Source organism: Parasteatoda tepidariorum, chromosome 6, assembly GCF_043381705.1.
Source record: "Parasteatoda tepidariorum isolate YZ-2023 chromosome 6, CAS_Ptep_4.0, whole genome shotgun sequence".
NCBI classification, from domain to species: domain Eukaryota; kingdom Metazoa; phylum Arthropoda; class Arachnida; order Araneae; family Theridiidae; genus Parasteatoda; species Parasteatoda tepidariorum.
Window position 1 is genome coordinate 68486533 of NC_092209.1, and position 72089 is coordinate 68558621.

Here is a 72089-nt window from a genome sequence, read left to right on the forward strand (position 1 = left end):
ACAAAATACTAAAATAGAGATCAATCGACAAAGATTACTCACACGATCACAAAGATCACTTCTGACTAGCTTATGCTCTCTCTGGTTATTTCAGTTTCCGTTTTCAAAAGCGCTATATATTGAGCCATCTCAGCTAGATTTGGCATGTGACATTTTTAGCGGCTATCATTGGTCGATTTACTAGCGTTGCCATTCGGAGAGTTGTAATGAGGCTTTTTTTGTCATCGTGTAAGAGAAATATATATATATAGGTATGTTTATAGTAGAATTGCATTACAAGATTTAAATGCAAATAAATAGAGAGTAATACACATTAGGTAAATACAAATGCGTGCTTGTTACCCTGATGATAAATGTATGCTCGAAACAACCTGAATATGGTAACATTTACCATGGTTCTAACTCTATGGTTACTCTCAGATTATTTTTTACCCAAGTGCTTTGGTAATGATTTTGTAAAATTAAGTATAAATTATGGTTTCATAAAATGTAATAAAATTTGGTTATTGTGGTAAAATTTGGTGATTTTATCATAATACCTTAGAGCATGGCATAAAAACTTTTCATTCGCCCAAATTTTTCAATTTTTATTTTGTGCTAAATGTGTAGAAATAAGAACTATAATTTATAAAACCAAATTTTTTTAATAGCGTTAAAAATGAATAAATGATTGGTTTAAATACCGTATATTTTGATTTTTAATTCCAGAATTATATTTGTTTTTTTTTAACCGGAGATGTTACTGATTAACCACCAATTAGTGTGATGCACTTCTGTATTATGCTGTTAAATATTTAGAAGCAACAAATTTTGAATTTCGGGATGCTTTTCAAGTTCAAAGTTCTTATCCTCTTCGATCGTTCCTGATCTTTGTTGTTTTTAAACATTAAGCATTGTTTATTTAAACCTGTTTGTTTAAAAACAAACAAAGTTTAAAGATGCTGAAGTCGTGAAGGTGCGCTACAACGTGAGAAAAATCTATAACTGCAGATTTTGCTCCACTTCCATTAAAAGCTTAAAATTTGAAGTATAGAAAAAAGTTAGTTCAGGTGAACCCAGAGAAAACTATAAAATTTTAAATGCTGAGAAAATATTTTCAAAATATCAAAATGAAAGCAAACTATAGCACTGTTTCTCAAGATTATGAAGCGGTAAAGTAATCCTGCAATAATTTGTTTGTCTTTTGATATTTTGAAAACATTTCTTAAAGGTTTGAAACTGTAAAACATTCCGCTTCAAATTAAGGAAAAATGTACCTGTGCTCCAATGTCGGTACATTTTACCGCAAAATTTTACAGAACAAAAAAAAATATACACTGATACAATTTTCATTCTAAAATTATGGTAAATAACCGGCACCAGCCTGTCCATCTAATTATCTGTAAAGTTTACGGCTACAATTTTTTTTTACCTTTATGATATTGAAACCGTTTACAATTAATATAGTTAAAAAAAACATGAATGCAAAACTATACGGTATTTAACACGCTAGGCATTGTTTATTCAAAAGCACTTGAATAAACCTGATTATAAGGAGCCGGGAAATTGCCAAATGCTTTTCACCAATTAAATACACATCTGAGCAACAGCAAGAAAAACTGGTTTTAGATAGACTGCACACCTCTCAAGCGCATTCTTCTGAAACATATGAGCAACGGCAAGCTAGACACGATTTTTGTAGATATTCGCATAAGAGTAAAGGGAAGTGAAGGTCTGTTTTGTATGGTGGCAACGATTAAAAGGTTACTATTTTATTTCTAATGGCGACATTATTTGCGGTTTTAGTCGCCAGTCAGTGCTTTTGCCCAGCATTGCGCTTTGGCTCCATTGTTGTGTAGCAGTTCAATGTAGCACGTGTAAAATTTGATGTTGATACACATTGATTTTATTAATTTTAGTAATTAATACTTGATTTTAAGACTTGGAGAATCTATTAAATCTCTTATGGTAAGTTTATTTATAAGTTTTGAATTTGAAAAATATTTAATTTTTATGATGTATTTGTTTATTAGATCGCGTGTTAAATCTTATATTTGTAAATATTAAAATCGCTCGATTATTGATGTAGTTAAGTGTTTTTTTTTTTCTATGCATGTGTAAATGTTGAATAAATAACGTATAGCGAATATAAAGAAACCACGATTATATTTAATTTCGCAAGCATTGGATTCATGTTATCAAATCTGTTATGGTATGTTGTAGGGTTTTATTATTTTCAAATGTTTAATTTTTTGTTTGGATTTTAAATGTTCTATTACATACTATTCATTTATTTATTTCACGTGTTACCTTTTTTAGTGTTAAATATTGTGATCACTAGATTGTTAATATACTTATGTATTTTTTTTTCTTCTATAAAACGTGTAAGTGTTCAGTAAATAATGTATGAATACAATATTGCAACATGTTATGGTACATAAATCTACTGTGTTGTTTTTTCGGATATCATAATTTATAACAGAATGTTATAGCTAAATGTGTTCAGATAGGGGGCATGCATTTGCTTACAAAAAACATGTGATCTGTTTAACTATTAAAACATGTGGTGTNCCAGGCCTTGAGCTAACAAACCAGTATTTTGTTGGCGTCAGCGGGACGTTGACGTCCCACTGACGCCCAGATAAGGCGCTTGTGCTAAGAAACCAGACACATTATGAACGTTGTTATCGGGTCAAGCAAATTAATTGAAACTTTTCTTCGTGAATATATGTTGGTATATTCGTGTTTACAAATGACTTCATTCGGTGCTACAAATTATCAGTGTGCATATGGGCAGCCAAAGTTATTTATTATAATCACGTGAGTTATTTATTACATTACTGCTTGAGCTGAAATTAAAGAGCTTTTGTAACCTAGGCAAACATCATCTGATCTTCATGATATTACCGCACGTGAGTTAAAACAAATATTAAGCTCCATACTTGGTTTCATTGCAAAGCGTCATGTTTTTACAGAGACACGGTGTTTGATGTATTCTATTAAATGGCAAAAAAGAGGCTTGCCACATGATTTGGCTTATTGAAAAAAATCACACCATGCCAAATTGGTCAGCTCATATCAGCAAAAATACCTGATGTCGCCATTGATCCCGTCTTAATTCAGATCATCATTCAAAATATGCTTCATGGTTCGCGTGCATCACCATACATGTCTGTTTGAAAATGCACTAACGATATCCTGGAGAATTAACTGCTGAGACTATCACTGGTTTATTCACTATTAAATAAAATTCTCATTTCATTCATAATCGCGAATCTCATTTACACACTTAAATACAAAATTAAAATTCAAACTGAAAGCGTTGCAACGCACGCAGGGTACAGCTAGTGACTTATAAAATAGATTCCGAAAGTAGTCATGGCAAAAGAGATCCGAGACTGGTAAATTCATGCATGAAAGTATAACGAATCGATTGCATTTTCTGCTCCAAAATTCACCTTCAATGTAAAAGTGATGTGTAAATATACATTTTTTGATAAATAAAATTTTTTTTTATATTGGGTTCCACTCCTGTTGCTTATTAACATCAATGACTGATGCGCAATTATATTTGTTTCGATAAGACAAATTGATTATTTAAATGAATTAAAAATTATTCAAGATCGCAAATATCCTTTATTTCTATAACAACAGTTTTGGTTTCGCAAATATATTTTTCGATTCTATTGGGTTGAAATAGATAAGTTTTACTTTGTTGCTATTGAACCTCCAGTCACAAGCATTTCTTTTAAAATTCCTATTCCATATCTGATTATTTTAAATTTTAAAAACTCGTTTCATATTTTTTACCAAAAAAATTTATTAGAAGGTTAGAGAATACTGCACCTTTCGAACAATTGTGCGGAAAGTCAAGCACTAAAATTACTTTTCAAGTTAATTAGTTCTAGTTTTATAGTACTATTTAAATTATACTAGTTTAAAAATTACTAGTGCCTCAGAGTTTTAACAGCCTTACATAAACGTTATGCAAACACATAAAGGTCTGGTTTTTAGTACAAGCGCCTTATCTGGGCGTCAGCGGAAAGTTGACGTAGAGCTGACACCAAAAAAATACTTTTTTGTTAGCTGAGCGTGAGCAGTCGGTCCAACGCAGGCATTATCTCTCATTGCGCATACGTTAATAACGTAAACAAATATTTATTTTGAATTTGTATTGATTTTGTTTTTGTCGACCAGTGTTTTAGAGAACAAATAATGACTTTGTTCAAGAAAAAACACATTATAGCTGAGCTAAATGAAGAGCTGAGCTAAATGAAGAGTGCTATGTTTAATGAAGAAGCTATGTTTAATGTCAAAATCAAAATCTTGGCTGATTTCAATGTGCTGTTGGATGTTGTCCGACATTGCTTCTGTGGTTAACGTCACGTTGTAATCCAACTGCAGTTGAGTTGGACGGCAATTGTAGTTCAAGATGAGCGTTCGATGACGTATACTATCAAGCTCACAAATGGACCAATCAGAGGTTAGCGCTGATTTCCAGCTGACGGCGTCCTGTCCTAAGAAACCATGCCTTAAAACTCAAACAACTTATTACATAAAACTAAATTTAACGTATTAAAAATTAACTGTCACAAATTCACTGTTTGATAATTGTAAAAACGGTGACAAAATATCTTTATTAAAAAATGTTGCATTATTATGCAAAATTTTTTCAATGATAATGCAACATTTCTAAGTATAACATTTCTAAGTGATTTCTAAGTATAAATGATAAACACTTTCCATAAGCAAAATAAAAAAGAATAATAATTTAATTGTATTGTATTTCTTAAAATTAAAAAAAAGAAAATTGTGTTTACATTTAATTTTAATATATTTCAAGCACAGATGCACTTTTACAAAACATTTTTTTTATTACAAATATTTTAATTTTATGCATTTCGTGTGTTACAAAATAAATGATAAAAGTGACTAACTTTATTTTAATACAAATAAATATCTTTTTTTTTAAAGAATGAGCTGGAAATATATATCGACTATCTTTTATTTATATTTAAGGTAAATAAATTGCTTTTTATCAGCTGCGAACGTTTAAGTTGTTAGGTAAATTTGCATAATTGGTTTTCAGTTAAAGTGCATATAAGATTAGTCTTTATCATGAGACACTGTGCAATTTTCAACGAATGAATCCGCTCAAAAAATATAGAAATCGTAGCAACAAGTCATTACGTTGTCAATAATATTGTTAAAAATAAGTTTTTGTTTCAAATATTGTAAATTATTCTTCATAAAATATCAAGATTTAGGTGAGTTTGCTTAGAAATAAGTAGCTGCTAATCGTTTGAAATAATAATAGTTGAAATGATATAGGTGATATCTGTTATTGTAGAGATACATTATAATATCTCTTATAAATATTATTCTTTTTTAAAGAAAATACACCTCAATGTTGTTTTAAAGTTATCGTGTTTCGAAAGTAAAACTTATAATTAGGAGTTAAGCGTTAATGCGGTATGAAATTCTACGTCTAAAAGATTATTGATTAATGTAAAATATCATGTTATGGAATTTGTTATTTAGTCAAAAATAGCAGCAAAGATCATTATGTGTCTATAAAGCTAGCGTTATTTATTTCAAATATTCAATAATTTACACACTGTCGCAATTTAGTTGTCTAAGGTAAAGTCATAGGAATAATTACAGTTCAACTTAAATCAATTACAGCTCAATTTAAAATCAAGAATTAGAGAGACTCTTGCTCTTAGTACTAGGGAAACTAGCCACCTTAGTAGTCGGGAGAACTAGAATTCTTGGAATAAAGTAAAGACACGTTAAGAACTAAGCAGAAAGCAAGAATTATTAGAATAAATCCGCAAAAAATACTTAGAAACTGAAAAACAATAAAATGATGAATATTTATAATAATGTTTTGGTTGCATTCAATTCATTGCAACATGTGATGGAAATCAAAGGAAATGAAACTTATGGATTTTCGCTACATGGTGTCGAAGGTAGACTATTACAAATAATTGCTGACGTATTAAAATTCAACCTAACTTTTGTGTCACCTGCTGATGGTGAATGGGGCACGGAGACCCCCAATGGAAGTTGGACTGGTTTAGTTGGAATGCTGGAGAGAAATGAAGCTGATCTTGCATTGAGTTTTCTAGATGTGACAGACAGAAGCCTTTTAGTTCTTGATACTAGTAAGCCACTTCTTCATGAACCGGTAAAATTCGTGGTAGGTAAGCCTAAAGCCTTATCTACTTCAATAGCCGTACTAAAAACATTCGACGTTGCCGTCTGGATTGGGGTTGGTCTTATACTACTATTCCTACCGTTTCTATTCAAAGTTTTTTTGAAGGAATCTTTTGGAAATACATTTCTGCAATTCGTCGGAAATTTGGTGAATCAGCCCACTACGATTCCAATCACTTCAAAACCACGTGCCTTGCTGTTGGGATTTTGGTGGTTTTACGCTTTGGTGGTATCGTTCTCGTACTCGGCTGCTGTTTTGTCATTTCTTTCTTATTCGTTGGACGAGAAGGCGATACGGAATTTCGAAGACCTGTCGAAAGCTGTAAAAAAAGGCACACACCGGTGTTTGACGTTGCGAGGTTCAAACCTTGACGGCGTGCTGAGATGGGAGAAAAACGTTCACTTGCAAGATCTGGGTAATACGATAAAGCAAAAGGGATGGTTCTTTAATATAGGCGAGAGATTTACCGAAAAGGAATTCAGCGATACGGCGATAATGGATTTGAAATTCATGCTGGATGCAAACTACGGGTATCTTGAACAAGATTTTACTTTAATGTCTACAGATGGTCTGGAGTCTAGTTTTACTGCCATATCCATCAATAAGAGGTTTTGTTGCAAAAGTGCTATAAATACTATTTTATCAAGACTTCAGTGTTCTGGCATCTTCAATAAAGTAATTAAAGATGAATTAGTATCAAACTGGATTTTGAAAAATAAGAACGTTTATGTGAAGCCTAAAGCGGGCGCTGTTACACTGGATGACANTTCACTTACAAGATCTGGGTAATACTATAAAGCAAAAGGGATGGTTTTTTAATATAGGCGAGAGATTTACCGAAAAGGAATTCAGCGATACGGCGATAATGGATTTGAAATTCATGCTGGATGTAAACTACGGGTATCTTGAGCAAGATTTTACCTTAATGTCTACAGATGGTCTGGAGTCTAGTTTTACTGCCATATCCATCAATAAGAGGTTTTGTTGCAAAAGTGCTATAAATACTATTTTATCAAGACTTCAGTGTTCTGGCATCTTCAATAAAGTAATTAAAGATGAATTAGTATCAAACTGGATTTTGAAAAATAAGAACGTTTATGTGAAGCCTAAAGCGGGCGCTGTTACACTGGATGACATGCGTGGTCCTTTTTTAGTGTTATTCGGAGGATATATTATCGCGATATTTTGTTTACTTGTCGAAAGATTGTATTATATTACTCATGCAACACGTTAAAACTGTTACTTCTCTTTAACTCTTTAAAAACTATTACTTCTGAAGATTACACAAGACTACATTTGGCAACCTATGAAACATCTATGTATCTGGGACTCAAAACACTTAATGTGGCAGTAATATTTAATTATTATTTATCTTTGTGGAACCTAAACGAGTTTAGCGTTGTTTACTAAAGTATTCGAGTTATTATTGATACATTTAAAGACATTGGATAAAAGACAAATGATTTAAACATTAACGTATTAAACATAATTTGAGAAATGGATTTGGCCATAGGGAATGATTTATGATAATTTCGTGATTGAATTAAAAGTTGATTTTAATGCAGTAAGACCCTTTTGGAAGTATTACGCTTAACCATGGTAAAAATTTTTATGCTAAAGCACTATAATATTTTAGTTACAGTTAAACATACAGTATAGTTAAAATGCACAAACTGCCTCTGAACTAAAAACGAAAAAAAGCAGATGAAATTATAATTGTATTAAAAATTTCCTGCAAATTCATAAAACTATTAAAACATAAAAACAATTCATTTTTAATTATAATAACAAATAATTGAACTCTAAATAAAGCAAAACAACGTGATTAAAGTTTAAATAAAAGCACAAGAAAGGAACCTATACTACAGTTTCGAAACAATCTTATATTGTTTATGGCCCCGCAATCGGGAATGTACGGTCCGCATACTTTATTTATGAACGCGATCGAACGTTTGAACTCCATATAGTCGTTTTCACTTAGTGTATTTGTTCAAGTCAGAGATACAGTTTCCTAGGCCTCGATCCCCCGTTCTGTCCGTCATAAGATTGTAAGATTATCTCCTTCGACTATAATATGTAGGGGAGAGTGGGGTCAATTGTAACAGGGCACGATTGTAACAGAGCAAAAATTTCGAGTGTTGGGTTCCAGATATGGTTCCTAGGTGGCGCACAAGGTGTATTTAATAAATCTACATGTACACCCTAGCTGGCAACCATATTTATGTACTTTTGAAAGAGTTAAATCACAAAAGATATTTTCACGCTACGTAAGTACTTTTTTTGGTATTAGAATATTATATTGTAACAAAGTAATTTTGTTTAAACAAATAAAAATTATTAACCGAATATGTAAGTGGAAACCTTAATTAACATTTCAAAAAAAAAAGATTAGTTTTGTTAATTAACTAGCATTGTTTTTAACAAATGAAGCTGAAATGGCGTCTTGGGGACGATTGTAACAATAAGTAAAGGGACGTTTGTAACAGCTGAAAGTAAATAATCTTATGCTTACAAACCATTACTAAACACTTTAAGAACAACCAATAGTTTCCTATATCATTTATATTATGTTGCATGTGCATTATTTTATTTATCACCTTTCAGAGTATAAATTAAAATTTTTAACCCCTTAAAGTTAAAAGTTTAACCCTTCAGTTCACTGCTCATTATTATTTTTGAACTCCTAAAATATCACTACTATTTTGATCAATAAAAAAATATATCACAACTATGATAATATGTATAATTAACTATGTTTTAGTTGAATTTGANAACATTACATTTAATTAACGGTATACAATAAAGGTCCTGTAACTAATTAAGTGTAAGAGGCCAAACAGCGGTATACAATAAAGGTCCTGTAACTAATTTAGTGTAAGAGGCCAAACAACGGTTTTATTTTTCGGGCCTGTATAAGTGAGGAGTTATTCCGCCGCTTCCTGAAATGCCTCAAAACAAACGATAAAGGACCGTATTGTACTTGCCTTTTGCCGTTATCCTACCTAGAATGCCAGCTTACGGCCTTACGTTTGCCGTGAGGTGTGTGCTTACTGGGTATTACCTTTGAAGATTACACAAGACTACACTGGGCAACCTATAAAACATCCATGTATCTGGGACTCAAAACAGTTTATGTGGCAGTAACAATTACTTATTATTTATCTTTGTGGAACCTAAACGAGTTTAGCGCTGTTTACAAAAGTATTCGAGTTATTATTGATACATTTAAAGACATTGGATAGAGGCAAATGATTTAAATATTAAAGTATTAAACATAATTTAAGAAATGGATTTGACCATGCAAATTCATGCCATGCATTTGGCCATGCAAAATTTCATGCAAATTCATAAAACTATTAAAACATAAAAACAATTAATTTTTAATTATAATAACAAATAATTGAACTCTAAATAAAGCAAAACAAAGTGATTAAAGTTTAAATAAAGGCACGAGAAAGGAACATATACTACAGTTTCGAAACAATCTTATATTGTTTATGGCCCCGCAATTGGGAATGTACGGTCCGTATACTTTATTTATGAACGCGATCGAACGTTTGAACTCCATATAGTCGTTTTCACTTAGTGTATTTATTCAAGTCAGAGATACAATTTCCTAGGACTCGATCCCCCGTTCTGTCTGTCATAAGATTGTAAGATTATCTCTTTCGACTATAATATGTACTCACCTGAAAAAAAAGCTAAGTGGCTTTCTTAGGTGGGCCTAGTCAGTGTGATAAAATTCTGTTTGTTTAGCTGTAATTAGGTTGAAGCAGTTAATAAACGGTTTTTTCCTTGATAGCTCTACATAAAATGTTCCTTTTTTGTTACTTTACATAAAAGTATATAGCTACGTATGTTTAAAAGGAAGCACAAGGAGAAAAAGAATTCTGATGAAATTATCATACTCTATGATTATGATATTTCTGGTAAACAAAATTCGCCGCATGATAACGGTTTACTGAAAATTCTGTTTTTAAATTTATAGTTCTTATTATCACACATGTAGTAAAAAATTCAAAACTGAAAAATAAATTTGACATAGTAAATGGTTTTTATGCTATACTCTATGATATTATTATAAAATCATCACGTATACGAATTTTATCACATATTATAAAACAATATTTTATTGTTAGTTTTACCACAATATAACTAAAATGCTGCGGTAAAAATCACCAAACTTTTTGGTGTCCATAATTGGTATTTCATAAGGTCAGAAACACGATAAATTTTATCTTATTCTGGTACACAAGGAAATAGATTTATTACAATGCAAGATATTCGGAAATAATATATTGATTTCGTAAACAATAAAGTCCAAGCTCAATTTTAAGAGAAACAGTTAAATTTTTTTATTTTGTTTTATATAGTTTTTACAATATGGAGTAACTGGAGCTCAGTTTTTAAGCGATCATAGTACAATTCGATGAAATACAGCACGATTAAAAAGGAAAAGAATATTCTTTTTTATCTCTTAATTTATTTTCATAATATTTATTTCAAATTATGCGTTAACTTATGTTTATTTTCACTATAAAAACTGCAGTGTGATTTTAAAAAGATTTTAGAGCATGATTTTTAACAGACAATTTTTAGAGCGATTAAGAAAATTACACCATGATTTTAAAATAAAAATTCATGGGACAATTTTATAAATATTTAATTTTACAAATACAATTATAAAATGGGCACCTTTATTTATTTGTTTCATTAATTTTCACAATCCTAAAAATCTGGTGAGTCAGCTGAAGTTTAAAATTAAAAAATGAAACTGTTAGAATTTTCTATCTAAAATCACGGTAAAATAACCGGCAACAGTCTTTACATTATATTTAACAGAAAATTCACGGTAACGAATTTTTTTTTACCTTTACGGTTTAGAAACCGTTTAGAACTAATATGGTCATAAGACCATGAATACAAAACTATACGGTTTTTTAACCCTTCTCAACTAGCGTGGCTTCGAAACCATGAAAATGAAATTTAACTATACATGCTTTTCGTTAGGTTATGGGCATTAGATAATGCAGGACATAAATTGCATGGGTAGTGAAGAACACTGGAAATTCTTCATGTGTAGAAGATAATTATAGAAATAATGTAGTATCAAAGATGGAATACGAACCCCCGTTCTGTCGGTCATACGACTGACAGATTAGCCTAATCCATCTGCAAGAAACTAAGTGGCTTCATTATACGGGCCTATATGGTGCAATAAAAGTCTGGTCATTAAGCCGCATTAGGTCTACCGTATTAGGTTTATAGACGGCTTTTCTCACAGTTAACAGTTTGAATACCATCGTATTTATGGTTATTTGACGGTTTTGCTTGAATATGGAAAAATAACAATTAAGTTAATTGCGATTTAACCATTTTTTGAGAAATTTCTAACAATGTATGATACAAAAATAATTTTCTGCAAAAAAAAATTTTCAACATAAAATTGTTTCGTCTCATTCGTTTTATTTTTTTATTTCATACTAAGAAAATAATGTTAAAAGATAAGCTTCGATCAATTTATATCTATGACATATATCATTACTCAGCTATTAAACGAAAATGTAATAAAACTTATATACAACAATGTCATTCATAATAAACAATGTCATTCATAATTAAATGTAATAAAACTTATAACTGTCCTATAACAAATATTTACAGTATCTCTCATCCATAACAACATTCTACCCGTTAAGTTACTGAAGTTTATGAAGTGTCAAGAGTAAGAAGTTAGCAATATATTAGCTAGCGCCAAAGGAATTTCACTCAAGAAAAGTTAATTATGGTCGTCAAGAATATGTGGTTTGGAAGAAGTAGAGAAAATGAAAAATTATTCCATGATCGATTACGATTACGATACTAAATTCCTTGATATAACAGAAATACCTTAAAATTTAGTAGAAACTAATGGGCATGTAACTTTTAAATAAAAATAGAAATGTTTATAGAGATATTATTTCCAGTAGACATAATTTAAAATATAAGTTAAACACAGTCTATGTTTTTGGTAGGTTTATAATATCGTTTTTACTTAGCAACTATTCGAAGTTCAATAAAACTATGTCATTCATAATTAAAAGTAATTTTTTTTCGATTCATATATCGATTAACTTCGATTCGAATAAATTTATTAGCTAAATACATTGGTTTGTCGTAAATCGTTTTAGACTTATATAAGTTTAAAAACATTTCAACAGCGAAATCAGAACATAATCAAAACATAAGACAAAAAACAGTTTTGTCCTAAATGGTTTATAAGTACATATATGAATTGTATGTACAGAGCACCGAAAAAAACATACCCTCCTGAATAACTTTTGATCCAATGATCAGATCTTCACGTTCTAGGACTCAATCTTAATGGCTTGAGAGAGTGACCTCAAATATGCTTATAACAGACGATAATTTAAATTATGAAATCAAACACAAAAGCGTACTTTATTTGAATAAACATGAATATTTTTTTCGACGGATTCGGGTTTCTGATCACTAAAATATAGGGGGTAGGCGCAATCTGGGAAATATGGTCCCAATCGTGCGGTCAAGAGAGCACTCTTAAGTTTGGACTCTTAAGTTTGAATGTTAATTTCACTTTTTGCGTATTTCGCTATATCTCGAGAACTTTTTAAGCGAATTGAAAATTTTTTTGCATATAATTATAAAATTCGTTTATCCAAAGACAATTCCATACAAAAAATGCTTTTAGTAACTTTTAATATTTTGTTTGATAAAGGTCGAAAAAATTTATAATTGTTAGGTATACAAATTGTTCCATCATTGAAAAGAATATAATTTTACAGAACAAAATGCGAAGTTTGAGCAAAATAGAATAGTTCCTGAGAAATTAAATTTCAAAATAGTCAGATATTTAAATTTTGATATCTCTGGAATTGTTCTACTGATTTTGCTGAAATTTGGTATTTTGCTATGTAAAAGTATGTTCTTTAAAATGATGCAAAAAATTATATAAATTACAGTTCAAAAAATTTTTGATCATCATTAAATAAAATAATAAAAAATAATAAATATTTACTGAAATTTATTTTTTTTAATAAATTTCTTGGGGGTAAAAAAATTTATAATTTGGTGCAAAGTAGCTTTTAATTTACTTAAAAAATTCTCCAGACATGGCGAAATACGCGAAAAGTAACATTAGCATTAAGGGGTCAAAACTTTGAACCACTGTCTTTCCCGCCTAAACTATTGTAATCATATTTCCCAGATTGCAGCTACCCCCTATAATTTGGGAATAAGAAATATTAGTCTGTCGAAAAAAAAGTATGTTTATTGAGAGAAGGTACGTTTTAGTGTCTGATTCCGTAACTTAAATTATAGTCTGCAATAATCAATTATCATATTTGAGGTCACCCCCTCGAATGATTAAGATTGAGTCCTAGAACATGAAGTTCCGATCTTTAGATCAAAAGTTATTCATATTGTCCGTTTATATTTTTGTTCATTGTACGCGCGTTATGTGCATACAGAAATTGTATGTATTTAGATAAATTGTATGTAAATAAGTATATATATATATTGTAAGTAATACACGCATAAAAATATTAGAAGAACATACATGTATTGATAACTATATTTTATTTGTATAGTACATGTAAACTCTGCATACAGACATAAATTTTATGTATTTACATTATATTTTTGCTTAATTAGATTAATTCATGACTGAAGTTAGGTTTTTCTTAATTAATCCTAAAATAAAGATTAGTTGAGAGATTTAATATCTAATATTGATTTTACAGTCATTTATGATATTGGAAATATTGAAGTAATTTTTTGTGTTGAATATCAGTAACAATGACTAAAATATGAACTTTAATACTAATATCATAGCTAATTGATATTTGATATCGATATTATTTTGTAATATAATAATTTATATATAACTTTTATATTACTTTTCGAACGCATATTAGCATAGATACAGTCGCGCTACCAAAGCATATCAAGACTTTGAATTTTCATTCATTATTTTTCAGAAACGTGCCTCAAATAAAAATTGACAAATGATTTTCATATCAACCATTGACACCATCAAAGCAACACAACACAAATATTATATAGATGTTAAGCGTTAAGAAAACTTAAACTAGGAATTGTATTATTTTATCATTTAAGGCACGTTGTGTCTCTATTTTTCATTTAACAAAAAAGAGCTTTGCCTTCCATAAAAAAAGCTTTTTCTTTATTTAAAGGAAAAAAATTCATGCTTTTGAGAGTTGTACTTACAATGCCTTTCAATGAGTTTCGATTTTCTGAGCTTTTCATGACTTTATTGCGTTATTGCAGCTTCTTTTCTGTTTTAAATTACTTTTTTGGAAACAGAAAGAGAGAATGGATGTGTAATAAACAAGTCTCGCAACGTTCAAAGCTAGGGTTAGAAAGACGAGCTCCATCATAGTAAAAATAGGAAACAGCTGAAAAAGAGGTTTTTGATTTTTTTTTACTCAGCCTAAAACATTCGAAATATAAAACCTGAATGCTATTCGTGTGTAAAATTTTAAAAATATCTTAGACTGTTTTAAAGTTTAAAGATCAACAGTTTATGTTTTATGCCTACAGTAAAATGTATTGCTGTTGTTACGTATGGCATTATTTTGAAATAACAATCTGTAAAGTTTAGGTTTCCTACAAGGAGGAAAAAATTCTGGTAAAATTACCGTACTGTTGGGTAATGACATTTCTGGTAAGAAAAATTATTTTTGTTAAAATCAAAATATATTCCGGTAATAAAACCATTTATTTGGTAATTTTTTCGGTTCACTTAGTAAGGTTTCACCGGAAAGTCTGATTTTCAAAATTATATATAATTTTGAAAATAAGACCTTCCGGTGAAACGTTATAAATGTGTGATAATAACTATAGTTATTATCACACAATTAGTAAAAATTGTAAAATTGAAAAGTAAATTAAACCGAATAAATGGTTTTTTATGCCATGGTTGTAAGATATAACGAAAATATTATTAAATTTTACCACATTTACCAAATTTTATCAAATACTATAAATAAGTCTTTATTGCCTATTTTACTAAAATCGATACCAAAGCACTTCGATAAAAATTACCGAGCATTTGGGTTTTCCCATAGAGGCACAAACATTGCTAATTTTACCATATTCTCGTATTTTAGACCATACATTTTTCTCAATCTATTTATCACAAAGTGATGATAGAAGAATAAAAAAAAATAAACGATAAAGAAGGAAAATGAAGAGGTAGATGGTATTATTTTCAATTTATGCACAAGCATTTACGACCTAAATATCATGTTAGAAACATAGTTAATTTTTTATTTGCTTTCTCTTTTAAATCTTTAATCCAAAATTTTTTCTCTAGTATAAGCAAAAATATGCGTTTTTTCAAGTGCAAAACCGAACTAAAAATATTAATAAAAATAGAAAATAAAGAAACATGAACAGGACTTTATTTTGCGCTCTCATCGTGTAAACTGCTCAATTACTGTCTAACGGTAAGTTTTACGGTAATTAGGTTCGAGCTATTAATATCGTATTAAGAATATTGTATTGTTGATTCAAAACTTTATTCCGGTCAGAAAGACATTACTTCGAAAGTTTTATTTCGACTTATTGGTTTATGCTTTTTATATATAAACAAAGCAAAATTCAACAGTTAATAAAATTTATGTAAAAGACAAAGGCATTACATAATACATTAAAACGTGGCGAGAAACGAGACGGGATAAAAATATATGATTTACTACACTCTGCTGAGGAAACCAGTAATATGTCCTCACCTAATTTGAAAACTGATAGCAAAGTTCGTCAAGTTGTTGACTGAAAATTAATGAAGCAATATTTTCATTGGCTTAATGGTTTAACAATCATTCATGGCCTTTCAATAGTCTATCAATTCATTGTCAAACAATTGTTAGACCATTCTATCCAAAATTTTTGAAATAGCGTTTGGGAAGTTTGTCATCGGACTGATCCTCGTTTAAATACATTTTGAAATAACTTCAGCCACTGCTGTTAACAAAATTCCCATTTTTTCAATTTCAATTTTCACAAGAAATGTGAAAAACTACTTCGTTACATAAACAAAATGCGGGGAACCGTACATTTTAGTTTCCTTCTATTTGTTCTAAAATCATTGGTAGTTTTCGGTTAGACACTGGCAAACCAACTTACTTGCAAATGAATATATTGCAATACTGGCAACCGTCTACTTTCATCGTAATACTTTTGTCAAGGAAAATAATGAAGACTCAGTTTAAATGCCTTACACTTGAAGTAAACTGTAATTTTAAACTATATATACCATCTTACCATAAAGTTTTGAACAGAATAATAACTTAAGCATTTTTAAAATTATTAAACTTTTAAAAAAAATCTCCAATTTGGTCAGATTTTCCACTTGAATAAAAAAAATTATTAAAACTAATCAAGAATTCTCAATTTGTGCACATTTTTAGGAGTCCGAATTGTGTTGCGTTACAGCAATTTTTTTAACGATCAAACAATTAGATCATAAACTAATTTTCTTTTTACAAAACTGTAGCTTTTCTTCATATTAATGTTTTACGCCAATTTCAAAACTACCGTAAAGATGATTGGCTAAATATAATCTAAACTTGACCAAAGAGTCAGGAATAAGTTGCAAACTTTCATCAGTTATAAAAATTATTCACAAAAACACGTTAATTCCCGTAACGACAGCTTAAAAAAAAAACAGCCTCAATCAATTAACTAAAATCTCTAGGACAAAAAGTAAAGCGATGTTGTTGTTGCCATAGGCCATTAAGGTAGAAGGGGTGCAATTGTTCTTTTTCCAGCTCAGCCATTTACGACCAAAAATTCGACTTCTGCCACAACCATACGTCGTACCCGTTTATAGGGCGGAAGCATTCACGCATCCATTCATTCATCCACAGATCTTAATTTTGACCTGATCCTGAGAACGATGAATCTTCAATTCAGTACCCCGAGAAGTATTGATTTGTTATGGGAGAATGGAGGACTTTGTGATAGATTTATCGTGCACCAGTTCCCATTTACTACACGGGGAGTCTTCTGCGTGCTGGATTCGAACTTCCATTCAGCGAACTTCCGCTTAGAGACCAGCACCCTCCCAATCTGACTATCCCGGTTAAAAGTAGTGCAATAAATATATAATTAAAAAATGTCATTTATAAAGAACATCAGCACTGTAAAACATTTTCGTGTATCTTAACATCGAAAATTGTGGTAATTATTTTTCCACTAAAGATGTGTTCCACTGCAACAAGAATGTTCTATTTCACCACTTGGTTTAAAGTAATCGTTACCATTTTTTGCATTCAGTAGTGCTAAAATTTGTAATTATGGTAAAAAAATACGCATGAAAGTGATTATTGTAGAGATACAATATAAAGTAAGAATTACTAATTAACACCAATTTCACAAAGAAAATTAGTTAAATATCAAATGTGCGAGTAGCATAGAGATTACATAAAAATAATCTCGAACAAGCATAACGAAACGGAATCTGTTAGATGTTATACAACTTAAAATCTTAATACTGTGTGTTCCCAGGAATTTAAAAAAATTAATATATAATTGTCCAATTATTACACAATCAAACACACTCAAACCTATTTTAACGACAAACAACAAATAATTTAATAAAAAAACAATAAATCACAAACAACTGTGAACTCTGGATAGCAAGCGCAATTTCCGACAATAAGAAAAGTTGAGTCAATAATCGCGATATTTAGAAAGGAAAATAATTTTCGTTTTGTGTAAAGACGCAAGAATTTGCTGTAATCTTATACCATTATATGTGTTTTAATTTAACTTACACACTTTAAATCGCACCTGAACGTTCGATTTGGCGTAATCCCGGAATAAAGTTTTCCTTTGAACAATTTTTCGGGTTGTTCAACATTATATTTGGAGAAATAGATATATATATTACAAGCCACAATTGTTTTAGTGCACACTGTAAAAAAATGGTGGATAGTTGCCCGCATTTTTGGTTCTGAAGTAAACTAAATGCATATTTCAAGTACAGAACTGTAGTTAACGTGACAGAAATAATACAAAATTGACAAAATAACAATTATTTTAAAGAATTAGGGCGAATATATTACTAAAAATGCGCTGGTTTTTCAAACGAGACGTTCTCGCAATGAAGCCAAATATTGATTCTAATGTGACTAAATGCTCTGTAAAAGATTCTAATTTACACTAAAATGACGGCAACTATACACCAAAAGTTTTTACAGTGTATGAATGTTGAATAAACAGTAAGAGTACTAAGTTACAAAAACTTAACGGAAAGTGAACAGTTAATACATAAGAGTGTTGCTTCTAGCACTCAAAGCATACAGAAAGTCTTGAGAATGAACGCCTATTTTTGTGTGGTCAAAAAGCGTCGGATTTCCTAACCTTTCCACTCCACTTCATTTAATATTCTTTCTTATGCACGCACCTAGGTTTGAAGACACAATTAGGCTGAGTAAGCACTTTAGTTTAGCAGCAATGTTATAGTATCATTGTAGGGTGTTACATTAACTTATTTTATTTATTTTTNAAAAAAATTTATAAATTAATAAATAAAACTATAACAGTAAAAAAGTAAAGAAAAAATGTGACTACATGCTCTGTAAAAGATTCCAATTTACACTAAAATGACGGCAACTATACACCAAAAGTTTTTACAGTGTATCAATGTTGAATAAACAGTAAGAGTACTAAGTTACAAAAACTTAACGGATAGTGAACAGTTAATACATAAGAGTGTTGCTTCTAGCACTCAAAGCATACAGAAAGTCTTGAGAATGGACGCCTATTTTTGTGTGGTCAAAACGCGTCGGATTTCCTAACATTTCCACTCCACTTCATTTAATATTCTTTCTTATGCTTAATAAGGTCACGCACCTAGGTTTGAAGACAGAATTAGGCTGATTGAGCACTTTAGTTTAGCAGCAATGTTATAGTATCATTGTAGGGTGTTACATTAACTTATTTTATTTATTTTTACTTTCAAAAGTATTGTTATTATTTCATATTTTAATTTTAAAAAAACATGATATAATTATTATATCGTTGTTAGTGACAACTCTCTTTATATTTTATCGCCACCTATAAATACAATTATTTTTTTAATTCATAATAATAGAAATACATTTTAATAAGTTATTGATTCAATTGTTTATTGTTCTTTTTTGTTCACTTTTCCTAAATTGTTGAATTGTTTCTTTGTTATTTTATGCTCCTTTGTGATGCAGTGAGCTGTCAAATTTTCTGGATTGAATTCCTAATAAAGCCATATGAAACACATTTTAATAAGTAAACAAAAGCTATTAAACATAACCTACAATTCTATAGTAACTCAAATTATATTTTTTTTTATTATTATTACTTAATTAATAATTTTTGATTAATTGATAATTTTTAAACTAAACTAAACTCAGTGACGCGACAGCCCACAGAGGGCCAAGGCCTACTCTGCCCATCTCAGTTTTCTTGATCTTGGGCTCTGGGGTGCAGGAGCAGATGTTTCTGTCAGGTGGTCAGCCGAATGCGGAACCCCCAGTGTTTAGTTCCCAAGCATGCTTGGTACTCATTTATCGACCCACTGAAGGGATGAAAGGCTGTATTTTTAAATATTAATTTTTATATAATTTTTACTAATTTTAAAGTATAATTTTTAAATACTAAGCTATTTATTTCTACACTCATTTTCGTAATTGAACTTTTATAAGATTAAAACTGCAAACTGTGATTAGCAGTCTCGTGTTATATTAACGAAATTTCAACTATTTTTTGAAATACCAAGCGAAAATACCCAGTTAATATGAAAATCCAATAAATTTTGATACTTAAAATTTCCACGTTATTTTACTGAAAAAGCAAATGATTTATATCAGGAAATAGTGTTCTTATTATTCCCCAAAAAGAAACGCTAGTAATATTATTATAAACTTTCTAGACGCAATCTGCGTTTATGAGTGTGGAAGAAAACATAATTTGCGGGAAGAACAAAATGAAAAGTATGCCATTTAGTCTTCTTTCTGAAAGAAAAACTTTAACGTAATAACTCGTATTTAATTATGTGATTGCGGTCTTTTTATGAGGAGCAATTCGAGTTTTGTTCACTTCCGGGTTTCAAAGTGGCAACGCTAACTTTGATTCATATCACGTGGGAAGCTATACATTATAAAAGTGGTGTCCCTAATTTGGGATGCGTTGAGTTATCAAAGAAAAGAATATCACGTTACTTTGGAAGAGAGTTACTATTATGATAAATATTATCTTTATATTTATCTTGAGGTCTCTGTTCTGGAGTTAGAAAATAATTAAAATTTGTGAGAGAAAGTATTTCTAATATACGTTTGAATGAAGGTGACAAAAAATTGAGAACGGGTGCTTTAAAAAATAATAGAATGTTTACTGAATGTTTTTAGTTTAATATAAAATTCTCTTGGTCAGTTTTAAAATTTTCATATTTATCTTAAAGCATTAATTTATATAAACAAGCAAATATTATTTACTAATTCATTTGAATAAATATTGCAAATTGGTGTTATTAATAATAATGTCAATATTTCAAGAGATAATGTAAACACTTGTGAAATGAATAATCCTACGAAACTAAAACGGAAAAATATACTGATAATATTAAAACGTAATTTACTTTAAAACATATGCAGAAGGTAAAAGTTGAGATGATTCGTCCGTGCAAAGATTAAATCTTTTTTATTTGATTAAAAAATCACTCGCTTCAGAAATATGCAAATGGGAAAGACAGTAGACATGTTTCAAGCGCGCAAAAATAGGAATTTTCAAAACTTGATAGACATGAATGACCAGAAGCAAAAGTGATTTAAAGCATAAGCGTAAAGTTGAAAACAAAATGTAAAAATAAAAGTTTAGGGAAAAATAGAAAAATAAAATAAAAGAGAAAACAATGAAAAACAGAACAAGAAAAACAACAGTTGGTGAGAGAGGCAAATAAGGGTAAATAATCGTATGAACACAAAAAATCTATTTTTCGTAAATGCATGGCTTTCTAGGGAAGAACTCAGCTTAATTTTCGCAATTATGACGGACAAATTTGGTCAAACAAAAGCCTACATTTTTACATATCGTAAAATGCGTTATGCTCACAGAAATTAAGGCTTCTGATTGGCTCAATTGATCCATCATAATTGGGAAAATTTAACTGAGTTCCATTCTAGAAAGTCATGGATTTACGATATATTATTATTATATTTTTTGTGTTCATACGATAGCATAACAAAGAAACGAACATAAAACGGATATTTCTCAGGAATGATATTTTGCTTAAAAAAATTTTTAAAAAAAAGTTCATTAAACATGAAATAAGCTTTCCATTCCATTTGTCCCCTCCCTCCCATGACTCTTGACCCATATGCCCCTGCCTTAGTCAGATTCAGCTTTTTTCTCCTTTAGCTGAAAAATTTCTCAAAATTTTGCTGAATTCCACCCTAATGTCAGCAAGAAAATGAACTTTCCGCAGCTGGATGACAAAGTTAACAATCAATTATCCCATTCATGACTGTTTTATACTTCTTCAATTCAGTTATTTTAAAGAAAATAATACATTTTTGTCGAATTATGGTTCCTCAGATGTGCTATGTCCTTTTAATGGTGGACATAGAATTGTTAGAAAATTAATAAAATGGACAGAACAATAGTTCGCCTGACCATTAATGGGGGGGGGGGACTTAATAGCTATTTTAGCTTCCAGTCAATTTTCTTATTATATATCTATAATGAAGAGACAAATTTAAATACCTGCATAATGTTCGGTTCCTCATTACTGAAATAGTTATGCAGAGGGGGGCCTCCAAGGAAGTTTTTGCCTCAAGCCTCAATTGGGCTAAATCAGTTTCTGGTTATGTTATTTCGAATCAAGTTTCTTTTCTATCCAGAAAGAAAATAATAAAAATTTCTATAAAAACCATGTTGTTTCGAAGCAACGCTAAGTATGAAAGCGCATGAATTTATGAGAGAAATATTTTTGCCTAAATCGAATAATTCTAATTCTAAAAACCTATTGTGTTTGACCCCGTATGAGGTAACTCCGGTATAGAAACTGTGAGAGATGTGCGCAATATGAAATACTCGATATTTTTAATCTTAAAAGCTTTGATTTACTGCCATGGAAGCAATTTTATAAATAATTTAATTATCTATAAATAAACATAAGTTGAGATTCATAGTTTAATTGAATATAGCAGAAGTATTTTTCGAGCTATGAGAAATCGAAACCAATACAATCAATGTGATATATAACTTGTAAAATCTCTTACAACTAAGAATGTAAATTTAGAATATAAATTTTGCAGTTCAAAAATGATAACCAAATTCTGTCTTAATATATGTCTATTTCTGGTAAAAATAAAAAATTACGTTTTATTTGTTATTAAAATTAAAAAATTAAAAAGAAGGCAAAGAAAAAAAATAAATAATATTTTTTGAGCAAAAAAAGTTTTTAAGACCTGGAATTTTAAATCAGTTTCTTTAATTATGAAATGCCTAATAATATTTTTCTTCCCTTTTTTTGTAGTTAAATTTCTCATTTTGGAGAGAAAAAGTATAGAAAAAAATACTAAATGACAGACTTATTTTTAGTATTGCCATCTATTGACAAAACCGAAAATCAAGAAAATTTCAAACTGTAATATACAATAAATATACTTCGATCTAGAAAAATGTAAACATTTTAATCAGAAATTAATCAGATTTTGATATTTCTATTAGATTTAAATTAAGAATTTAATTATTCATCACAATTATACTTTTAAAGAATACGTTCTTAAAGAGTAGTCTAGATCTTTTAAACAGCTCGATAGATGGCAGAACTATGCATGACGTTTATTCCATTTCCAGAAAAGAGCCGCCAATTTAAAGATAAGCATTTTGAGCATATTTAATTTCTTTTAAATTTCAAAATTTGAACTTGTTAATTATGCCACGTGATTTAACAACTCAACCGTATTCGCTACCATTGATGTTACAGGGAATGTCTCAAGAATTTGACTTCAGATTTGAAGTCAACTGCATGTCTTAAAAATCGCATAACTTTTGCGGGTAAAAAACTTTATCTACTGGTTTTTGTGGATAAAAAAACTTTATCTTAGTATTAATTTTTTTATCACGTAAAGTAAAATTTTTTGATGTATTGATAACATTTTGTACTTTATTAAGCCTCCCAAGCCTAGAAGGATTTGTGACACATTTTGCATGTTATTCAACGTATTGTTATCGAAAAAATTTTACAATTTTGCTACTTTTTTTCCCATTTGCAAAAATAATATCACATAAACATCCAAAATAATAAACAAATGATGCATTATTGATCGGAAGGAAATTTATAGAAATTTCAAAATTATACAGAAATATACAAAAATTACAGAAATATACAGAAATATACAAAAATTACAGAAATATACAGAAATTAAGAAAGAAATTAATATAGAAAGAAGTAAATTATAACGAGAAATCATCGGTTCCTGCAACATATCGTAATTTTGGCCATAAATTCACTTTCGACAAAGCCAAAATTATTTCCACTTCAGTCACATCAGATCACCTTGATGCCCTGGAATCTTGTTATCCCGTTGTTAACGGCATAATTAGTTCCTCACCACCCCTCCATAGTGCGTGGAAATGCATTTTTTCTCTGATTTCGGCTACTGTGGTGTTTCTGGCTCTGTTTTTCATCTTTTTTCTTCCTCTGTTTCTAGTTTTGTTCCTCCCCTTTAATTTTCCATTTTTTCGTTACGTTTTATATTTCAAATCGCCTTTATTTCTTCTCATTCACGTCTGGCAGATCCTGAAAATGGGCGTCTATTTTTGAGTGCTTGAAACTTGTTGTCTGTTATTTCTTATTTATATATTTTTGAAGCGAATGAAGTTTTTAGTAAGGTAATAACTATCGATTAAAATAAAAGTCTCAACTTTTAAAACCACTTGATCTTTTCGCGGAACTCTAGAGAAACTGTTCTTAAATGTTGTTACGCAAGTTAGTACTTAGTATAGCTGAAGTTTGAATTTGAATATATAGCTGAAGTACTTAGTATAGCGAGTTAGTACTTAGAAACGTCAATTTATATTGAAATCCAACCATTCATAATTTATTAAATTTTTCGGCTATCTTCATAAAAATATTTCAAGTAAAATGTCATTGAAATAGAAATGGCCTTTTTTAAAGGAAATATAATATTTCTAATAACAATATATTGAACAAATTATGAAAAGAACTAGCATTTATAAAATATTGCTTTAGAATTTCCCATTAAAATTTTCGAATCGAAATAAAATAACTAATATCTTTAATAAAGAAATATGTTTTCCTAATAACCATTTCTCACACAGTTCCTTTAAGTTTATGAATTCAAAGTAAACCCTAATTAATTTTATTTAATTCATTGTCAGCTTTTATATATACTAACTACACCAAAAGCAAATTCATATCTAGACTAGATATAGCATTAGGACTGAAAATCCAACCATCGGACATTAAACTTAATGTAAGATTGTTGATAATAAAGCAATTAAAAAATCTTCCTACCTCTACTTAAATATTTAAAAATTATTCTTTATAGGTCATAACGTTCGCAATCACTTTAATAAAATGTATTTATGATGTCGAGGTTCCGCCGAAGAAACGTTAATTATTTAGGGTTCCGCAACCGAAAAAAAATTGGGAACCGTTGCTCTTGAGTTCCGAGGAACACCTATTGGGAACCATTAGTTAATAACCATAATCTTTCTCCCGTTGGCTTTTACGATAGACATAGCCACCTAATAATTTCCTAGACAATACCACCAAATAATTTCGTTACATTTATCTCGTCTCCTTGTTATTACATTGAAAATGCAATAACAATCAAACAAACTTTTTTTAAGATTATAGAATTTCTAAATGGCGGATCAAAACCCCTAGATATAAGGGGCCGACCTAGTTAGCGCCAAATAAAATTCTTGTTGCATAACGGTGTTAGGTGAAAACAGTCAATATAAAAAAAATTTCTTGGTTAACAGTTTGATAACCCTCTCTTTATGATTATTTAACTGTTTTAGTTGAAAATGGTAAAATAACAAATTAATAAATTGTTATTTAAAAAAATTTCCAAGGAATTTCTGACAGTTTATAATAAAAACATATGATTACCTAAACATTGATTAGAATTTATGTGCACAGTTTATGATTTAAAATATACAATATATAAATCTTAAGTATTATTATTAGCCCATTGTAATTTATGTGGCATGTTGCAATTTTTTTAAGTATATAAAACATATGTAACAAGAACATGACCATTTATATACATTAGTAAATGATACTTAAATACTATACAATTTGGTACATTTACAATCAAAAATATATTTTACTTATAATTGAAGAAGCTGGAATTAAAATTATTAATTTTAATCTGTTATTCTCCATTGTTTTACACTTTCATACAAATCACTTTTATTTGATAGAAATGAAAATTATCAACACTCTTTGAGGAATCTCATAAGCATATAAACATGAATTCGCAAGACTTAGCACGAGATTTTCGTATAGACTACTTTCAATATATATTTTCAATTCCTTTATAGCATTAAAGTAAATATTATATACACATTAGAGGCAGCAAATTAATATTTAAGCGAGGATATAAGTCAAAATCTGTCTGATTCCTGAGAGAAACAAAGAAAAGTTAAAAAGTGATTATTTGAAACACTTCTGAGTGTCATTGGATAATCAAACTGGTTTCTATGTTTTCATCATCACTAATGATTCGACAGTCTTTAGGTTTTTTACTATCTAGATTTTTGACCGCTAATATGCAAACCTTTCCAAATTCATGACCTCATATTTGACATAAATTATAGGTTATACATATTATTGGTGGTCATATTAAGATACCACCCACGTATATGACAATGATTAACATTATGTACAATATGAAACATTTTGAAATAGCGAACATGCAATAAATTACAGCTAATATGATGTTATTTGACATTCACTATCGAAATCAACTGAACTGAAGGGCTCTATGAAGTTGATGAAGTGATTCAGCGGGCAAAATTCTGTACATCCTTCCAAAACTAGAATGTGAGATTTTTGAGAGAATTTATCGACTTCTGTAGAGTTCAGATATAGTAATCGAACATAGTAATTGTCTTCCGGCTCATGATATAATTCAAAAATGATTGTAGAACAGTAAGGAACAGGATATTCTTGAAAATGTTTTAACGCAGCCGTGATTACACCAATGTTTGCGTCATGCTAGAAAGTTCAAAAATCAGTTTAAAAAAATATTAAGAAAATAATAGAGAAATTTTGCACAGCATTTATATTACATTAATCACCTTACACTGTTCTTATTTTCCACCCTTTAGTGATTTTGAAATTTGTTTAAAAAATTTTGCGCCTGCTATGTTAAGTTCAAATAGCGTTATCATTTGAGTTAACTGTAATACACACTTTGCAATATCTGATTAATATAAGATTTGCCTTAACGAAAAGTGATCACGTGTGATAGCCAGGTTAAAAAAGAGAAAAAGCACAAATAATACCACACAACCAAACTATAAATCTAGTTCTACAATGAAAACATTCTACTGTGTTGAAACACAGATTCGAAGAGAAAAATTCTGTATTCCGACGCTGAAGAAGGTTTTTAATTATAGATCTGAAATCAGAAGTAAATTTAATTATGTTGCACAGTTTGTCCTCTTTTTTACGTTATTTAGTGAAGCAAAAAAATAGCTGTTTATCGGGCACAATTTATACTCTCTTCACGTTATTTATCTTTATTCATGCATGATAGCAATGCCAACCGTCAGGATTATGAATCAAAGTGAGAGGAGTGCACTGCAGAATCATATATTATTTATTAACCAATCCACCTGAAAGCATTTAAAATGAATGTAAAGTCGTGTTAGGATGAATGCTTTCAGATGAGAAGAACAGTGCCTGTTGTATAATTTCTAATGGTCAAATGTGAGCTTCTATAATACCTCCTGGAAGCGAGAAGGCTTTCGCACAGTTTACCATAAGCGAGTAACGCCATTTTTTAGTAGTCATAAAGTAGTGACATCTTTTTAACCCCCCACTTCGCAGGATTGTTTCGCTGGAATACTAAAGTGATCCATGCTAAGGTCTTTTCTCTTTTAGGAAGCAAACATTTGAATGTTTGCGGTTTATGATAAAACCTGTCCAAGGCAAACCATTACAAGCAAATGATACAAAAGTTACCGTGAGAGTTGTCCCCAAATCTACCAAAGATTTAAGTCAAGCAAACATATGAACTCCGAAGAATTTATCGCTGTTCTTTCTGAAATGATTAGTTGTAATTGTCTAACGTCTCGTGACATTTGAGTAGCACATAAATTGCTGAAAGATAAAGTGCTCTGAGGAAAGGAGCATCACCATCTGCAACTCAAAATTAAACTACTCCAAGTTGTTCTTTTTGAATGCGTCTTTCTGCAGTTCTGCTTTACATTCACTTTAAATGCTCTCATGTAAACCGATTAATTAATTACACGTACTCTGCCGTGCACGCTTCTTATCTTTTTTTAAAACCCTAAATAGAGCCTCAGTAATTATTACTGCTTTTTCTGAGGCTGTCACACCTGTCCTCTTTTCTTTCGGGCAACAATTTTATAAATTGATAATGTTAATAAAAGTTGTCACAATAAATTTATTTCATTAAGTAATTTTTTAATAAATAATTTTTTAATAAATAATTTTTTTACTGATAAATAAAAAAATGTAACATGCTATTTCTAATTAAACAATTTTAATGAACTGTATCAACACTTATGCAGCTTTTAAGAGGTGGTTGTTGATAATTATTTTCAGAAAAAGAATAATTATCAACATATATTAAAAAGTTTTATGCGCGTTAAAAGGGTCGCACTAAAATCGTAATATTAAAAAAAATTTAAGTAAAATTTGAACATTTTTCTATAAATTAATAACAAGCTTCAACAATTTTCTGATCAGTTTATAAAAATAGTCATTAAATTTGCAATATGGAATCAGTCTCATTTTGTTTACAAAATTTAAACTTTTAAAAGGTAATTTTAAACATATTTTTAATTGGTTTTTACAATAGGTTAATTATTTTAAAGGTTTTAAAGCATAAGTAGGTACGCATAACAGTTACGTTTAAAAGAAATCTTAGCAGGGCGAATGAATAAAAAAAATGTTTTTTATGTAACTTTTAAAGTTAATACATAGAATACTAGCATTCTATTGAATGCTTGGCGGTTTTGAATATGATACAAAAGAATAAAATAAGAAAGTATGAAATATAAAACAATGCATAATATTTCGACGTAGAAAACATGTAAGTATAGTTACAAAGTAAGAAATAAGATGTTTCCCTGTTATACCATGTATTATCCAATGGAAAGTTTGGAAAAAATAGTAGGATGTAAAAATTTTAACTCTGGGAAAATGGCACTGTAGATATTGTAGGAACTGCATCAGATACTGTAGGTTCCCCTAATGAATAGTACCATTATTTATATTTGGGATATATCAGTGAAAAAGGAAATAAAATAATCATGCAGATTTAAGCATCTCATATGAATATATAAAGGTAGAAAATCCTATTAAAAATAATATTCCAAGCAACTGAGGGAAAAAGACCTAGAACAAAATGGTTAGAGGGAGAAGTAGTTAAAGAACTTGAGAGTCAATAGATGGAGAAATATAGCACCGAATAGATCTAGATGGGGATAACTGACTGAGAGGGCCTTGGCTGGTAACTGGCTGTAGTGTCTAAGAAGAAGAAACGAAAATGCTTTAGAAAATTTAGTGAATATCTAGTAAGAAAATAGGACTGAAAACATCATGTTGACATCATGTTTGACAAACATGTTTGATATCTGGAGAAAGCAGAGAGAATTATTAGAAATACCTCCATACATTTATATTTTCATGACAATAAAACATGTTTACTTGTTTTTCCTATGATTAGTCGATTTGTCAGATTTCTATAGTTTTTTTGTTTCTTGAATATAAATTTGTGGTGCCTAATGTTTTTTTTTTTTTTTACTTCTTTTACGAAAAGGATTCTAAAAGTGCATATTAAGGGCAATTATTACCAACCACTTGATTTATTTTTCAAATAATTGCATTTACTTTACTTACTGAAGAATATGTAATGAATTTCAAGTTTGGAGTGTTTCCTTTAATTTTTTCGTTAATGGCGTGCTTGACTAGCTTCAGAAATGGACCTAAGAAAAAATCCTTTTCATCATTTTCAGCATCATGTGACAAGAAAAAATATTGTTTAAGAAAATTTAAAAATAATGATTATAGTAATAAAAACAATTTTAATTTAAACAATTCTAGTTAATTGTTTTTTTAGAGGAAGATGCAAAATGAAGTAATAGTAATAGAAAATTTTTAAAAAAATTTCACCCTGTGCTTAATTTTGAAAAATAAATAAATAAATAAAATAATAAGAATGTTGCATAGCATAAATTTTGAGTTTTGATACATGGAAAAATTAAAAAGATCCAAAATTTAAAATTTGCATACATAAATATAAATACTTACATTACTTCAAACCAAGTAAAGAAAAAGTTGCATTGTGCTACATCTAAACAAAGTTAAACAATGTGAAAAAAAGATCAAAAAGGGATATTGCCGTTCTGTTTCTATAGTGAAAAGCGTTCTTAGTCAAAACACAGAATGAAAAGGGAATATAAAGATATGGAAAAAATTACAAACAAGTTATGACAAGGATAGTACTTCTGCTAAAATATTCAAATTAACTCTTCTGACTAGGACCTAGATTTGTGCAATAGAAGACACAGATTTTCATATTTTCTAAAATTTTATGACTATTCTAGTTCATAACCGCAGATCTAGATTTCCATTCTTTCAAAATGTTGGAAATCTATTTTCTGCTTTATTTAATAGATTTGGTAGCATCTGAGGTCTTCCCCTAAACTGTTTCTTATGCCCCCTTTTTTTTGTTTGAACGTCTTTTTCAAGTACTATCCCTCCTTTCCATGCTGATCAATCTCCTTTTTTTCCAATTGCAGTTTGTTTGCAATATTTATCTTCCTCTCTAGTTTTCTTTTCAATTCATTTTTCATTACAGAATGAAAATTGTTCTTCCGTAAAGAACCGAAATTATAGTATGTCTGTAAATGTAGCTAGTTTCTTTATTCTAAAATTATTAAAAACCTCCTTAGGTCAGGGGAGTCTCTTGGAACAAACTTTTATTTATAAGCTTAAATGGGTTTAAAAAATTTTTTTATACATTTTTGAGAATTTAGCTACCTTCTACTTTTTTAGTTCGCGAAATATTGATGGGAAATTTGTAAATAAATTGTGTAAATTTGGGTAAAAGATTACCTCAGAGTAAGACTTTGAAATTCTGATCCTTTGTATAAAAATACAAATTTTGTCAAATGAGTTTTCCCTACATTATTTGTTTCAACTTGGCAATAATTGATTATCCTTTTGTCTTAATTTTATTTTTATTAGAAATTGAACAAATCTAGAATTTGTCTGTTCTGGATACAAGTCTTAACCCCCGATTTTGAACATGGTGTACTGAAACATCCTAAAAATATTTTCGGAATTTGAGTTTTTAATCATGGTATATGGTGATCTACCTGCCCGAAGACGCTGAACCAGAGTTGAATTGAATGTAAAATGAAACCTGGTAGCTGCTGCATTTTTTAGCTGATTGAAAACAACTTCAGCCCACTTAGGCACTTCTAGATTATATTTCTTCTGAAAAGAAAGAAGAAAAGCAGCATTTTATTTCCATACCTATGAAATGCCTATTAAAATATTTTCTTTTCTTTATACAATTACTATATAAATTAAACGTATAAATTTTAAGAAACACGCTATTTTAGTCTCATTGTCACCATAAGAAAACGATTGATCTTGGCAGAATTCATTTCCAAACCAGGGGGGTCATCGTGATAGAAATTTGTCATTGACAGAAAGCTTTTTCTTTACCTACCATCGTTTTTTTCTGTTTTATTTTCTGATTTCAATTTCTGCTTAATCTGTATTTTAACTAATGATCTTACCAAAATGAGGCATTCATTTACTTTCTTGCATCGGCAGGCAGTAATCATCATCAAAAAGCTAATAAACTCAATGTTATTTCAGTGTAGACAGTATTCAGTATTATTTATACTTAATAGTAAACTCACAGGTAGTTGAAAACGAATAGAGCTACTAGGTATAATCAGGAATTCATTCGATTTTTACTAAGCCTCATTTAGCCAACAAGTTAAAAGTTTTCCAGCTTTTAGTGGAATTATTTGAAAATAATTCGAGCTACTAAGTCTGATCTGAAGTTACACACATTTATTTAATGGTGTAGCTCTAGGATTTCCGTATGCGAAATGACCTTTTATGGGTCTGAAAGATTTTTCGTCCATTTTCAGCATTAATTTAATGGAGAAACCCCGTGCAACTATTGGCAATGAATCGTCAACAATCGGCGAATTACCTCCGTTTTGCTGTTCCCCTTTATTACTGAACCATGGCCTAAGATTAATCCACTCTTTCTGGATCTTAAGTTCGGCCAGTTGCTCGTACAACATCACTTCTCATTATAACTGAAAAATTATCAACAATGAAATTTTTTTAAGAAAAAAAATTGGTTCAGGAGAGTGTTTCATTACTTTGCGTTATTTACTAATCGCACCGTAAGGAATTTCATTTCGCGTATTCTTTTCACGTGTTCATTAAAATTTAGTAAATAGAAAAAGGAAACTTAGCACTAACGAGAGCATAATTCCTGTTCATCGTTTTTTTCTTCCTGAGAAAAATATTCAGATTTTAATGTTTGAAATATAGTTAAATATTGGGTGTTATTTTGTCAACTGATATTTTTGTTACTCCTGATAAACTAACGCAAATATAATTGTAACATGAAACGCTTCCAACCTTTGAGACCTTAAAAAGTTTCAAACCAACCATGACAAAATTTCTACAGTACCTCGATCATTAGAGTATCAAAGAAGTTAGTTGAAGAAGTCCAGCTCATTCTCTTTCCCAAGTGTCTTGACAAATAATTAAATAGTCTCTGCAAAAAAATAAATATGCAAGCATTAATAAATTCAAAATAAATCATTGTTCAATACAAACAATAAGTTAATTTTTTAAGCCTTAGCCAAATAATTAGAGCCTTAGCGTTAGAGCCTTAATTAGGAAGTGCAAGTTTCAAAAAAATATTGCTATAACTTATTTCTGGGTTCTCACTGGTCTAAGAAAAATTAAACAGTGATAATAAAAATATGACTTCGAATCCATGATAATGTTAATAGTTTTTTTTTTTTTACTTTATGTTACCATTTTAGAGGTAAAGTCTTAATACAAATATGCAGTAAAAATTCGATGGGATGAGTATGACACAGTACGAGAAGTATCCAAGTCACATTTAAATTGCTAATACAGTACACTCTCGATTATCCGTGCGCGGATTATCCGGTTTGCGGGTTATCCGTGCTCATTCTGGAGTCACACAAAAAATATAAAGAGAAAAATTTTCAATATTAAAAAAATTTGATTCATGAAGTTATAACACTACCAAATTTTTGGAAAGCAATATTCGTTATTGGATTGCAGTACATGGAACAAATCGTCTACGTTATGGATGATATGGAAAATCGTCTACGTTATCACGACAGTGGAGAAATATGATACCGCTTGAGGAACAATCCTCTTCACATGTTCAAGAAAAATAACAGTTCTTTAATAACAGTATTCTCGAACAAGCAAAAGAAATCTAAGGTTTCGAAATTCTTTATGAAGGAAATTTAGAAGATTGGTTTCAAAGTGATGCATGTGAACCTGGCTTCCAGTATTTGACTGATGAAGACATCGTTATGTTGTTAAATCAAATAGTGATGATAGTAACTGATGCCGAAGATGTAGTAAATGAATGAAATACAATTTCTCATTCTGCTGCTCTGTGGAAACTTTATTAGATTATATGGGAGGATTTGATTAGGGTGACATTACTGCGGTTCGTAAAATATGTGTATCGATGTATGGCGGAGACGCATTACACATTTTTTAATAAGGAAAATTCCTAGTTTGATGTTATGCATGCAAATGTCAGTAATTTTTATATTTTTTGTACTGATATTGAATTTTTCTTTAATAAAAAGAGTTTTCGGATTATCTATGTTTTTCGATTGTCCGTGCAACCTGTCCCGGTGATTAATCCGGATAATCGGGAGGGCACTGTATGTATTAAAAATTGAAAAAAATGTATTTTTCTAACGAAATGAATATTACTAGCCTCTCCGCTAAGGTGATTATTTTATTGACGAAAATACATTTTTCCTACAATAAAGCAAGTAATACATAAAAGGGCAACTGGACGATATACAGACGTACTTACGGAATCAATATATCACTTCACCTTACAAACAAGAACGAATATCATCTCACCTTATTTCGTTGTTACAATCTTTTTTCTTAATGGCGAGCACTTGGGATGTATTGTCCCATTGGCCTCTATGCCAGAACTGCTACTCTCTTCTCGTTACCCAGTGGGCACCTGTGGCGAAGCACGGCGGTGGAGCAGCGTCGCCCACGTCGCATAACCACAAACCCGTTTGCAGGCCTCAGCACGGGTTACCATAAATATCCTTTAGTAGTCCAAACGTAATGACATATTTCGTATTTTCAACCACTGCGCAGCTTAGTACCCCGAACGTAATGACATCTTTCTTATTTTTCATCAACTGCGCAGTTAACTTCGTCACATCGGACTACTAAATTGATCCGTGCTGAGGCCTTTCTACTTCTAGAAGGTGTTGGTCGCATTCACACAATCACACAAAGGAGAAAGGACATAGAACACGGAGAGAGAAGGAAACATCCATGCCCTGAGCAGGATTTGAACCCGCAGCCATCGGCTCCGCAGTCAGGCACGCTAACCACCCGGTCACCTGGCCGGCTTGTTACAATCTTAAATCTAGCTGTTCTAGTGTTAATAATTATTGCAATAGAATGCGGAAAAAGATTATCAAAAGTCGCACAAGAAGTAATCATTGAACTATGTCTCCTGAACCACAATTTCGAACTTATTAATATTCATTGTAACTGTAACCGTCATCAAAAATATTTGTAGCAAAAAGAAAATACCTACACTACTTTGTGCAATAAATAACACCTTCTGTCTTTGTCTTGCAAGCAGTATGTTTTAAAATATATTTATTTATTACTTATCCCTTTTGCTAGTTATTTCATATTTCAGTAGTTTTCTTTTTCTAGAAAACGATATGCATTCACTAATAGTTAAGTGGATCTTTAGTGTTAAATTAGGTGTAAATGCGGGTGAAATTAAATTTAAAAAAAAAAGAGAGAATTAGGATAAACCGCCCGTAACCGAATCTATCAGAAGATTTGCTTTAGTTTTCTAACCAAGTTTTGCATGATCCGGCTACAGAGTATACTCTGATCATATATTTTTTTTATTGAAATATTATTCTATTAACAATCGTTTAATTTAATTTACAGTTTTTTTTTAGACAATGTGTAATGAGTTTTGCTTTATGAATCGTTGGTTTATGAATGTAAGTTTCGTATTTTTATTTAGATATTTTGTACTTGAATTATAATTTGTCGAAATGATTCTTATCTTGAATAATCTAGCAGATTAATATATTCAATAATAAATGCATAATTTTAATGATCTAAGCAATTATAGTCTTCGAATAATAAACAAATACTTTTATAATCTGACAGTTTTTCTCGTAACTATGAATGGCACCATAAAACTTTTACCATTTTAAAGCACAGATTACTAAACGAAACCTCAATCACACTACCAAGTAATCAGTGAATTGCATATCGCACATATCAGGTAATCAGTAGATTTAAAGTTTTTTTATTATTATTAATTTTTCCTTGGTATAATGAAAAACTCATTTTAGTATCTCAAATTTATCTTTTTATAACCAAATACATTAATAGGCATTTTAGCTGAGGGATCCCCTAATTCTTTCAATGAAATGTTAATTTAGAGAATTCTATGAATGAATTCTATGAATGAATTATATGAATTCTATGAATGAATTCTATGAATTCTATGAATGAATTCTATGAATTCTATGAATGAATTCTATGAATGAATTCTATGAATGAATTATATGAATTATATGAATGAATTCTATGAATGGATTATATGAATTATATGAATGAATTCTATGAAAGAATTCTATGAAAGAATTCTGTGAATGAACTCTATGAATTCTATGAATGAATTCTATGAATGGAATGGATTCTAATGAATTCTATGAAATAACTTCATTGGATTAGAGAATAAAATGTGGACACCAGTAGATTTTTAAAAGAAAAAAATGGTTTGGGAGTGTGTTTTGTTAATTTGCTTTTATCTACTAATCTTACCATTATAAATTTATGGATTTTATTACTCTGACAAATATAAAATGTTTCACGGATTTATTTCCTTACTTCCAGTAAAAAAACAAACGTGGAATGAAAGGTATATTTGCGCATATAAGTATTTTTTTTTTTTTGTCAAAATTTAATAAATAGTTTAACTAACTTGCCTGGTGCCTTCTTCTGTAAAAATTCCCTCGTTGCGATATATTTTTTTCCACTTCTTTATCAAATTTAGGACATTTACTTTCGATTCCTAGATACTAAATATAAAAGAAACTACAATATAAATAAGTGCACCAAAGATTCTAAAATTCAAAATTTTTTTAAAGGCTCTTTTAGACAGAAAAGTTTCCACCCCACGTTTATCCATGGAAAATAACATTAACGCAATTTCTGGACTTGTTAATTAACTGGTTTATGTATGTATTTCATTTATTCAGTTTTTGTTTCATTTTATTCATTGAAATATGTTCATTTTAGCCTAGTTACGAATTTTCTTATTTTAAGGACGTAATATTTTTTTTAATAAAAACTATTAAATATTTAGTTTTAAGGCTACGTACAATGTTAAAATATACAATTAGATAACTAGGAATGGAAAACAGAAACAATATACAGATCTACTAGATTTTTGTGCTAATAACATAAAACGGATTTTTTTCCACCATGTTTACCTACGGAAAACATCATGACCGCAATTTCTCAACTTGTTAACTAACTGGTTTATATATACATATTTCTTTTATTTAGTTTTTGTTTAATTTTGATCGCTTGAATATGTGAATATGTTCGTTTGAGCCTAGTTTCGACATTTTCAAACATAATCAAACATAATTTCTTAAAGAACCCTTTTTGAATTATTTTGAAAATACTTTCAACGTTAAAATATACAATTAAGTAACTAAATTTAATCTGACACGTGTTAATGGATTACAAAGAACTATATCTATTGAAATTTTAGTCTCTTTGTCACCATAAGAAAGCGATTGATCTTGGCAGAATTCATTTCCAAACGAGGGATGTCATCGTGATAGAAATTTTTCATCGACAGAAAGCTGTTTTCTTTCCCTACCATCGTTTTTTTTTTCCTGTTTTATCTTTTGATTTCAGTTTCTACCATCTGTATTTTAACCTGTATCTATATTTTAATCTGTATTTTAACTAATGATCTTACCGAAATACGGCATTCATTTACTTTCTTGTATCGGCAGGCATTATTTATCATCAAAAAGCTAATAAACTCAGTATTATTTCAGTGTAGACAGCTTTCAGTATTATTTATACTCAGTAATAAGCTCACAATTAGTTGAAAAAGAATAGAGCTATTGGGTATAACCGGAAATTGATTGGATTTTTAATATGAATTTATCCTACTAGTTATAAGTTTTCCATATTTTAATAGAATTATTTGAAAATAGCTAGAGCTGCTGAGTCTGATCTGAAGTAGCAAGCATTTTTTAATGGTGTAGCTCAAGGATTTCCGTACGCATTGTCGGACGCGAAAGGACCTTCTATGTGCGTGAAAGATTTTTCATGCATTTTCTGTATTAATTTAATCTAAAAAACCCGTGAAACTATTGACGATGAATCGTCTACAATCGGCGAATTATTTCCGTTTTGCTGTTCCCCTTTATAACTCAACCATAGCATAAGATTAACCCATTCTTTCTGGATCTTACGTTTGGCCAGTTGCTCGTACAACATCACTTCTCATCATTGCAGAAAAATTGTCAAAAATAACATTTTTTTTAAAATTGGTTTAGGAGAGTGTTGCGTTACTTTGCTTTATTTACTAATCTTACCGTAAAAAATTTCATTTCACGTACCTTTTTCACGTGTTCTTTAAAGTTTAATAAATAGAAAAAAAAACTTAATACTGACCAGGGCATTATTCTTTTTCATTATATTTTTTTCATTAGAAAAATATTCAGATTTTAGTGTTTTAAATATTATTAAATATTGGGTGCTATTTTGGCAACTGATATTTTTGTTACCCCTGGCCTGATAAACTAACGCAAATATAATTGTAACATGAAGCACTTCCAATCTTTGAGATCTTAAACGTTTCAAACCAATCATGACAAAATTTCTACAGTACCTCGATCATCAGAGTGTCAAAGAAGTTAGTTGAAGAAGTCCAGCTCATTCTCTTTCCCAAGTGTCTTGACAAATAATTAAATAGTCTCTGCAAAAGAAAGAATATACAAGCATAAATGAACGCAAAAAAAATCATCGTTCAATATTAACAATATTTTTTAAACCTTGGCCAAACAATTAAATGTCAAAACCTTAATTATGAAAAGCAAGATTTCAAAAAAAAAATATTGCTTTAATTTATTTTTGCGTTCTCACTGGTCTTAGAAAAATTAAACATTGATAATAAATCCATGATAATGTTAATAGTTTTTTTTCACTTTATGTTACCATTTTAGAGGTAAAGTCTTACTACAAATATGTAGTAAAAATTTGATGGGATGAGTATGATACAGTACGAAAAGTATCCAAGTCACATTTAGCTAATATTAAAAATTTAAAAAATTTATGTTTCCAACGAAATGAATATTACTAGCCTCCCTCTAAGACAATTCTGTTTTTGACGGAAATATATTTTTCTTATAATAAAGTAAGTAATACATAAAAAGGCAAACTGGAAGATATAATGACATATTAATGGTTTGGCAATTTCACCTTTACAAGTAAGAACGAGCATCATTTCACCTTATTTCTTACTTACAATTTTAACACTTTTAAATTAAAGAAAACATGGTCGATTTTTTAATATCATCTTTCAGTCTTTTTATTGCCATTTTAATATTGAATATGAGTATTTACTATAAACGAAAAACTCATTAAAACAAAAATTTCACTTGTTATGTAGTATCGTTATAAAGAACTTATACTATGTTTTCTAGACGAAATAACACGTAATGATGGTCCCAATCATCGAGAATAGTCTCCTTTTCATTGCCAGCATCAAATGTTTTTCAAAAAACTGTGGAAATCTAGTAGTGTATCCTGAATACTGGTTTTTCTTACAGTATACAGGGTGAAAAAGAGTAAATAACCAATAAATCAGTAATCATAAGCACTTCGAAGTTATGCACAAGAAAGACATATACCAACACAGTACTCTTAAAATTGTTAATTTTAACAATTGAAAACCATCAATAAAGTATTTAAAAGCTATTTCTATTATATCACGTTGATTTGATGGTTAACTATTTATTAATTAACGTTCAAAAATTAGGCTTGTCTAAAACGCGACGTGACTACGAGTGACGTCACTTTGATAAATATAAAATTTTTTACTGATTTATTTCCATACTTCAACCATAAACAAACGGCAAATCAAAGATATATAAGCACACATAAGTATTTTTTTTGTCAAAATTTAATAAATAGTTTAACTAACTTGCCTGGTGCCTTCTTCTGTAAAAATTTCCTCGTTGCGATATATTTTTTTCCACTTCTTTATCAAATTTAGGACATTTACTTTCGATTCCTAGATACTAAATATAAAAGAAACTGCAATGTAAATAAGTGCACCAAAGATTCTAAAATTCAAAATTTTTTGAAAAGTCTCTTTTAGACAGAAAAGTTTCCATCCCACGTTTATCCATGGAAAATAACATTAACGCAATTTCTGGACTTGTTAATTAACTGGTTTATGTATGTATTTCATTTATTCAGTTTTTGTTTCATTTTATTCATTGAAATATGTTCATTTTAGCCTAGTTACGAATTTTCTTATTTTAAGGACGTAATATTTTTTTTAATAAAAACTATTAAATATTTAGTTTTAAGGCTACGTACAATGTTAAAATATACAATTAGATAACTAGGAATGGAAAACAGAAACAATATACAGATCTACTAGATTTTTGTGCTAATAACATAAAACGGATTTTTTTCCACCATGTTTACCTACGGAAAACATCATGACCGCAATTTCTCAACTTGTTAACTAACTGGTTTATATATACATATTTCTTTTATTTAGTTTTTGTTTAATTTTGATCGCTTGAATATGTGAATATGTTCGTTTGAGNGTCGTTTCGTACCTTTTCATTTGATCACCCCTTGTATATATATATATATATATATACAAGGACATAATTTTTCAAAGAAGCCTTTTTAAATCACAGAGTTTTAAAAATGCTTACAACGTTAAAATATACAATTAGGAAATTAAATTCAATCTGACATATGTAAATGGATTACTTAATACTAAAAATATTCAAACATTTTAATTAGTTACATAATAAATAAGGAAATTAGGCTCGTATAATAGTTCGTATAAAACCCACTAAAGGTTAACATAAGGAAAATTATATCACTTTTTCTGTCTCTAGAAGACCCTCAAGCATTAATTTATTTTAACAATAATAATAAAACGTTTAAATGATGATAAGGTTTTCAACTTACTTTATCTGATGAAGACGGAAAAGAAAAGATGGGTATTTGTTGCCAACTGCAATATCCGTCTAGTTTTGATACATTATTGTTATCTGAATCAAAGAACCCTTCAAGATTAGCTTTCGAGCTTTGTATACAACGGCTGTTATTAGAACTCATTGCTTTTATCTGAAAATGGTAACAAAAAGAGTACATTGTTAGAAATTGTAGTGCGTTAAACATCATTCATATTATTCAAATTTACTGCAGTATTGGTACATGCTAAGTTGAACCATATTACCGTACTTTTTATACTCGAATGCATGATATTAAATAGTAAGTATTAAATTATGGTGTGTATTTTTGCAGTATGAGATGTACTTTTGAAAAACCGCAAGCCACAAGATTAAAAGAAGAATAAAATTACAGAAAAAATTGTATCTAAGAAATTTTGTTCAAATTTAGTTTTAGTATTTTTCTTCCATTAAAGAGGATAATTGACAATATTCTTGCAAAACAGCTAAACATTATGCAGCATCTACTACAGTGTAGTGTAGGAAAATTTGTCCATGTTGAACCTTAATATCCTTCAAATTTGCTGAAACCATGATAGGATTCTATGTAGAACCATATTTTTTGACTTCCCTAACTTGATTACGCGACACTATATTGCAACTTGTATGGAAATATGTTTCGTTTTAATATCATATTAGTGTTGCAACATCATATTAACATCATATTAGTGCTGTACAATGTGTGGATACAACTGTTCCAGCGATGAACCCATTTATCTGACAGTATCGGTACACTGGAAGAGAGTTTTACAATCTCTTGAAAATCCCAATAAAAATATTTTCCGGAATTTATGGGATTTTTGTGACTTATATCTGTTATTAGGAAGCATAAGTTTAGTAACTTATATTTGATTTCTAAAACTAAAAAAAAAAGTAATAATAATTTCTCCAAAATTGGACTTCAAAATTTTGTATGCTCATTTTCAAGCAGTTTCTATTTTTGAAGGCTTTAATTTAAATGAGCATAGCTTGACATGTCTGTATATTTAAGGATTGAGTTTTAATAAAACTGAAATAGTGTTGATTTTTATTTTAATTTGTGTGAGATAAAGATACTTACAGCGTTTTAATAAAATTTGAAATAGAGATAGCTCTGAAAATTGGTAATTTGGAATGGAATATTGCATGCAAGTCTAAATTATTTTTAAAGAATACAGTTTTATAAACACTCATGTCTTAAGTTTTTCAAATATTTAAAACACATAATGTAGTATGTTATATAATGTACATTGTTATATATTGAATCTGAAATTTTGTATATTTTGAACAGAGTATTCCATTGTTAAGTCTTTAAAATATTGTTTTGTCTTTGTGTACTAAACACTATTAAATTTGAAATGATATTGTTTTGAAATAAAATTCTGATATTTTTAATCATTTAATTTACTTTCTCTTAAATGATCTTCAATTTTTATTCAAAACAAGCCTCTGCATTTGAATAAGACCTTACCTATTTCTTTTAACATGTTAATTTTTCAACTTATTTAACTCAGTTTTTCTAATAAATATATCTCACACTTTATGAATTTTAAGCCTTCCAGTTTTGGCAATTTGTCTTTCAATTTTGCAATCCCTAATCACAGACAGTAAACACATCGCCATTTGGCGTCATAACTACAGGCCAATTTTCAAGATTGATAGGAATATCTAAAAGTTCATTCATAGTTTTTTTTACATGTTTATTTTAAACTTATTTAACCGAAAGCTTCGAATGAAGATTTCTCACCCGTTAATATTTTTAAGCTTTCCATTTTCGGTTACTATTTGTCTTTCAAAGCCTGGTTGGAAGGCCACTGGACACACGTTTGTGAGAAAGGGAGTTCGAATCCAGCCGGCCGAAGTCTCCCCGAAGAATAATAAATGGTGACTAGTACATGTTAAGTCTGTCAGATCACAAAGTCCTCCATGTTCCCACAACAAATTATACCTCTGGGGTTGCGAATTGGAAATTGATCGTTTTCTGGTTCAGGTCAAAATTATGATATGTGGATGAATGAATTGATGTATGAATGAGTCTTCTACATCAACGGATGTGACACATGGATGCGGCAGAACTAGAATTTTAGATGGCGCCATTGGAAAAAGAACTGTCACACCTCTTGCCTTAATGACCTACGACAGCAACAAAAGTTGTCTTTCAAATTTAAAATTTATTTTGAGAACCTTATAATTAGATAGTAAACATATCACCATTTTTTATCATTATAGCAGGCTACTTTTCGGGGCTGGTAGCAGCCTTCAAAAATTCATCGAGTAAAAGAACATTTTTGCATATAAATTTTATCTACAATTTTAATTGGCGTAAGTCTAGCTATTTTGCTTTCGTTTTATAAATTGAAACAAAAGAAGACAACATTTGTCAATTCTTATTAATGCATACTTTAAACAAGCTTATATTCTTTTATTTTACAAAAACTGAATTTTATTTCATCAACGCATTTAATGAATAGATTGAACCTAATACCATAGATATGATGCTGTATCAAATGTAAATGACTCATTTCTTATATTTTCATGAAGTAAAGAATGATGATCTTTGATTTTACAAAAGCAAGTGTATTTAGACATGCAAGGATTAGTGCTTATTTAAGCATGAAAAACACAAATTATGAGTTTTTACTATATCAATTCGCTGATTTACACTCATTCGTTTGAGTTTATCGCATTTATAAAGTTTATGGCTTTCCCTACAACCTAATAAGCATGGGTTATTCAATTTTGATTTAATTAAATACATTTTCTCTGTATTTGGCCTTGAACTAGCTTATGTGGCTCCTTTCTTTCCTCTTTAATATTAAGACCATTAATAGCCACTTTAGATAGCTGTTCAAGTTCAAATTTAATAAGCAGTAGAGCTGCTAATTTATTGAATGAGAAAAGAACGCTAGAAAGCTACGTTTGGCGCATTACAATCTCGCCAATGAGGGCGCGGACACGGGTTATTCTAAAATTTCGTACATTTAATGTAGTATTCCACATGACCATTGTTTTCTTCACAATTTCACTGCAAAGCTATTGGGGGTAACATTTGATCTATCTATTACATTTACTAGGTGTGTATAACTTTTTGAAAGCGGTCTTTTTTATTCAGAAACATACAATTTTCTCTCAGTGTGAATAACTCATGCATTTTCTGCAAGTTGAAGATTGGAAATTCTGCACATAACCTAAAATAGGCGTACATGGCTTGAATAGACAATATTGAGACTGAATGTTGTTATATTGAATACAATTTTAGTCTTGCTTAGATATTTGCAAACGACAATTTGTTCAGACATCATCTGTCCAGATTTGACCATTTCTTAGGCAGTATGATAAAATATTTAAGAGATGAATTAATTCGTTTTTCAAACGTTGTTAACTGATGACGAGTTAACTCGTTTTTTCACTTTCAAAGCCGAGTTTACTCGTCATCTGCCATCAACATTTGGACATGAAATTCATATTTAGAATATTTTTCTTAGCTTTTATATTCAACTACAAAATAATAGCCGGTGACATTACATAGTTCATATGTAAAATTGCCGGTCAACTAAGAGTTAACATAGAATAATGTTTAAGAATTTCGATTTTCTCTTTAAAACTGAATATTTTGTTGCAGAGGGTAAAATCGGAGACAGTTGTTAGGATCACAAATCATAAGTGTCATATGTATTGAACAATAATTAAAAACTTGCAAAATAAATATCAAATGAAGAATAAGAAATATACACTACTTGATCAAAAATTAAATCATTCGTTTGATATGCTATATGATAAATAATACGCTTACCTTTACCGAATAACAACACTTATCTTTCAACAAATTTTTACTAAAATAGGAAACATTTTTTATTCCAAAAGTAAATATAATTTAGTTCTCTTTGATACGTTTTAGAAGCAGCTGGTTGATCAACTCATGCGTAATATCTTTGCTTAGAGGAAACGAGAATCGTTTTAAGTGTGAACTGGGGTGGGGATAAATGGTGATTGAGAGTATCTTTATTGGTTTCATTCATAACTGTAAGGTTAACTGTTACTGACAGCATGGGATTAAATAATTTGACGTAAAACACGCGGCTAAATAAAAGTCGAAGTTTATGATTTGGGTGAACAGAATTGTTTTTTGTTTTCCTAAACTAAAATCATTATTGTTGAATATATTTGGCAATTTTGATAATCATAACGTTTGTGTTAAAAACATTAACAGTGGGTGTTTGAAAGAGCAATTTTTATACAATTTTTAAATGTTAACAGAATATTGGCAGCATTAATAGAAGGTATACAAAGTTTCAGAAAAAGTTTTTAATCATTTTACATTTACATGTAAAAGTATGGTTTTCAATTGTTAATAATTTAAAGGTTCCTCACGAACTGATTTCAGGTTTTTACCTACATACGTTAATGAGTATTTAAATAAATTTAAGTGGCTTTGGTCACAGTATTAAATAATAAAATATAAATGAAATATAATAAAATATTTTTTTCACCAAACATTTCTTCGAAAAACACACTTCATTTATCTTTCTCCAAATATAAAAAATTTAAACTAAGGTAATGAGTTAATCAAGCGTGTAACACATCAAAGCGTATCTGACAAAATTCACATAACAATAAAACCTGAACCAATATGCTAAAAGCTTCTTAGAATTGCGAAAACATTGTAAAATTTCATAACGAGAAAAAGCAAATTAGTCAAAAAGAACTGTATATTAATATATTGAGCACCACCAGTTCAATTTTTTTTTAATTCCATGTGGAAAACTCCGATTTGAACACAATTTTTCTACAATCTCTCCACCTGTTTGAAAAGTAAATGTTCTCAATTATCGACTATAAGAAAAGAAGTCATATTTTACTGCATCTTTTGAAATTAACCATTTAACAATCAACTTTATGCTTTTGGTTGTTCATACATTAACCAATGTATTTGCTTAAAGAAAATCATATAGTTTTTTCAAAGGTAAAATTCAATCTTTATTTTTCATATTGCAATTATAGGTTAAGATCTTTTGATAGTAGGCAATACGTGATGGGAAGAACATTTTATTCACTTCGTTTTCAACATAAACATTTTCTAAAATCTTAGTAGTCACTAAAAAGGTTCAAACTTGTTTCTGCTTGCTTCTGAAAAAAAATTTTCCTCTCTGAAACAGATGGAGAAAACGACTTCTTTTGACGTTGAACGCGAGTGAAGAAAATATCTACGTTTGGAACATAAGGTTGATTAGCAGTTAACTTTGCTACGGAACAAAATGCGAAAAAAATCATGAGTTGCCTTTTATAGAGACAGAAATTTATTTATAGGAGTAATATAAATCGCTAAAAGGAAAAAAAATACATAGGAACTACAATAGCCTCATTCATGAAGAACTTTGTAGCGTTGTTAGTCATGTCAATTGCCAATCAGCAAGCCTGGTAGAAATAAATCGAGCAAATTTTTAAGGCAACGGGGACGTTTCCTGTTTTTAGTGGCGCCATCTATGGCCAAGAATATGGCTTCAGGCCCACACACGTTACACCCCGTTTTACAGAGATGACCCAATCATACTCCTTTCATTTATCCACAGATAGTAATTTTGATCTAAACCAGAGAACTATTAATATCCGATTCACTATCTCCAGTGGTATTGATTTGTCATGGGAACTTGAAGGACTTTGCGACCCCGCAGATTTAGCGTGTACCTTTTAATACAAGGGGATTCTTCAGCCGGCGGGATTCAAACTCCAGTTCTCACAAATACAAGACCAACGTCCTACCAACCTTGCTATCCGGCCATACTCTGGAGTGTTGTGCCCTTTCTGTTATATAAATATGAGAAACTATTTATTAACTTTTCAGTTAAATTTTGGATATTCATGGTGCTCCTATAAAACTGACAAATTTTTTTATGGGTATTCGCTGAGCGTGAGACATTAAATAGGCTCAGAGCTCAATAGTTAAAGTAATTTTCTTTATTATTTAACGATGTTCTTTTTTAACATTGAAAATAGTTTCTTTTTCCTTTTTTTAAGTGTTTAGGGTCCGGGCAATATCAGTTTTTAGTTTTAATCAAATTACAAAATTCTTGGATTAAACATTGAAGCGAACTAACATTCGTGAAGTATTTTTTAATGGAACTTATTCGGTTTTGTGTTAAAAGGAGAAGAAAACTACGAAAACCCTCCACGGTTAGCCCAGCGGTAAACCATGATTCAATTACAGCTCCCTAACGTTAGCACTCTGGTTGGTGTAGCAGGGAGGCTAATTTACAATTCAGCGTTTTTTAACTACACGTTCTCTCTTTTGGAGATTTTCTTCTTCGCTGCAGTTGGTAGCAGTTATAATGCAAACTTTTATTCCTTTTAAAATTTGCAATATGAATTAAAAAAAAAGTCAAGAACAAAGCTTTCTTTTTTTTAATTTAAGAAAACTATTAACCGACAAGCAGATCGTTCAAGGCTACTGGGTTGGAAAATCGCTGTTGGGTGCAGAATTCGAATCCACCAGATTTCGGTGGGATTCGAACCTGAATTATCTCAGTTAAAGGCGAGCACTCTTTGAGCTGTACCACCTCAAGACAAACAGATTGCAATCAGACTACAGATTAAAGGACAGCTCGGAACAGCAATTATTTATTTTTCATTAGTCGCGCAGAAATTGAATTACGACTATGAATCATGGCATCATTGTCTTGATGTATTTTGTTACAATCCTTGTATTTTTGAAAGTTATTCATTTTTTCAACTAAGAAAACGTAACATAGAAAGCTCACTTCTTATTTACACACCTATCTATGATTTATCTTTACAAAATTTCCGTTTATAAAATGAAAAATTAAATTAAAAACAAAACATGCTCTCTGAGAATGAATAAATCATTTTTTTAAAACTCATATAAAGTAAACCAAACTATTTCCTAACATTTAACACAGATATAACAAATAGTTTAAATAAAATAATCGCAAAATGTTGTTAAAATGTTTACGAGAATGTTTATTATTTATTACGAGGATGCTGAGGTTTTTTTTCAGTTATTTTCAAGTGTGAAGGTTTTATTTTTATAGTTGACCATCTCCATTTTTATTTATTTTGAAGAAATAGAGCTCTTTGAGTGTATAATTTTTCAATTTCAAACCTTAATCTACCACGGCTAGATACAACACCGCCAATTTCATTTCAGCCTACAAATCTTATTACGTAAACATCTTATTACGATTAAAGTGACCCTCAACGTCCTCATAAACATTTTAACAATATTTTATTCACGCTCTTCTTGGCGTCAAAAGATTACTGGAGTTTAAAGTGAGAAAGTAAGCTCACTGGACAAAACATTGGTCACCCTAGTGCGCAAGCACCGATGAATAGTTTCGTTAGATGACGCAGTGGTCAAGCAACGTGCTCAACTACGTGCACACTGCTTCAATATGATCAAAGGCAAGTAGCTATCAGTGAGATATTTTTGTTTGAAAAGGAAATTGTGTGCAAATCTGGATAAGTGTAAAGATGTGATAAAGAGCCAATAAGGGGCGATTGTGTTTGGCCGTGCCAATGGTCATACGGTGAATGAAGTTGCTGCGTTTATCGGTGTTTGGATGCGGACTGTTCAACATGTCTACGAACAGTGGTGTAATGCACATGGTCACGAAAGACGTCATAATAGTGGTCGGAAAAAGAATTGCATGAAAGGGACCGGAGACGTGTTTCACGACTTGTCAATCGAAATCGCTTCCAAACCCTACAGGAATTGCTTCAGTTAATGAGTGAAGCTCCATCTCAACCTGTTAGTACGATAAAATTGCGATGTTTCTGTCATGTTTTGGAGGCACTTTCCTAGTATGGATTGGGCCCCTTAACTGAGGTGGACTCTAACATGAACAAACATGTTTATTTGAGCATTCTGGATGATTAGATGTTGCCTTTCAGTCAACATCTTCTTGAAGAGTGTGTTATCGATACCCCTATTTTTCAAGATGACAACAGCAAAGTTTATCGGGCTGGAGGAATATGTTACTGGTTTTTTGAACACTCAGACACTCAATTACATCTCGACTGGCCTGCAAAATCACCGGACTTGAACCCAGTTGAAAATTTGTGGAACATATTGGAGCAACGGATAAAAAGCCGAAATCAGCATTCTCGTATTTGGTGGATCTGTGCTATCAAATCCTCAGCGAGTGGCTTATAGTGGATTCGACGTACCTGCAGAACCTTGTGGACTCACTTCCTAACCGAATCCAGGTGGTTATCGAATCCAGAGGTGGTGTTACATGCTATTAAATAATATTTTTCATGATTTCTCTAAGGGTAACTAATTTTTTGTCCGGTGTGCTTAGGACTAACACGTAAGATTAGCCCTACTTGATATTTTTTTTAACTGGAAGCTTTATTTTAATTTGACCTCCATATGATACGAGTAATATTAAATTTAAGTATGATATGGCTAAAAAATATATAAAAACATTGAAATAAAACAATAATTTAAAAGTTTTTCAGTAAGATCTTACTTCGCTTGGGTTCTTTGGAAAGAAATCTTTGTATAATACACGAAAAAATTTCCCCAGGCTGTACTGTTGCATTTTACCTAGCTGAAATGAAATGTAAATTGCAAATAAAGACACATTCTTTTGAACTTATTAATTAAAATCACTGAAACCAATAAATTGTCTGAACTAGAAAGGCTAATTTGTTTCTAATTTGAATGAGATTTTTTTTTAATTTTAAATTACATCATTATACTAGAATTAATTTTTTTTATAATATTATGTAATGATCTTTAAAACTTCAGAGAGAAATCGCTTATTACAATATAGACCATTCTCTTTTTCACAAGCATTCCGAAACTATGGGGCAATAAGAATAAATCATTTCATCCTTTCATAGCAGTATAATACACTGTTATGCATGGTGTTCCATAATTATTAACTTTTAAAACGCGTCTACGTACCACATTCCCTGTGAGCGTGACCTTGGTTGCATCGGATAAACTAGACGTGCTTCAAAATTTAGATTTCATAAAAACAATAGATGACCGTTATAAAGAATGTGAAAAATCATTAATTGCTGCACATGGTTGAATTCTTGGGCATAAGTTTTTTTATTCCTCTGAATACTGATTCCATTTTAAACGACATTAGTTCTTCAAGCACCCTGATTTAACTCTCTCGGAACCTGTGGTTTTTCTTAAACTGTTTTTCATCTTTTTTTTTTCTCTCTCGGCTACTGTGGGTTTTTTTAGCTTTGTTGCCAACTTTAAATTTTTATTTCGAATCATTTTTGTTTTTTTTTCATTCAGGTCTGTGCAAGTTTTTAAAATTGGCGCCTGTTTTTGAACACTAAAATCATGTCGGCTGTTATTTCCAATTTCGATGCAAATGAAGTTTTTAATCGAGCTATTATGAGCAGCTATTTATTTGGTTTTTTAAATCAAAATTACAGAGTGTAATTAAGCAAAGTATGATTTTGAAAGAATATTACTTTTGTGCTCAGGAAATGATTAGAAATAATAAAGTGAAAATGGTTCATTTTTTTTTTGTTAATTTCGGATTTTTTTTAACCTTTTTTTATGTGCAAAAGTTGTGTTTTTATGTAGTTGGTAGAGCAAAAAAAAAAGAAAGCAAAATCGAAAATTGGATCTTCTTTTGTTGCTCCTATTTCACTATTTTTGCTTTGTATAAAAATAAGTCTTAAGTTAAAAATATTTTTTTTCAAATGTCTTTCACGGATATTTTGTTCTGCTCAAATGATCTTATAAAGAGTTTTTTCTTTAAAGTCATGGGAAAATTTATTATGTTTTATCAAATTCAAAATAGTATAAACTATATATTATCAAAAGAACTAAGTTAATATAATGTATTAAGTATAATGAAAACAAAAAAATAAAAGAGTTATTAAATATATACCGAGAACCTCACTGCACCTGAAGTTACTCCCGTGTTTACATTTGTGTTATCATAGCCGACAGCTTAAAAATTATCTGAAGACAGGACTCGTTGGGGGGGGGGATTCATAATTCATTCTTTTATAGCAAGCCTTGTCTTATTGGAAAAAAGTGTTTTAATTCTAACTTACCTCAGTTAATTCGCCAAGACCTAACGGCCAAAGAGTTTCTGGATTCGGATCATTTCTGTAAAGTTCCCCAGGAGCACGATCACCATGTCGATAAATCTATTTACAAAATGTAGAAGCAAAAAAATTAATTTCAATTTCAGAGTGTTCTTTTTAAATCTTCACAAACAAAATTTTAAGTTATTTTAATTTTTAAAATGCAATAAATAAATTTAAAAGCAATTCCATAATGCTAAACTTATACTTGTAATCTGACAGTTACCTATTCAAAAATGTTTATCAATTTGTATACTTCACTGTTGGCTTACATTTAGCCATACCGGATGCCCTAAGAACTGTTGACGATTTAAAAAATTGACTGAAGAAAAACGAAAAGAGATAGAAATGTATGGTTTACTGCATTCTGTTTTAGGGTAGCTGTTGATTTATTTCTTTTTATCAAGTTTCAGAAAAATATTTGCAATGTTTGTCCCAGATGACACACCTTAATGAAAAAAAGTCATGACTTCAGAGTAACCACTATTGAACTCAACAACGCTGGGTAGTCTAAAAACGAAGTGAAGTAACGCTCTAAATAGAATTATCTAAAATGCAGCAGAAATCATTGTTTTACAGTTTTCCATCTTAAAATGCCATCTGTTGACAAATTTTGCAACTAATTTCGAAACATAATGAGAATAAATACGTTTCCTAGGCAGAATGCACTGATCAAACCATGCAAATTTTTGTCTCTTTTGTACACTTTAATTAGTTTTTAACCCTTTGACGCAGGTGAGACATTGGTGACACTTTTACATATTTTTTCTAACGCATAAAATATTAGTAAAAATATATTTTGGCACTTTTTTAATTATAAAAAAAAACAATCTAATAGTTACTAATAAGATCTGTTAGATTATCTTAGCTATATTTGCACTAAAATATAAAATCCAAAAGAAAGGGCTTTGAATTTTTTTTTTATTTATATTCAAAAATTGATTCAATAATTGATTTTATAAATTAAATAAATTTCAATGATTAATTACTGTTCTTCTCAGATCTGCAAATAAACGCAAAATTGAACAATCATATTTTGAAAGTGGGCTTTGTTTTAATAATTTGACATTTAACACAGAAAGAGACACGGGTGTTTCGTGCTGTATTTCATGACCATAAGGTATCAAAATGCTAAATATAATACTTTCTATTTATTTTTTCCTTAAACTATTACAAAACAATAAAAAGAGTATGAAAAATATGTTTAATGAAAATTCTACGTCAAAGGGTTAAAATTAAATAAATTAGTCTTTTTCAAATGCATTGTTCCATCTCATATATTCAACTTAAAATAAAGGTATGAGTTTTAATGCTGTCTTTGACCAAAGTGGCTATTTTCTTCATATTCAAAATTTTACAGTTTAAAATTAAAATTTAAAGCTATTAGTCCTAGAAAATATAAGGAAGTGTAATTACCATTTGCACAAATCGTAAAGTATAATTTCCTTTTGCGTATATTGTTTGGTAAAAACAGGCAAACACTATTACGAATAACAATTTTCTTGTACACATGTCTCGATTAGAAACTAACTACGACTTGCCCGATATTTAAAAGATCGGGAAATCACATCTTTCAATAGAAGAAAATATTGAATTCATCTTTACCGCCTGTTAAAACAGATAGATTGTTTGTTTCTCCGATAATAAGTAATTTGCACGCATTTTACTGTGTTCATGATATATATATATTTTTCGATGCTTTTATGTGTTTCGTTTTGTAGTTTACTTTTAATAGTGTCTTAAAGTAGACTGTCTGTTGTCTTTAGACATTTCATTTAAATTCTGATTATATCAATTTCGTTAAACACTTCGACTCAGAATTTTTTAAAACATATTTATCATGCCTTAGTTTATTATTTTGTATTAATTTAACTCAAAGTAAATGAAAAATATTATATTTAGCATTTTAATAGTTTATAGTTAAGAAATGCAACATGACATATCGGTGTTTTTATCTGAAATAAAAGCAAAATCTTCCAAGCATCCACATCCAAGTAATATTTTTTTCAAATTTGCACCTATTTGCAGTCATTTAGCACTAAGAGAAATAATGATTCATTATTGAAATGTCTTTAATTCACGAAATCTAACATTCACTAGCAGCAAAATAACTAGGGAACTCATTGGGCCTATATTCACCAATCTTGGCTCAACAAGGTTTTAAAAGGCCAATATTGGAGCGATATAGAAATGTTCGATTCACCCGATATTTTATAACCACTGTTTAGCAAAAGTTTACCCAATATAGAATTGTCCAATCGATCCGATATTTTATTGCCCTTATTTTACCAATATCGGCCCTATACAGATTTGTTAAATTTACCCGATATTTAACAGTCGTTATTCTGCCTATGTCGGTTTGATATAGAAGTGTCCGACTCAACCGATGTCTTATAGCCTTTATTTAGCCAATATAAAAGCTACTCAAAATTGTCCGATTGACCCGATATTTTATAGCCGTTACTCAACTAATATAGGCCATATATAGAATTGTACGATTCACTCGATATTTTAAAGAAGTTATTCATCCATTGTAGACTCTATTTAAATTTGGCCGATTAGCCCGATACTTAATAGCCATTAAATAAAACCTAAAAAGTAAATAATAAGCGCTTTTTTCAATCTATTTTTTGCATCCTTTAATATCAAGAATAAGAATAAATTTTTAAGGCAACGCTTAATTCCCTTTCATCGCTTATTTTAACGTCAAATCGCACCATATTACCCCCAAAAACCGTATAATGAGTAAAGCAATTTTTCCTTTTTAAAATAAGTGTATTTAGTTGCTCGATTAATTAATTAATTTTCAAGATATTTGGATCAGCTAAGAGTTTTAAGACAAAGCATTTACGCAGTGGTTTTCTTATTTCATAATAAATAATCCTAAACTAAGATTTTCTTTCAGTCATGTACACTTTTACCAAAATTTTATGTGAACTATCAGAAGTTTAATAGACAAGCAAAGAGAAAATATTTCTTTTCCAAAGGTGAATGTTTATATTGTATTTGGACTATAATGAGATTAAAAAAAATGTCTTATAAGAAAGAAAAATCTGTTATAGTTGGATTTGTTTGTATTGTAAATCACTTATTAAGGAACTAGATATAGAAATGGATATTATTAAAATATTTTAAGTCTTTCCTGGTTCAATTAATGTAAATACAAAACTGGTCCTTAATTATAAGTCTATGAAGGTCTTATATTCCTAGACAATGGTCTTAGAATGGTTTTGGATATCGGACTGAGATTGAGATGTATAAGTTTTGTAATAATAACTCCTAGAATGGCTTTATATTCTGACCAAATATTTATTTTTATGTAGGACATTTATAGGTTCAGAATATAAGGCCACTATTTGGGTTTCTAAATTTTTTAATATTGGTCCTCGAATGGTTTTGAACATAGCACCAATATTAATTTCTATACAGGACCCTTGTAGGCTTACGATATAGAGCCTTGTAGCGAAACTACCACTGTAACTTTTAGATTCCAGTTTACTAGTATATAAGATATGTTACATTGATTCTGTCTTGAGTTACCTCCTATGGATGCCCTATCTATGGTGGTGTTGCTAAATCCCACCTGAAAAAAATACAAACCCTCCAAAATACAACGTTAAGAAGCATCGCAAATGCACCGTGGTATTACAGAAACACAAAAATCAGCCAAGACCTAAATATCAAAAGCATAAATAACTATTTCCATAAACTAGCCACAAAATTTTACAATAATTTACCCCTTATTAAAAACGTTGAAATCCAAAATCTCCCAATTTATGATTACTACCACCAATCCAATAAATAGAGACCTAGAACTGTTCTCAAAATAAACCCTTCCAACTAATTTATTTTATCAATTTTCACCTTTTATAAAACTTTCTTTTCCTCTTCTCTTTATGAGTAGATTTATAAATCCTGTTCTCGGAATTCCAAGCTGAATGTTCAGAAAAACCACCAGGAGGAAGCACATTATGGTTGCCCGAATAGTTTCACTATTATAAGATAGATGACGCCACGAGATGGCCAAAAATTCCTGTAGAAACGAAGAAGTCCAGACCTTCCACTGAAGTTTTTAATTACAAAGTTTCTTGTTTCTTATGGTAAAAATCAGCTGCAAATTAAAATATTTCCAACTTTTAATGGTTGAATATCCTCTTATTGTTTACTCAACTTAAAAATATTCTGCAATTTTTGTAAATATCAAAATCTATATTGTTCCCCTTGTAAATAAATAACCCATATCATACTTATATATATTGTAAACATCGTAACTTTTTTGATCCCCCTGTAAATAAGTGACCCCATTCATATGCATTGTACATACTCATGTTATCATCTCATCATCAATTGTTTCCCCCATGTAATATATTCCCTCTTCTGATTCAATAAACGGGTGAGCCAAAAAAAAAAAAAAAAAAAAAAAAAAAAAAAAAAAAAAAAAAAAAANCTCAGGAAAATTGACCTCCAAGGCCGTATGATTTCTCGAGAAACTTCCATGACCTTCTACAGGCCAACAGGGCGATAGGATCTTGGAACTATTCCCTCCCCCCCCCCTCTTTTTTTTATCATCTTTTAGATCTTTCTCCAAATTCTCCCCAAGTTTTCTCAGAATTTTTTAATTACGTCATATAAAATATTTCCACCTTAAGAAATCTAATCTTATCAGGTACAACAAGTTTTCTACTGGGGATAAACACAATTGTGTAGGTGCCCCAAAAATTAATGTAGTTCCAGTTCCAGTTACCTCCTAACAGATGACGATTGCCATTGATGGTGACTTGGCCTCACAAAGGCTTCTCGCAGACAGGCTCGTTTCAACAAAACTCTACACGGGTATCTCGACAGAAACGACCACTTTGATAGATGGAACACAATGAACAATTGACTTGCAATTTGTGACTGCGACATTGACCACCTCGTGCTATTGCTACTCAGTCTATATCAGACACAACAGGGCAGGGCTCGAAAACCGCCCGTCCTCGGCGGTCAAAAATTTCCCGCGGACAACGAATTTCTCGAATCAGACGTCCGTGCGGAAGGGCATTTTCCCGTTAATGTTCGTGATACACTTCCAATTTTTGTTATCTTACAAGAGTCTAGCGCCTCACTTCTAAAATGACCCTCTAATCAAGAAATCCCGTACAGCAACATACTGCGCATGGTGGTTTGATGTTTTTCCGTCTGGAAGTACTGCAGCAGTTGAAAGGGACTTTTCAGCAATGAACTTACAAAAAAAAACACGTTATGTAAGCGTTAAACGCAATTATGAACATCCACCTAAATAGAAAATCTCTTTCGGATTTCTGTGCAGAAACCTCTGTAAATCATAGACTTGATTGTGGAACTGGCAAACGTCATATTTGATTCATTTAAAAAAACCACATGGAAGCACCTTACGGTTACCCGATTAGTGTCACTTTTAGAAGATAGATGACGCCACGAGATGGCAAAATATTTCTGTAGAAACGAAGAAGTTTTCACCTTCCAATGAAGTTTTTATTTACGAACTTTCAAAGCTCTTGTTTTTTTATGATTAAAATCAGCTGCAAATTAAAATATTTTCAACCTTTGTTAGTTGAATATCCTATTATTGTCTTCTCAACGTAAAAATTTTATAGAATTTTGTAAATATCAAAATCCAATTTGTTCCCCTTGTAAATAAATAACCCACTTCATACTTATATATATTGTTACCATCATTACTGTTATGAACCCCCTGTAAAAAAGTGACCCCATTCATTTGCATTGTATATACTCATGTTATCATCATCAATTGTTCCCCCATTGTAATATACTCCCCTTTATGTTCAATAAACGGGTGAGCCTAAAAAAAATGTGTAAACCCTTTTCGGATGCATAGGAAAATTGACCCCCAGGAAATATGGACCCTAGAGATATCTCCATGACTTTCCACAGGCCAACAGGGCGATAGGATCTCGGAACTAATCCCCCCCCCCTTTTTTTTATCAACTTTTAGATCTTTCTTCAAGTTCTCCCTAAGTCTACTCAGATTTATTTTCATCACTTCATGTAAAATTTTTCCACCTGAAGAAATCTTATCTCATCAGGCACAACAACTTTTCTACTGGGGATAAACACAATTGTGTAGGTGCCCCAAAAATTAATGTAGTTCCAGTTCCCATTTAAAAAACGCAGTACCCTCGGATAAATTGACATTCCAGATAACTTGACCGTTGTCTTTTAAATTATTTCATAAAAGAAATACTAGGTTTTACTATTAGTAACCTAGTATTTCTTTTATTACTGTATAATGTAATCCTTGTAGCTACTAATTCATTGTGTAATTTGTATAAATGTTTATAATAAATAAGAAAAAGTAACATTTTTATTTATTTAGAAGCGACGGGTTAGTTTCAAAGGAGGACGGGTACGTTGTTGGGCAAGCCGTCCTCAGGGACGGGTAAAATTTCTGAGTTTTTTCGAGCCCTGCAGCAGGGTCCTTTAGCTTAGCTCCTTATGGACGGGACCTGAACAAGCGTGCCTCAAACAACAATCTACATGCCAATATTGGGATGTCTATATTTTTCAATATTGGTCCTAGAATGGCTTTCAATAGCGGACCATTATCATTTTCTATGTAGGACCTTGATAGACTTATAATGTTGGGTAAACAATGGGATGTCTAGATTTTTCAATATTGGTCCTAGAATAACTTTCAATAATGGACCAATATCATTTTCTATGTACGTCCTTCATTGATTTATAATGTTGGGTAAACATTGGGATGTCTAGATTTTTCAATATTGGAAATAGAAAAGCTTTCAATATTGGATACATTTCTATCATCCCAATATAGGCCTCTCGGTGCGTGTTCTTATGGGACCCATATTAGCCAATTTTCTACCCAACTGGGGCCAATGTAAAATTGTTACTAGGGTTTTTGAATATGAATGAATTTTTTTTTCAAATTACTTTTTTAAGATTTTATATTTAGCGCAGATATAATTCCGATAATCTAACAGAGTTTTTTTTAGTCATTATTAAACTGCTTTTATAATTGAAAATGCACTAAAATATATTCTTGCTTGTAATTAGAGCATCAGAAAAAAATACATGAAAGGGACATCGGTGTTCCATCTGCTTCAAAATGTTCATACAATGATTCTCAACTTCCTCATGCCTAAAAACCACTATGTGTCAATAGCAATATAAGTCAATAACTATATGCCAATAACCATAAAGCCGTTTTTCTTAATTAAAAAAATACCAAAATAAATTTTTGCTTTAATTACAGTGTCAAAATAAAAAAATATATAATCCATCTGCGTCAAAAAGTTAAAAGTTGGAAAAATTATGATGAGCAATAAAAAAGTTTTTATTTTATTTTTAAATTTCATTTTTTTAAACTTGTACATAGTTTTAGTGATGTTTCTGTCGTTCATATCACAACAGAAAGAATGATTCTCAACTTTCATCTTCGGGTTTCAAACAGAAAGCTGAAAAATAAATATTTCTTTGTAACCATATGTTGTGTTGTTGTTGTAGTTATTTGTCATTAACATATTATGACAAAATTCGAATTTTTATAATCTATTCATAAGATATCAATTTAATAACAAAGTAGTATTCCTTTGGATGGATTTTTCGGCGTATCGAATTTTTCATTTNGCGTGGGTAATGTTGCTCGCCTCCGTGACTTTGGTTCACAGGTGCCCACTGGGTAACGTGAAATGAGTAACAATTCCGGCATCTTCTAAGGCTAAGAATAATGTTCAGTGCCTGCCATTAGAAAAAATAATAATAATAATCTATTCATAAGATATCACTTTAATAAATAAGTAGTATTCTTTTGGATGAATTTTTCGGTGTATCGAATTTTTCATTTTTAAATAATGAGGTTTTTTTAGGGGAGTAGTTCAAAAGTTTAAACCCATTATTGTAAGTTCTATTTATCCTGATTTTGCTTTATCACTTAAACTATTTAATTTCATACTTTGAACAATACATGACTCTTTTATTCAAAGGAAATTTTATGCAAAAAATATAATTAATATTTTTTTATTGAAATATTTTGAATTGTAAGATGTTTTGTACACCTTTTTAACTGCGAAAATTAAAACAATAAAACTCAATTTTTGATAGATATCCATCAAATAATTTTAGCTAAAAACTTACTAAAGCTTTCAAGTCGTAGTTTTTAATATTCGATTTTTCTAAGGATTTCTATCGATTCTTTTCAAATTGCAAGCAAAAATCTTTCCAAAAAACGAAGTGAATTAAGCAAAAAGTATAACTCACTTCACGAGGCTCGAATATTCGATCATTGTTGCGCGCAAACTTTTGAAACCATATTTGGCAACTACTCCTCGGAAACATAGGCATTTTAAGGGCCACAAACGGAATTCACTGAAAAAACATTCTTATTCAATAGAAGAAGTTTTTGTAAAATTCGAAAATTGGATCAAAAGTTATTGAGAGTCACTTTCCTTCAATAAACATTATACACCGGTCATCGTACACCTCTAAAACTACATTGCTTGACAATTGCCAAGGAACAACTGATTTAGCCAAAGCAGCATTCTTGACAGCCAACACGAAAACAACAGTAAAATCAACAGTAGAGGGAGTGGAAGACAAGGACCCGTTATCTGCATAAAAGGTAGTGCAAACAATCTCTTTATTCATTCGAAAATGCAAAATCTTAGATATTTTGTTCAGAATAGCATTATAGGTTGTTGAACTAATTTCTTGAAATTCAGTGTGGTGATATCATTTGAGTTCTTACGATACAATATATATATATATATATTTATATATATATTTCCACAACACCATGTATGTTAATTAATCAAGTATTAAATTTCTTACCGCGTATGAGATGGCATCATCTTCAGTAGAATCACGATCGCATTCTTTCTCATAATCAGTGTGGGCATAAGGATTCGTGAACTTCAAGTACTTTTTGTAGGGACAGTACTCTTTACATCCAGGCAGAATTAAAACCTCGGGTGTCTGATTGAACTTGTCAATATTTGGAGTGTTTAAGAGAAGAAGTCGAAGGAAGTATTGTCCTTTCGAACCAGAGTACAGCTCAAATATAAGAGTTGAACAATAATTTATAATTTTTCTAGGAAGATTATCAAGAGCTGCTAATACTGCACCAATGTTCACATCATGCTAAAATAGGTAAAAAAAAGTTTCCTTACTTCTCTCTACTGATAAACATAAATGTAATGTATAAACAAATAAACATTCGTGTGAAACATCAGATGCAGCGTGGTTATAATTAACACTATCTTGTTTAGATCCATATAAGGGTTTGTGGCCCTTGACGATATCGATCAAAATTGATATAATATGCAAATCTACAATCAAGAGTAAGTTCGAATTTCAAGCAATAAATGGTAGTTTTCATTTACGAGAAATGATTTATGCAATTTGGTGCTTTCTTTGAAACGCAAATGACACTGCAATCACAGTGTCATTTGCGTTCATTGTCTAACTACATCTAACTAATCCCACTAATGTAAACTATAACTGATGTAACACATCTAACTAAGGTAAAAAATATGGAGAAAGAAAATTGCGTTCTAAAACCAGAAAGCAACTAACCGTGCATTTCAATTTGATTCTGTTTTTTTATTAAATGATTGTTTTTTAATCATCAGTTGTTTTTACAGCAGCCGGTAAGACACTAGATAAACAAGTGACTTGCAAATCAATAAACTACAAAACTGGCATCGTATACTATAATACTGGGGATAATTTCCTCATGCATCTTTCATAAAAGAAAATAAAAAAGTTTCAGTTTAACTGACTTACACTTAAGGCGATGCTATAATTTTAAACTTAATGTACACTAGTAAGAAATTATCTGAACATCAGAAATAACCTAAATGCTCTAAAAGTTATTAATTTTTTTTAAAAGAAATCATCCTAATTTAACAAGATTTCAATACCTAGGTCAAAATTTTCAAAATGAATTAATAATTCTCGTTTCTGCGAAAGTATGTCCCGTAGTTATGAAAATAACAAAATATTCGCAAAGGAACTTTATTTCATGTAACAAGAGTGATTAAGTCCTTCTTTATCATTGCAGAAGAAAGTGTGTGAATTGATAAAGTTATTTTATCAGTGTGACAGTAATTTTATCAGTATGACAAGAATACTGATTTCATTTGGCTGCAATAGATCGCGAAACATTCCGTGCTACAATTGAGCAACAATTCTTAGAAGAGAGAGGGCCTCAGCACAGATCAATTCAGCCATCTGACGCAACGAACATAAACTGATCAGTGGAGGAAATTAGAAAGATTTCGAGCGACTAAAGGATGAAATTTCTTTTTTATGGTAATCGGTGCTGGAGCCTTTTCTCTTCTAGAAGATATTGGCTGAGCACGATAAACCTGTGCACTTTAAACCTGAGCTTCACAAAAAAAACTTCCCATTTAGCGCATATCGTGAATCAATTGCCTCTCATAAAGAAATCACTACCGAATTTTCCACGATTTTGTAACCAACAGCATGATTGTGGCAATTTGGTCAGCTTTCCGCAACGGCCTCATTTACTTCCAAAATTGGCGTGTATCCATCAATCTGAAGATGAGTAAACTTCAGACTGCCACTAGGGACAGAACCCTCGTCCTTAACAATAACAGTTGAATGCCTTAACCACTGAGCCATCATAGCTCGTTACGCCGTCTCTAAATTCGCTTTTATTTCTTGTGCACGCTATATTTTTACCTGGAGGCTGAAATTTGAGCTATTTTTATTGGGTATTTCTTTTCCTGATGGCTGCAATGGTTTCCTGAAGCAGATTTCGTTTCCCGTATATATCAAGTTTTATTGACAATTGCCGACTAAAATGGAATTAATGTAGGTTAATAATAACCGTCTAGCACTAAAGATAACAAACAATTTATTAAAGAGTTAAGAAAATTGACATAAAAAACTTAAGTAATATTTTTGTTATAAATTCATTTCTTATCTTATTAAATTTATTAATTTTCTACAACTTCCATTATGTTAAAACACATTCAATAATCTTCCTAATTTTATCCTTTTTCTTTCATGAAACCTGAGAAATTATATTACAATGAGATTATTGTGTTTAAAAAAATAATACAATGATTCTCCTTAGGTAAACATGGATTAAATAAAATCTCTTGTCAACTCTTTAAAAAGAGAAACCAAGACCCGTGTTAATACTTCATTTGGTATGATATGAGAAATATTGCTGTCATTCATAAGCGTCATCTGTTGACGAACTTTGCAACTGATTTTAAAACTTGGCAGACGTTACCAAAGATAAATGAAACAAATCGTAAATTTCGGGTCATTTTTTCTTACAATTGTTTTTCAAAAGTATAAGACATTTTTCGGATATCCGGTAAAATGATTTATGAAATTCGAAAGATATCTTAATAATATTTATCTAAAAAGTTTAAATTTATTCAATTAATATCCCCATTTTTATAAAATAAACCTAAAACTAGGTTCACCATTAATTTAATTAAAATAATTTATTCTGAAAAAACTCCTTTTTCCAATACAAAAAAAAATTATAAGAATACCTCACTTTGCGGTTTAGCGATTCTAACCAGAGATTTTAGAAATGTTCTAACTTTAATTCAATAAAAAAATTTTGCACTTATGTCGGTTAATCAAAAAATAGTTATCAACTACTTTTCACTAAATAATAAAGGGTTAATTAGCATTTACACATTCATGCAATTTTTTAGTCTTTAAAGAAAATAAGCAATTGATAAAGGTTTTGCAAAATATGGATCATACTTACTGATGAATATGTTCGAAATTTCAATTCTGGGGCTTTACCTTCCATTTTATCATCGAATACTTTGTTCACGAGTCCAAGAATGGGACCTTCAGAATTGAAAAGTGAAATCTTTTGTTGTTAGGAAACAATGGAAACATAGATATAATATTATTCATGCAAAATATAGATATATTTTATACCTAAAAGTAAAACCTCTTTTAAAAAGAAATTGTAACAGGGTAATAATTATATAATTTTTTGAAAAGCATTTTTCATTTAATTGATTGATATCAATCTCACTAGTGCTAAACACCTATGGGCTATAGGTAACGATCTTGAACTAATTTTTTTCTAACCGTCAATGAACAGCTGACTCAATTCTTGGGTTTACGACTACTAATGTTCAATTTCGTAGCCATGTAATTTTGAACCCAATTCAGAAGAAATGGGAGCTCCTGGTTCAAGTATTGAGAGAAATTTGCCTTCATAGATGAATTTTTGATTGCACTAACTCGCAATTGCGTTACATGGAGAGGAAAACCACGAAAACCTCCCAAGGTTAGTCCAACGGCTAGAGGACTCTAACCTGTGATCCGTCTACCGATGAGCATATTTTATGTCAGAACTATGGTCTGTTCGAGCGGGATGCGGAATTCGTATCGACCAGCCATTGATGGGATTCGAACCCGATTCACCTCACTAGAAGGCAATTTCTCTATCTCCTAAGTCACCCCGGCTCGGCATGTATTTTTAGTGATGTTCCGAAGGCAGTAGAGAGTATTTGCATAGTATTATGTTTTCTTAATCCAGGTCTTAAACCTAATAGCAGAGTTTTGCTTTAAAGTAACGACAAATTAATATGAACAGTTATATATTGAAACTGCCGACCTGGTGGCCGAGCGGTTAGCGTGCCTGACTGCGGAGCCGCTGGTCGCGGATTCAAATCCAACTCATGGCATGGGTGTTTCTTCTTCTCTGTGTTCTATGTTCTTTCTCCTTTGTGTGTGATTGTGTGAATGTGACCCGCCCTATAAACGGGTTTGTGGTTGTGTGACGTGGGCGACGCTGCTCGACCGCCGTGGTTTCACCACAGGTGTCCACTGGGTAACGAGAAGAGAGTAGCAGTTCTGGCATTCCTGTGACCAATGGGTCAACCCCCAAGTGCCCACCATTAAAATATATATATATATANCCATCTATAATATTGAGTTTGACCAAAGACTTTGCACGCTAGTGTAGTGTTATTTTACAACTCTATATCTTTGAAAGAAATTGAAAATGAAAGGGACATATATATTGAAACTTTAAATGAAACTTGAAAACAAAATCATTGCTTTATAGTCCACGTGATTGGTACAAATGGCCAACCACGTGGCACAATCATGACGCATGCAGCCATAAATAATTTATTAGGCATATAATCGGCAAATCTACAGTAGAAAGAAATTTCAAAAATAAATAAGCTGCATAACCTTTTTGTTGCGGTTGAGAAGGGCATACTTTGGAAGTATTTTTAGCGAGATAATGGAAGAAATAAAAATTCTGAGAAAGTTATCTCGTATAAAATTAATTATTTTCAAAAGTTATTTTTTACTAAACTATAAAATGAAAATTGATTCACAGCTTTTTTTACGGAGTTTTTCGATTGTGAGGGCGTGTGGCTAAACTAGCAGCAACTACAATTTTTAAAGATAGAATATAATTTTTTTTTCTATTGTAAATGACAATATTTACATAGAAATGAAGAACAGTTTAGAAATTGTCTCGATAATTGTGTGACTTTCATTTAAAACCCCAATCCAAAAATATAAACCAAAAAATTTATTAATCAAAAAAAAAAATACAATAAAATGAATTAATCCTGTAAAAAATAGGCGCAATTTTAATTAAACAGCTTCAAATTGATTTCAATTGGTGAAGATTTCTCAGAATTTTTTGTTTAACCGACTAGAAAAATACAGCTCTTAGAACTGTGCATGTTTTTAAAAATTTCTGTGAGCCCGCTGAAGACCGTAAAGACTAAGCAAAGATTCAAGTTTCGAGTACTCAAGTATTTAGTACTTGTATGTATCAAACAACATTATTTTAAGTCACCAAGACTCTCTTTTAAGGAAAAACAATATGAAAGGTTTCTCTAAAATCCAAGAATACTTCTTAATCCCTTAAGAAGCCTCTTTCACCTCTCTCATGAATTTTTTGTTAATTTTTCGTTTTCTAAATTTTTTATTCATATTTTTTACTTAACAAATTTTTGATGATATACACTAGAGTACAAAATGTTTTGGTCAATGCGCGAAAGGCATTTTAACCTTTCTATGCATTTCTTTTTTTTTTTTTTTTTTTTTTTTTTTTTTTTTTTTTTTNACTTATTTTATTTGTAGAGATGATTTCCATTTTTAGTCAAGCCAGCATATATATTACACTCGATTTCAGAATTTTTACTTTTCTTACAATTTAATGGAAAATGTAATCTTCTTTGGATTATATTTAAATCTTTGCACTCAGTTCAGTTGAATATTTCATTCTTTATATAATTCGAGTCTTGCAAGAACTAATACTTCAAAAACAAATCTCAATAATAAATTAAAGTCAAAATCACGATTTCCGTAAATAAATATGCAAAACTTATGCTTATTTGTTAAAATTGTATCTTTCAAATGTATTTTCATCCAATTCTTAGATGTGAGAAAATTTCTCCACAAAAAACAAATACCCGACTGATATGAAAATTGCATTTGATTTAAAGTGACATTCAAAGCACTAACTTTGATTTCTGCTTGATAAGCATATTAAGAATGTCTAGGAATAAAATTATACATTATTTATTACACTTCCAATCAACCATCTATAATATTGAGTTTGACCAAAGACTTTGCACGCTAGTGTAGTGTTATTTTACAACTCTATATCTTTGAAAGAAATTGAAAATGAAAGGGACGCTTTATCAGATTTGGAGAAATACTCCTTGATAAAACTTAGAACTTCTACAGATTTTTTTTCTCATAAAAGTGTAAAGCAGTAAAATTATACAATTTGTGTATGTTTATCGCAGAAATGTATGTTGCATGCATGTATGAATTGTATGATTGTATTTTTATTGTATTTCATTAGAAAAGAACATAGAAAATCTAAAATACCACATACCTTACATCACAAATAGTGGTTGTTACAGCCTTGGCTTGTTACAGCCAGTGGTTGTTATAGTGCTGTATTGTATGACAGCCTTGTATCTTACATTTTTAGAAATATGCTGACTAGTAGAATAAATATCCAGCTTTATTACTCTATTATTTAGGGAAATTAAATAAATAGTGAAATTAAATAATTAGGGAAAGTAAATAAATAGTGAAATTAATTATTTAGGGAAATTCAATAAGTAGAGAAATTAAATATTATAGGGAATTAAATAAATAGTAAAATTAAATATTTAGGGAAATTCAATAAATAGTGAAATTTAATATTTAGGGAAATTAAATAAATAGTGAAATTAAATATTTAGGGAAATTCAATAAACAGTGAAATTAAGTATTACAGGGAATTAAATAAATAATGAAATTAAATAATTAGGGAAATTCAATAAATAGTGAAACTAAATATTTTGGTAAAATTAAATAAACAGTGAAATTAAATATTTAGGTAAATTAAATAAATATGATTAAATGTCTACTTAAAATGTTCCCTCTCTTTCTTAATGTCTTCGAGTTCAGTTAGGAGTAATGAATAATTATATAAATAAATGCATAAATAAATGAATCTATACATAAATATTTAAATGAATTAATATATTAAAAAAGTAAATGTCGAAATAATTAAACTTACCTGCTCTCAAACGTAGGATTTCTTTTGAGCTATAAATATATGAATAAGCATTAGCCGCTACATCTTTCAATTCGTCAAATATTGGAGGAACCCAACTAGGAATCGTAAGATTGTACTTTTTCTATGTGAAGATACAAGAAATTAATATTCCACAATAGTATACTTAAATACGTTTAGCAGCACAATTCATTGTTATTTAAATGTGTCCTATTGAAGAATATTTAGTGAATACGCTAAATTTGATGTACTTAAATTCAAAGCAAAGCTTTTATTTGAAACTTAACATTGATCTTACTGAAATTATTTCTTCAGACTTCGACTAATAAATACATTTTTTTCTTAAGATACCTTAATGCTTTTAGAGACAAGAATTTTGAAATTCAAAAATTTTTCATTTGAGTAATGAGTATATTATGCAATAAAGCATAATATAAATGCAAAAAATGCGATTTTTTAAAAACAAATTTGAAGGAAAAACTAGCAAAAAAGTTCAAACATCGTCGTTATTCTTAGATGAAATTACATAATTTTGTTATACTTCATTATTTTTTTTTTCATTATAGTTGCTATAATACTATTAAAAGTCAACTTAGAGAATAGACTAAGCATTAGACATAATATTTATATTTATATAATTTGCAGCAAATATCGTAACCGATTTCGCCAGGAAAAAAAGTCAAAAATAGCAATTAATTCTAAATAAATCCATTTAGTTACTGTTTTCATTCAGAAAATAAAAATTTAATCGAACCGTCCATTGTCTATTACCCAATCATAAGTATAGATAACATTCATTCATAACTTAAAGAAATTTGATCTAAATAATTTTGAGATATTGCATTTAGAATTAAGAAAAATTACCGAAAAATTTTTATTCAGAAAAAGAACAAAAGGCGCAACTATCAATTTAGTAACCAAAGCAGATGTTACGTAAATCATCATAATTTCTGTTTGATTTGGCGTAAAAACGAAACGGTTTTTTAGAAAAAGAAAGGTGAATAATTTCATTTTTTATAAATAAAAAAAAAAGAAGAAAAGGAAAATTAATATTTCAGACAAAATTGGCTTAGAAAAGACAGATAGGAATCTTGAAACCACCAACCACGCAAAAAAACTTTTTTCTCACGGATGAAAACCATTAAAAATGAATGAATAATGCTCAATTTTTGCATGTTAATTGATGCCATACAGTGTAATATTGGAATAACTGCCCAAATATTTAAGGCAAAAATAAATAAATACTAAATTGACACAACTTTTCTTTTAATTTTTATGTGACAATGATATCAAATGATATCTTGTTCCTTTCTTTGAGCAAAAGTTGAAGTTTTTTAAGCATGGCACAATCTTCTAAGGTTTAATAAGATGCGTCAAACGGAAAGTCAATTGTCGTGAATAATATGACCACTAGCGGAGCATTACTTTAGGTATCAATTTAGACAGTTGGTCAAGTAGAAGAGTAGTAAAAAAAAGAGTAGTTTTTTTCAATAAATAGGGGGGAAATTCGGTCATCTTATAAAGGGTTTTAATTAACATTCGAAAAAGCTACTAGATAAAATTGATCTATATTAACGATCTACATACAAGTTAGGCAGTTCATGTTTCAATCATTTAGCTTCCTTTAATTCGGTTTTTAACAATCAAGGTCAACAAAATTGGCCAACTTACTAAGATAACTAATCTGACAACTCACAGTATCCACGTAATTATGAAAGTTACGTAATCTTATATATTTCAATAAAGCAATAATCATTTGGTAGAAATGTATTACTTCAATAAATAAAATGTCATATATTTTCCGGGCACCAAGGTAATCATTTATTTCAGCTCCTGTATATTTCGTCAGATATTCATACAATTTCTATATGAAAAAGAAAAAATATTACTATATATTTAATACACTCATTCTATGTTGTGATATTCACAAATTTATCTTATGCTTATAAAATTTTATAAAATATTTTTAATGCACCAAAATTTCGGTTTTTTTTCTTCTAAATACTGTGCAGAAAATTTAATTTCAGTTCATAAAGAAAGGAAATATATAAATTTAAATCTGAAGTCATACCTCTTCCTTTCATCATACTGTTTACAAGAAAAATAAAAACTTATTTTAAAAAAAGTATTCGATAATGTGATCTGTAGATTCAAATTTCAGCAAATCTAAATAATAATTTAAAACAGTAAAAAATACTTCCAGTTTGTTACCAGCATTTTTCGAACTATAATGTAACCATTTATATAAACTTAATTTCTATTTCTTTAATTTTTAAAGTGATGTTTCCATTTACTTTAAACAAATACAACTAGTGAATAGCAATAAACAGTCTTATCCATACAATTATCATGCTTTCAATGTGAAATTAGAGCGGGCTTCATTCATATAATATTAGTGATTGATTAATTAAATTATTAATAAAATTATCAATTCAATCATTAATTCAGAATAATTTTTAAAGCATTAGTAATTCTTAATCAATTACGACGTGAGAAATCAATAGTTTATCACTACAATTAGTCATTATTGAACTTAAAATTTAATATAAAAACGATTATCCTAATGACCTGTCTACTCATGATGGTGAAAGTTATTTCATGAGACGAAGTATCTAACTTTCGGTGTTTGGACCCTGGGGGCCTAGACTAATTCTTAATGACTTGTCTATTGCCTTTATTTCATTTAGCAAACTGTAAGGTATGAGCTGTTGTTATTGTTTTGTTTTTAATTTCATGTACTTTTAATGAAATTAAAAGCAAGGATGGTGGTCTAATAAGTCACTAACCCCCTCCGGGACTGCGATATTCTTCTCTGATGGACTTATTTAATCCCTTAAGTAAGATATCATTGTTGCTGTTTCTAATGACGCTTGGACAAGACAAGCTCACCAGACTGCGGCCTTGCGAATTAAGTTAGGAAGAAGCACCTTTCGTTTGACAAGAGAGCACCGTTAGAGGTAAACTGTGACTGAGGTCGGAACCCCCGTATAGATGGCGGAAGCTCTCAATTGTGAGGAGGTCAATTCCACAATTTAGACATAGGGAAGGACATTTTCTTCTCCAGATCCCTGCATTCATGTATTCATGGTACTGCTCGACGACAATCACAACATCCACGAATTTTAAGAGAACGTACATCGCATGTACTCGCATCCCATGCATAGCATGTACTATATCACATATCGCGTCATCGAGAATCAAACCCCAGCACCTCAGACTCGAAGTTTAATGTTCTTACCAATAGGCTACCACACACCAAAAAGCTATATTAATAACCAGAGAAAATGGTTATTTCATAAAAATTATTACGACATCAATAATTACTAATCAATTTCGGCATGAAAAATTAATAGTTAATTACCAGATTCTGTATAACACAGTTTACGTAGCATCACTCCATATAAAACAATTATTTCAAATAAAGAACTTTATGTAGCATAGTGATAAACCACACTTTTACAAAAGGTGATATTTCATGCCTAAATTTATTTGTTTGTGTTTTTTCCAGATAGGTACTTAATAATTTTTCGGGGATTTCAGTAGATTGCAGTACAATACACATAAACATCTTATTGCCAACATGGAAATTTATACAAAACTATTCTTAAAATGGTCACCTGAATCATTCGATGAATGTGAGTAATCGCCAATCATGAATCATGAAAGATGACTTACCTGATGTTTTGCGTTATATGCTTTATTGGAGGGTGAGTTGAAAATTCTGTCGATAGCGTTTTCAAATGCGGGACAGGTACCAGGATATCCTAAATACTGAAACATAAATTTTATGAATTTTTAAATACACTAACAGTTACCTATTTGCTTAAAAACTAAGAAAAAAACTGTTTTTTTTTTTTTAAAAATAAGGAATTAAAAGAGATTCCAATTTAGACACATTTCCTAATCTAAACACATAAAATGTAATAATGAATCATAGTGATTAAAACTACATAATAAAGTATGACCACTACAGCCTGTTGTGTACCAGGGGATCTTGGAGGTTAAAACTTCAATTCCAACGTAACTTCAAGACCAACGGCAAGCTTGAGTCAATGTGAACAACACCGCACACAGAGCCATTGTTACTTCCCAGTATAAGCTGGTACCCAACAATCTTAAGCTGGATGGACTTCAAGCCGCTTCTGGGGAAAGAACCCCAGATCTTCACAATGACAGTTCAGTGCCTAACCACTAAATCTCGGGGTTCATAATGGTATACTAATTATTTTAAATAGTGTAACAAATGATCAAAACAGACTATTACAAAAATCTTCGAATTAAATAAAAAGAAGTTTTCAACTCCATTGTATAAAAGCAAACATAAAAATGGAAAATTCATCTAACTTTAATTCATTAAAAGGACAAAGTAACTAATTAAAATTTTTGAAATTAGATTTATAGTTTATTGACAAATAAATATTGTTTATAGTCAACTAAAAGAAATTCTTTAGCATAATGTACACAAAGAGTTTTTTACGAGTTCAATTTATAGTATTCTTCTAATATTTATGTTCTTCCAGTTTATATATTCTAGTTCCATTCATAAATTCCAGTTCATAGATTTGGGAAACAATTTAAACCTCTGGGGGTACTGAATTTGAGATTAATGATTCCCTGGTTTAGGACAAATTACGATCTGTGAATGAATGAATTGATGTATGAATGGGTCTTCCCTTTAAAAGGGTGTGAAGTATGGGTGTGACAGAATGGTATGGTTTTTGATAACATCAGTTTGGGTACAACGAGCATTAGCATTTTAATCTTTAGTCATATTTTTATGAGTTAAGATGTTAGGAAGTTCAGCTGGAAAAAAAACGCACTTTTTCTCACTAATAATTTTTACGGATTTCGTAAGGAAATGTAGCTGCTTGCTGGGAAAAAGTTGAAAAATAATGCTTTTAAAATAACCATCAGTTCAAGAATCAACTTGATACAATTTGAAGACAAAACAAAGAAATGACCGAGTGAATATATCAATTCAAACGACCTGATAAGCAGCAAAAAATTTTGCTTTATAGTTTGCTTGCTTTTTTTTATTTCAGAAGGACCAACTATTGAAGAGTTAGAATTGTAACTAGTTTTGAAATTTAATGGGAATAAGTATGCCTGTTTTCTTAGCCGAACAACGTAAATAGCCTTGTATAACGTATCTCCTTACTTTTTTCGTTAATTAATTCTTCACATCATCGACCACTTTTGTGACACCCGACAGTAAATTATAGACTTAAAATTCCTCCGGCGCTATGCATGATATGCTACATTTTAGAGATATTCTCACAATTTCATCAAAAAAAAATTTTATTCAATATTTTAATAGATGGAAAAAATTTATAGGTTTAAAGTTTCAATAAGAATTTTTCCACAATTCGAAGGTAACACGCATGCTAAATATCGAGTGAATGTTCAATATGGGCCAATTCGTTGATATGCCAATAGTGAGATATAACACCAGTATGTAAATTACTTAACTCAAAGGTTCCCAAAAAGTGTTTCACTGAACCCTTCTGTTCCATGGAAAGATTACGAGGATTCTGAGGATGGAGAGGATTCTGACTTTTTTTTAAACCAGTAATGATTTTTGAAACTTATTTTCATATTTATGTCAAATCAATATTTCAGTTATTTTAATGAAATTATTCAAGAAAAATAGCCGTTGAAAATGTTGTATTTAAAAAAAAGACAATAATTGCTTTGGTTTCTGCCTCACAATTTGCAATTCAAGGAAAATAACGAAATTTAACAACAACACGATGTGTTTCACAGCAACTACTCTAATTTTTTATAACAGTTCCTTTCCGTTTTCATTCAGCGAAAATCCTATTTTAGCTTAGTTTGTTCATTTTCAACTTATGCGTACACCAAAAAAAATTTCAAAATTAGAGGCTCCAGACCAGAGAATTCAACTCGTTATAAGACTGTTTTTTATAATTAAAATATACCAAAATGTGTTTTTGTTTGTAATTAGAAAGTCAGAAAGAAATATATATAAACGGATCACTGGTGTCCATCTGCACTAAAGGGTTAAACCACTGAAATGAAAAATTTCAAGTGAGAATCGAAGGTATCTTACTTTATCTAAGGCATTGGGAACAGTAGTTATAGGTATGGGCTGCCAATCAAAATCATCTAAAAACTTCCATTCTGGAGTGGGAGCGAAAAATGATGCAAAATTAGCTTGAGCACTACTTATGCATCGGTCGATATCCGTGCTTACAGCATCAACCTAATAAAAAGAGAGAAGGTGGTATAAAATCAAGACCATTTCTTTATCCTCCTAAAGCCCACGTTTAAATTGACATTCAAAAATGCGAATTGAAAACATATTACAGTGTTGAAATTTTTTTCAATAAATCTCATAATTTTATATACTACAAATCGTTTCTAAATTAATTATAAAAT

At 30.2% G+C, this 72089-nt stretch overlaps 3 protein-coding genes across 5 annotated transcripts in view; 1 reads left to right on the forward strand and 2 right to left on the reverse strand.

Moving 5' to 3' along the window:
- The first annotated feature begins 5848 nt into the window (after positions 1-5848).
- On the forward strand, positions 5849-6988 carry LOC107448671 (glutamate receptor ionotropic, kainate glr-3-like). Its single transcript, XM_016063969.2, has one exon. The coding sequence runs from the start codon at positions 5849-5851 to the stop codon at positions 6986-6988; it is 1140 nt and encodes a 379-aa protein (XP_015919455.2).
- Positions 6989-25609: 18621 nt separating this feature from the next.
- On the reverse strand, positions 25610-51766 carry LOC122268622 (testicular acid phosphatase homolog). Of its 3 annotated transcripts, none has more exons than XM_043038615.2 (9): positions 51554-51765; positions 50105-50200; positions 48541-48621; positions 40032-40190; positions 39023-39115; positions 37705-37791; positions 30836-30956; positions 29355-29440; positions 25610-26477 (listed from the first exon to the last, which is right to left on the reverse strand). In XM_043038615.2, the coding sequence occupies exons 1-9, from the start codon at positions 51647-51649 to the stop codon at positions 26190-26192; spliced, it is 1107 nt and encodes a 368-aa protein (XP_042894549.2). In that variant the 5' UTR covers positions 51650-51765; the 3' UTR covers positions 25610-26189. The 3 variants fall into 3 exon arrangements, with proteins under 3 accessions (XP_042894549.2, XP_042894547.2, XP_071038590.1); XM_043038613.2 differs by lacking the exons at positions 37705-37791; positions 39023-39115 and adding exons at positions 32185-32271; positions 35774-35866 and having other exon boundaries at positions 51554-51764; XM_071182489.1 differs by lacking the exon at positions 39023-39115 and having other exon boundaries at positions 51554-51766.
- A 5704-nt stretch (positions 51767-57470) lies between these two features.
- LOC107439968 (lysosomal acid phosphatase-like) overlaps positions 57471-72089 on the reverse strand; it is a 23427-nt gene continuing 8808 nt past the window's right edge. Inside the window, exons 4-10 of the mRNA XM_043038616.2 lie at positions 71761-71913; positions 69366-69461; positions 67465-67554; positions 65694-65814; positions 61896-61981; positions 58967-59275; positions 57471-57594 (exon numbers count right to left, since the gene is read on the reverse strand). Coding sequence (XP_042894550.2) covers positions 57583-57594; positions 58967-59275; positions 61896-61981; positions 65694-65814; positions 67465-67554; positions 69366-69461; positions 71761-71913 — 867 coding nt within the window. The 3' untranslated portion in view covers positions 57471-57582. The remainder of the gene's footprint in view (positions 57595-58966; positions 59276-61895; positions 61982-65693; positions 65815-67464; positions 67555-69365; positions 69462-71760; positions 71914-72089) is intronic.

Excerpts from the sequence above, each read along its gene's own strand:
- LOC122268622 (XM_043038615.2), bottom strand. The coding sequence starts at position 51,649 with ATGTGTACAAGAAAATTGTTATTCGTAATAGTGTTTGCCTGTTTTTAC. Across the intron at positions 37,792-39,022 it reads TTTACAGAAGAAGGCACCAG|AGACTATTTAATTATTTGTC; the intron begins GCAAGTTAGTTA and ends TTTCTTTTGCAG. Across the intron at positions 29,441-30,835 it reads GGTTCAGCGTCTTCGGGCAG|GTCCATTTCTGAAGCTAGTC; the intron begins GTAGATCACCAT and ends ATTTTTTCTTAG.